General features: G+C 37.3%; 6 protein-coding genes and 1 long non-coding RNA gene across 8 annotated transcripts; 6 read left to right on the forward strand and 1 right to left on the reverse strand.

The window, feature by feature from the left end:
* On the forward strand, nt 4,184–6,700 carry LOC109950599. Of its 2 annotated transcripts, XR_002272850.1 has the most exons (4): nt 4,184–4,266; nt 4,736–4,885; nt 5,834–6,053; nt 6,139–6,700. It is a non-coding gene; the product is annotated as an uncharacterized LOC109950599 (long non-coding RNA). The 2 variants fall into 2 exon arrangements; XR_002272849.1 differs by lacking the exons at nt 5,834–6,053; nt 6,139–6,700 and having other exon boundaries at nt 4,736–5,005.
* On the forward strand, nt 9,519–12,947 carry LOC18768878. Its single transcript, XM_020570008.1, has 5 exons — nt 9,519–9,884; nt 10,290–10,622; nt 10,747–10,793; nt 11,819–11,951; nt 12,218–12,947. Exons 1-5 carry the CDS (start codon nt 9,788–9,790, stop codon nt 12,232–12,234), a joined length of 627 nt encoding a protein of 208 aa, XP_020425597.1. The 5' UTR covers nt 9,519–9,787; the 3' UTR covers nt 12,235–12,947.
* Nucleotides 20,221–20,550, forward strand: LOC18767058 (auxin-induced protein 15A). The gene has a single exon (XM_007200142.1). It carries the CDS (start codon nt 20,221–20,223, stop codon nt 20,548–20,550), a length of 330 nt encoding a protein of 109 aa, XP_007200204.1.
* LOC18767782 (auxin-induced protein 15A) lies at nt 29,432–30,118 on the reverse strand. Its single transcript, XM_007200035.2, has one exon. It carries the CDS (start codon nt 30,069–30,071, stop codon nt 29,772–29,774), a length of 300 nt encoding a protein of 99 aa, XP_007200097.1. The 5' UTR covers nt 30,072–30,118; the 3' UTR covers nt 29,432–29,771.
* Nucleotides 31,067–31,766, forward strand: LOC18767088 (auxin-induced protein 15A). Its single transcript, XM_020570010.1, has one exon. It carries the CDS (start codon nt 31,149–31,151, stop codon nt 31,419–31,421), a length of 273 nt encoding a protein of 90 aa, XP_020425599.1. The 5' UTR covers nt 31,067–31,148; the 3' UTR covers nt 31,422–31,766.
* LOC18767226 (auxin-induced protein 15A) lies at nt 35,211–35,943 on the forward strand. Its single transcript, XM_007199017.2, has one exon. It carries the CDS (start codon nt 35,296–35,298, stop codon nt 35,566–35,568), a length of 273 nt encoding a protein of 90 aa, XP_007199079.1. The 5' UTR covers nt 35,211–35,295; the 3' UTR covers nt 35,569–35,943.
* Nucleotides 37,158–39,787, forward strand: LOC109950598. The gene is made up of 2 exons (XM_020570007.1): nt 37,158–39,168; nt 39,342–39,787. Exon 1 carries the CDS (start codon nt 37,858–37,860, stop codon nt 38,695–38,697), a length of 840 nt encoding a protein of 279 aa, XP_020425596.1. The 5' UTR covers nt 37,158–37,857; the 3' UTR covers nt 38,698–39,168; nt 39,342–39,787.

Genomic DNA, 68,589 nt, shown 5'->3' on the forward strand with positions numbered 1-68,589 from the left:
TTCCATAAGATAAGTGGCATGTTCATAATTTTCTACATAAATTAATATTGAAGGAGAGAACCACCAGTGGGATCAAGGGAAAGCCAACTAGAATATGGCTACCACTTTGCATGGCTTGCATGACCAAACCACAATCTCAATTCAAAGTGCCGTTCGGCACCCTTTTGAAGAGAAAGTTTGGGGACCCTCATATATTTGGGGACCCTCATATATTCTACATGCCTTTGGCAACCTATTGGGTACCCAATGCTCATGAAGAGGGACATGCCAATCCAAGTGCAGGCTACGTGATTCACTTCTATTCAATTGCTAATCGGCAATTCACCATCAATCTAAGGATGAGTCTTCCATTGTGCACCATTTCCAAAAAGATAAGTGGAATAGTCCTTATCTTTCTTATATTTTCGTTATTTTGTTGAGATCTTATCAAGCTCACTTGTGGTTCAGAATATTGCCCATTTTTTGTGGTCCAGAATATTGTCCATTTTTTGGATGGTTTTACATGCACCAGCATATGTACTATGACACATGGCAAGGAATATTCAAACCAATATCTCCTACAGCCCTCTACACACCCACCTTTAAATCGGTGGCTATCAAAGGGGTGCTGACCAATCCGAGTAGTAGTAGAATATTTTTTCATGAATGAGTACTGACCAAGAATTGATCTTGTTACATACCAATAAAAAGCACCTATGTGTGTTAATTTGGGAAGCATGTTGCTCAAGACGTTTCAGTGTTGTTGTAAGAACTTTCTTCGACTGTTTTCGGTGGTACGCATTCAAACAACTTAACGCATTTCCTCAAGTAATCTTTCACAAACTTGTTTATACACTCCCCGCATTGAGTAGTACACATACCACCGACAAACTTGGGTTTAAGGCGTGATTTCGCCTACATCTCGTTTTGCATACATCATTTGCAGCCATCTTTTTGTTTATATGTAGTAACTATGTCCTTCAAAAACTCTTATTTCTTTTCAAACTCATTCACTGTAATTGGTTCCCAAAGATATTCTTGAAATGATAGTACCAATTCTTTATCCTTTAAGTTATTATGTGCATTCCTTGCCACATGCCATGAGCACAACTTATGATTGCATATGGGCAACACATACGCAATTGCTTTATGCTTATCACCTCATCTCCATCCGTCAGTATTGATGTAGGCTTCTTGCCTTTCATGGAGGATTTGAATGTCTCCAATAACTATTTTTATGTTCCAAATATCTCGTCAAGCAATAGGGCACAACCAACACTCTCCTGGTGGTTGTTTGAACCAACAAATAACACTAGAGGCTTGTCATACATATTGATTTTGTATGTCCTGTCGAATATGAGGATGTCTCCAGAGGCAACATAATCCAAAAGTGAAGTAGAGTCTCTCCAAAACAAGTTAGCAAGCCTATTCTCCTCATCTACACTGAACTTACAAAAAAGAAAAAAATCAAGATCCACTGACGCTTTCATTTTCATGTAGGCGAGTCTAGCTTCAGTGTCACCGTCTAACAATATTTTCCTACGTGATGCATCAAACTTCTTCCTTAAGGATCCAAGTCTTCTGCTCACGCATTGATGGAGGCTTAAATCCTACATCAAATGCAGCAATCCCTTCCACCATAGGTAGCCAAAATGGATCATTTACAATATTAAATGGGAGTGCTCTAGAGAAAAAAAATGACCAATCTTTCGACAAACTTCCTTTCTTTCTTCTTGTTTGTATGCGGAATTTAATGTACTTTGACGAGCTTCTGAAGTGACCAATCTATCCATTGGTCCTTTTGATTTATGTTGTCTTCTAGGAGCCTCATCAACTGCAATATTTCTAGTACCGGGGATTCCATATTCTTTATCCAATGAAGTTTCCATACTCTGACCCCTCCTCGTGGACCATCCCCAATCTCTCTAACCATTTCATTTTTCTTTCTTTTTTCAAGTTGAAAATTTTTCAAAGTTGCAGTACACTCTTTTTTCACATACTCAGGAACTTTCTTACATGGTTGCATATCTTGATGAGTTTGACCCAAATGATACTTAAGTCTAGAAATTTCTCCACTGCTTCTTAATTTAATCACAAAATGTGCATCTCAAGTATTTTTTTCCCTCTATTTCTTTTGCATACTTCCACACAGGATCTTTTCGATTCATAGTTATAAAACAACACCATTAATATTTCTAAGATACAAGTATGATGCATGTACATCAAATTTCTACTATATCACATAAACGAATAAGATAACTAATATATTGAAAAATAAAAAAATAAAAAAATTATACGGAACCTCAAATAACAGTTGCGAAGAATTAGAGAGGAAAATAAAGGACCTAAAAGAAGTGCTAAGTTGATTTTTTATTAGCGCTAACAACTACGAGCGAACCCTTGTTGCTTTAGTTTATTTACGTAAATTATGGAGATTATGTTGTAAGCCCTTCAGAATGTTGAAAGTCCAAAGTTCTGGACTTCTGAAAAAAAAAAAAAAAAAACCAGTAATGTTGACATAGAAATCGATATGTAAAGGGGAAAACCGGAAATTATTATTAAGTTCAGTGACCTTAATTGTGTTGACAGAAAAATAAGTTATTAGGATAAGTTTTCTAGGTATTGAGTTGTGACAAGAGCATGCAAAAGTTGGTACTTAGTTGAACTGCCAATATAGTTGTTGATTGTCCTAAAACTCTTTGCTGTTGTACTGTTGGATATACTTTTGAGCAAAAAGAGCATCTTGATGGCTCTTCCAGTCTGTATGATCTAATCAACCCTGGTTGACGCTACAGGTGAGTACAGGGACGGACCCAGGAATTTTGTGTCGTGGGGTCATAGTGTAAAAGGTTGTGGGGGGTGGAGATTGGGGATTTAGGTATGAGGGTTTAGAAAATAGGTGTTTTGGGAAGAAAATTCGGGAGGAAGAAGAAGAGAAACTGATCTGTGTTTTTTTTTATAACACCTGGGCCAAAACGACGTCGTTTTGGCCAGGTCTTTTAAAAAAAAATTTCGCTGGTCCAAAACGACGGCGTTTTGGCCAGCGGATTTTTAAAAAAAATTCGCTGGTCCAAAACGACGCCGTTTTGGCCAGCGAGTTTTAAAAAAAAATTCGCGCGTCTGGTCCAAAACGACGCCGTTTTGGCCAGCGCGTTTTAGTCCAAAACGACGCCGTTTTGGCCAGTCTGTTTTTAAAAAAAAAAATAGAAGCTGAGCCAAAACGACGCCGTTTTGGCCAGCTCCTTTGAAACAGAACACAGCCCCCTGTTCATCTTCTTCTTCCTCTTGTCTGCAGATCCCCTCTCTCATGGGGTCATACCCCATTTCAAAGCTACCTTGTAGCTTGCTTCCATGGACTCCATGGGGTCGTTTGACCCCATTGACCCTACTGTGGGTCCGTCCTTGGGTGAGTAGCCAGAGGCTGTCTATTGGGATGACACAGAAGACGCGAAGGCTCTCGAAGCCTGGGGAGATGCTATTATCTGTCCATGGCTCACCCCTTGGTGTTTACAAGGAAGACAACATGGAAGCCATACATGGTATGAATCCCTTCCAATGAGTACATGTTCTCTCTCTTGTTTATAATATCAACGCTACAACTAGCACATGCTTGCCATTTATCAAGTGGAATTTATTTGGGCCTCTGAATTTCAAATTTATTTTTCTTCCCTTTGTGAGATTGTGGCAAATATACCCTTTTATGTAATGGATGGACTCATGCTATGTACGGGAGTGAATAATATGTCCCTGAAACTGAAAATTATCATTGCTTTTGCTTTCATTCTAATTTATGGATTGATGGGCAGAGTCGGAAGAGGGCTGACTGGCTTGAAATGGCTGAAGTGGTCAATCATGATTCATGGCTTACTTGCAATCGAAAAATGAAGAAATTTTTTTAAAGGATAACATGGGTAGTTATTATCTGATTTCATTTTTAATTTTAATTTTTTTTAAATATAAAAATGTGAATTTACCATATTATCCTCATTTAATTAATAATTTCAATTCTTAATGTTTGAATTAACTAAGGGCATTTTCTGATATTTTGAATGTTTCACAATTCTTTGCCTTTTGCAGTTTGTAGAAAACTGATTTGAAAACGAGGCATAATTTTGAAAGCTACCGAAAATCAATTTCAGATTTTAGTTTTCTATTTCTTTTTCACACTCGCTCTCGCCCTTTAAACTCTTTTTCTCTCGCTCTCACACTCACTCTCGCTTTCTCAACCCTCTCTTTCTCACAACTCTTGATCTGCCTCTTCTCTCTTCCTCTGGACTTTCATCAAAGGTATGAAATTCTCTGACTTGGACTGTTTGGGTGTTTCAAATTTGGTGTTTTTAGGTTGTGGGTATTTGATATTTGGATTGTTATTGTGTTTTTCTGTTACTGTGTTTCTGGGTTTCGTTGTTGTTGTGGTTTTGGGTTTTGTTGTGGCTTTGTGCTTGACTTGTTTTCTATCAAATCGGCCATTAGTTTTATGTTTTCAATCTTCTACAACTTTGAACTGAAATTCTTTTTTACCGTTTGAAAAGGAAATAAAGAATTGAAAATGTGCCTTTAAAATTGGGTGTTCCAACCTTCTTTTTGGAGTATAAAAATTTGGTTGTTTGACATTTCTAATTGAAGTTTAACATACTCTGGTTGCTGTTTCACGCCTGAAGCTAACATTGATACAAATAAAAAAAATTGACAGTTTTGTGTGTCGTGTATAAATTTTATAGTTGATTTATGGAATGGGTTTTGGATGTGATAGCAGAATTTACCAGTTCAAATGGCAAGAAAAAAAAGCTAAGAAAACTGTAAAACAAGTTGCTGTGTCACTAGAGACCAATTCTTTGAAAGGCAAGGCGTTTATGTGAGGCGCTTAGTCACGTTATGCGAGGTGTAAGCCTTGAAGCAGTGAGATGTAAGCCTTTTGAACATTAATTTATTTAGAACAAAATTTTATGAATAATACTGTACCCATATGTGCTCTTTGATGTATACAAACATACTTTGTTGGCAATATACAACTTAAACTTTCGTATCTCGTGGTTTGTACGACCTCATTACTTCTGCTTTATGATATAAATGCATATCCAACATCCATTCGGGCAGTTTTTGTCCATCACTTCATTATGAGTGATGCGGGAATTTCCACAACATGCTTCCACTTCATCACAGAAAACAAATGGCAACATGGGATGCATTCGCTTTCAAATTTCTGATAGTTGCACTCTATTCAAACATCTTTCCAGCCAAGGTACACACAACTGTAATTATTTTGCGATTCACCATATTTCACTAAAATATACAACCATCCTCCGAAATTATAGAATATTTTTTCATGAATGAGTGCTGATGAAACATTGATCTCGTTACATACTAATAAAAAGCACCTATGTGTGTAAATTTGGGAAGCATGTTGCTCAAGACTTCTCAGTGTTATCGTAAGCACTTTCTTTGACTGTTTTCGGTGGTATGCATTCAAACAACTTAACGCCTTTCCTAAAGTAATCTTTCACAAACTTGTTCATACACTCACGCATTGAGTAGTACACATACTACCGAAAAAACTTGGGTCTAAGGCGTGATTTTGCCCACGCATCTCGTTTTGCATACATCATTTGCTACCATCCTTTTGTTTATGTGTAGTAACTCTGTCCTTCAACAACTCTCATTTCTTTTCGAACTCATTGACTGTAATTGGTTCCCAAAGATATACTTGAAATGATTGTACCAATTCTTTATCCTTTAAGTTATATGTGCATTCCTTGCCACGTTCCATGAACACAACTTATGATTGCACATGGGCAACACATACTCAATTGCTTTATGCTTATTGCCTCATCACCATCTGTCAGTATTGATGCAGGCTTCTTGCCTTTCATGGAGGATATGAATGTCTCCAATAACTACTTCTATGTTCCAAAGGTCTCGTCAACCAAACAACTAACACTCTCCCGGTGGTTGTTTGAACCAACAAATAACACTAGAGGCTTGTCATACATATTGGTTTTGTATGTGTTGTCTAATATGAGGACGTCTTCAAAGGCAACATAATCCAAAAGTGAAGTAGAGTATCTCCAAAACAAGTTAGCAAGCATATTCTCCTCATCTACACTGAACTTACAAAAAAAAAAAAAATCAAGATCCACTGACACTTTTACTTTCATGTAGGCGAGTCGAACTTCAGTGTTGCCGTCTAATAATATTTCCCTACGTGATGCATCCAACTTCTTCCTTAAGGATCCAAGTCCTCAGCTCATGTATTGATGGAGGCTTAAATCCTACACCATATGTGGCAATCCCTTCCACCATAGGTAGCCAAAATGGATCATTTACAATATTAAATGGGAGTGCTCTAGAAAAGAAAAAACGACCAATCTTTCAACAAACTTTCTTTCTTTTTCTTGTTTGTATGCTGAATTTAATGTACTTTGCCGAGTTTCTAAAGTGATAAATCTATCCATTGGTCCTTTTGATTTAGGTTGTGCTCTAAGAGCCCCATCAACTGCAACATTTCTAGTACTGGGGATTCCGTATTCTTTATCCAATGAAGTTTCCATACTTTGACCTCTCCTCGTGGACCATCCTCAATTTCTCTAAGCATTTCATTTTTCTTTCATTTTTTCAAGTTGAAAATTTTTCAAAGTTGCGGCACACTCTTGGTTTACATGCTCAGGAACTTTCTTACATGGTTGCATACCATGATGAGTTTGACCCAAATGATGCTTAAGTCTATAAATTCTCCATTGCATCTTTTATCACAAAATGTGCATCTCAAGTATTTTTCCCCCTCTATTTCTTTTGCATACTTCCACGCATGATCTTTTTGATCATAGCTATAAAACAACACCATTAATATTTCTAAGATACAAGTATAATGCATGTACGTCAAATTTCTTCTATATCACATAAACGAATAAGATAACTAATATATTTATAAAAAAATTGAAAAAAATTTATACGAAACCTCAAATTACAATTGCGAAGAATTAGAGATAAAAATAAAATGGCCTACTTGCAGTCAAAAGATGAAGAGAATTTTTGAAATTGATGGAGATTATCTTGTAATGATAGAAATTAGAGTTGTTCTGTACCATATATATGTTTGTACCATCTTTGATCCCCCACTCACATCATGACACATGGAAGGTGAACAAGGCTGTGACCAACTCGGTAAGCCACACCGAACGGTCAAATTGGCATACACTAGTAAGTGCTAACGCCCGACTCACTTGCACCAATCTTCGGCACATGATGCCGAACGACCATTCAGCACATCCGGCTGATTTTGACAGATAAACCACGGAACTCTCGCCAGAGCCTGTCAGGGCACGTGTCGACCGTCGAAGACTCCGCGAGTCCCAGATCGAAACAAAGTACTAAGTGATCACCCAACGCCCTTTATAAATAAAGCCCCTTGGCCCAGCCAAAAGGTAAGACAGTTTACTTGGCTTGTGCTCTCACTGTCAATAGAATTGCTCCTAGTCACTAACTTTGGCATCGGAGGGTCTTCGGCCGGCACTACACCGGTGCTTCAGACCTCACTTACCGTTTCTCTCCTCAGGCCGAAGCCAGCATTGCGCCCCCTAAGAAGGACGCCACAGATTGAAGGCTCCTCGAGTCCGAACCCTAAACCATCCACATCATCTGCAAGTTAGCCTTATCTCTATCTGTTTAGTTTGAGCGTGAACAATATATATACTAGCTCCTTGGCACATGCTCACGCATGTGCTAATTGGTTTATTATTATTATTATTATTTTAGCATTAAGAAAAGATAACATGGGTAGTTATTATTTGATTTTGTTTTTAATTTTAATTTTTTAAATATAAAAATGTGAATTTACCACATTATCCTAATTTAATTAATAATTTTAATTCTTAATATTTGAATTAATCAATGACATTTTCTAGTATTTAAAATATTTCACTATTCTCTACCTTTTACTTTATATATATATAGTTAGTCTATATGTTAATATATTAGTTTAGAAAAGAAAAAAAAAAGTAGAATAAATAAACAGCCGGCTGGATTTAGAAAAGGCAATAGAGATATTAATTCTTCTTGCCTTAAGTTTATCTATATATATAAAGCAAAAGGCAGAGAATGGTGAAACATTCAAAATACCAGAAAATATCCTTGGTTAATGCAAACATTAAGAACTAAACTTATTAATTAAATGAGGATAATATGGTAAATTCACACTTTTTCATATTTAAAAAAATTAAAAGAAAAAGAAAAAACAGATAATGGATTCTATTTTTATGGAACACAACTACCCATTATCTTTTTTAATTCTAAAATAAATTTACTTATTTTTTTAAAAAAACCTCTCGCAAGCGCGGAAGCGCGAGCAGAGAGGCTAGTTACAATAAAGGTAAGAAAAAAAAAAAAAAACCAAAACTTGCGGTTTTTTTTAATCAGAACACTCCAAGTGAAACGACGTCAATTTTTTTAAAACACTCCAACCGAAACGACGTCGTTTCATTACAATAAACCTAAAGGCTGTGTTTGGCAGGCCTCACTGGACTGGACTAACTTAAATAGTACTTAAAACCCATGTTTGGTAAGATAAGGGACTAACTTAAATGAGACTATATTGTCCAACAGTAAACAAAACCCCTCGTTCGCTCCTCTAATTTAGCGAGGTTAAAAAGTAGTTCGCAATATAGTGCCCTCGCTAGATTGAACCCACGAGTCCGAACTAAACTCGTTTCTTCTTCTTCTTAACCTGGAATTGGACTTTCTTGATTTGTGTTTTCAATCAACCATATTCACTTAAGTCAGAGCCTTGGCTTGAATCAAAACCCCCCCTACCACAATCAACCTGTTAGACCACCACCATGAGTTTACCTAATTTCAGCAACCAAACAAACCCAAATCCTGGCTGGACAAGATTGAAGAGGACATGTGTGGAAAATGCATTTGCTGAAACCTTTGCCTAAGGCTTTCTCAATTGAATAAAAAGGAGTCAACGGGGGTGGTGGTGGTGGTGAAGATGAATTGGGGAAAAAGGGGATGTGGAGGTGGGTTCCGATGGGAATGAGAGAGAGAATTAGGGAGGTTTATGATTAAAGAAAAAAACTAGAAAGAAAAAAGGGATGTGGACGTGAGTTGCGATGGGAGAGAGAGAGAGAACGAGGGAGGTTGTTGAATAAAGATAACAAATAGAGAGAAAAAAAAAAAAAAGAATGGGGAGGTTGGGTTTTTGATTAAAGAAAAAGAAAATAGAGAGGAAAAAAAAAAAAAAAAGATAAACAGAATGAGGAGGTTGGGTTGGGTCTGAATCTGATGATTTTTTTATTTTTGGTTTAACATAATTTTAGCCTTTAAAAATAGCAGAATTTTAGTTGTTTTTTTATTTATTTTAATATTATTGTTTTAAATTTAATTATTACAATAATTATTTTTAGTCCGACACAGCACCAAACATAGGTCTTCACTATTTTTACAATCTAGCTTCTTAGTCCGATGCAGCACCAAACGTAGGTCAGTACTTAATCCAGCTTAGGCCAATCCGAGTTAATCCAAGACAGTCCTAAGGTTTAGTCCAATCCATGACAGTCCGCCGTACCAAACGATCCCAAAAAGAAAACACGCCAGTCGTCTTCCTCGCAGAGTCGCAGCCAATTTGCATACTCGCAAAATTTATTCAGGTTCAGAAGTGTCCAGATCTGGCACGCCTCGCTCCGCCTGGCCACGCCTTGCAACACCTCCTTACGCCTTCCCCGCACTAAACGTGCAACTCGTGAAACATCCGACCGCCTCTGGCGATTTCCTGCCGCCTCGCTCCGACGCTCTCGCCCACGCGCGCGAAGGCATGCCTTTAAAAACACTGCCAGTGACCGATTTCAATGTTGCGGAGGCAAAGCAGCCCCAGAATGCGAAACAAGAAGCTCAATTCACAGACCCAGATGGTATAATTTCACTTCACGCATGTATATTTGTGTTTCTACTGACAGCATTTGTATTTAATTTATTCAATTTTGGGGGTTTTTTTTTCTGTTCTTTTCTTTTTATAGGTTGATTGTTAACGTTCAATGGGTAGTTGTAATACGGTTTCCATTTTAATGAGAAACTCTGCTTCTGATTCTCTATCGGAAAAGAATGATGTCTTTATTTTTCTTTTGATGTTGGGCTGTCCATCCTTCATTTAGTCTTAAAAAGTTTTGATTTTCTAATCCCCTCTTTATTGTCATATGTCCAAAATCCAGATTCAATGAGCAATTTTCGGGCATTTAAGTTGCTAAATTACATTTTAGAATTCAAATTTCAATTAATTTGTGACCAAATGCTCGTATTGTTTGTTTGTCTTTTCACAGTTGAGTGGCAAATTTCTGCCATTAGGGCTATTCGTGATGTTGAGACTGAACATCTCCTGACTAATTTGCGTTTGCTTCGCTCCTACTTCAACAAGGAACAGCAGCGAACCCCTCTATTGCAATATTTTAAAGAGAACTTTCAAAACCTGTCGAATGTAAGAAATGGAGAAAATGGACAAATGGAAGTGCAATGGATTGATAAAGATGGCAATGTATCCATGAATGATGGAATGGATTTACATGAGACTCTTCTTCGCCGGTTGTCCATTGCTTATTCTGGTTGTTCAGCAGCAATTCCATCTCTTGGTGGCTTTGAGTTTTCTAGTAAAGCAGGTATTAGCAACTTTAGAAACTCCTATTTTTTGGACATGGGGATCTGGAGTTTGAGGAATGAGTTTGTACCCCTAATTGTTTGTGTGTTTTTTATGTCTCACATGATTGAGTTGGTTGGTGGCAGATAAAACAAGCCTTCTGGGTGCTGATAATCTGCAGATCAGCGACTTTGTATGTTCTCTTCTTATATACACGTCTATATTAGTGGAGTTTTCAAATGTGTCTAACACAAAAATCAAAATGTTTAAATACATTTTTATATGCTTATGTAGCACACATGCAATTAATATATAGTGAAGGTTCAATTCCATGTTGTGCATACAAACAGACACATGACGCACACACACATACACACATACACACAGACACACATGCATATGCACATACACACACATGCATATGCAAATACACACACATGCATACATAAATGCATACATCCATCCATTCATGCACATACAGATATTTACCTTGCTGAAATTTCTATTGTGAGGAGCCATTTGATAGTCTGATGCTAGGGAAGCAAGATACTCTCCAAACTCCTGGGGTTTGTAGCTTCTTGATTGATTTATCATATTTGGGTCTATTTGGGCTGCAATTGGTTTTATTATGACAATTTGTGTTGTTCTGTTGATAGCTTTTGGTTAGATTTCAATTTCTTTTACCATAAATTTGAATAAGTAGAAGGCCTAAACGGCTTACTGAAGTGCATGAGCTCCAGAAGTATAGATGCTATCAGTGTCTATCCTTAGGACCTAAAAGAAGTGCTAAGTTGATTTTCTATTAGTGCTAACAACTACGAGTGAACCCTTGTTGCTTTAGTGAATTTACGTAAATTAAGGAGATTATGCTGTAAGCCCTTTCAGAATGTTGAAGAGTCCAAAGTTCTGGACTTCTGAAAAAAAAAACCAGTAATGTTGACATAGAAATCGATATGTAAATGGGAAAACCAGAAAATATTATTAAGTTCAGTGACCTTAATTGTGTTGACAGAAAAATAAGTTATTAGGACAAGTTTTCTAGGTATTGAGTTATGACAAGCGTGTGCAAAAGTTGGTACTTAGTTGAACTGCCAATATAGTTGTTGATTGTCCTAAAACTCTCTGCTGTTGTACTGTTGGATATACTATTGAGCAAAAAAAGCATCTTGATGTCTCTTCCAGTCCGTATGATCTAATCAACCCTGGTTGACGCTACAGGTGAGTAGCCAGAGACTGTCTATTGGGATGACACCGAAGACGCGAAGGCTCCCGAAGCCTGGGGAGATGCTCTTATCTGTCCATGGCTCACCCCTAGGTGTTTACAAGGAAGACAACATGGAAGCCATACATGGTATGAATCCCTTCCAATGAGTACCTGTTCTCTCTCTTGTTTATAATATCAACACTACAACTAGCACATGCTTGCCATTTATCAAGTGGAATTTATTTGGGTCTTTGAATTTCAAATTTGTCTTTCTTCCCTTTGTGAGATTATGGCAAACATACCCTTTTATGTAATGGATGGACTCATGCTATGTACGGGAGTGAATAATATGTCCTTAAACTGAAAATTTTCTTTTCTTTTGCTTTCATTCTAATTTATGGATTGATGGGCAGAGTCGGAAGAGGGATGACTGGCTTGAAATGGCTCAAGTGGTCAATAAGGATTCACGACCGTGCATTACTTGCCAATCCAAGGTTCTTTACTCTACTTCTAGCATTGTGCTAATAATCACTGTAGTGCCTGAAAGTGCTCTTGTATCATTGTACTGACACCTTTGAGATTGGATTTATGTGAAATATATTCTATCATTTTCCCTGTATATAATTCATATGTAATTTTCGTCATTTGTTTTAGTAATTTCCCAAGAGAATCGAACATGAACGTTGATTTAAGCCAGAGAATTGTGATAGACTACTCGGTTTTACTCTCAATTCATTTCTATCCACCAACATTGCTTTGATTTTTGCTTCTTAGTCATTCAAATGCAGTCAGCCCCTTTCAGATTTTCCATAAATGCCAAATAACTTTTAACTTTTGGTTTGATGTAATTCTCTGTGTTGTAGAAATGTGTGTTTGTGTCATGTTTAGGCCCATGTCATGAGTAAGATTTTGGTCTATATCCCATGCGTTCTTGGTCTTCCTCTTGTCCTTTTAGTGGCTTCCCTTTGAATTGAAACAGATAAGAAGTTTATTACTTTGCCTGGTAATAATTTCTTCTGCCATTTTCATCTTCTTGCAGTTCTACTGCTATTATAATCTTCTTCTCCGTTTACAGTAAAAATAACGGCCTGTACTCTTCTCACAATTGTGTGTGATTTCTTCTAATGTAGATGAAGCAAATTTTTACATAAGCGAATGTATGGTAATTATGCACTCTTTTTCCTTCCGTTTTGGTTTTGGTTTTTGTTTTTTGGGTGTGATTTCTTTTGTTCTGTTCTGTTTTGCTAATGGAACCCTTTCTGAGCATGTTAAATAAATTCAAGTAACTTGAGTTCAAAGTTGTTAAATGGATAATTTTTTATGTCTGAAATTCTCCTGCGTCATAAAAAAACAGACTGAAGTTTTGAGGACAAATAAAATTGGTCTTGTAGGCCTAGAAAGAAACTGATGGAATCCTGTCATAAGCCAGTGGGGAATTCTTCTCTGCCGGCTGAATATACTCCATCATAAAAACAATCGACATCATATTTTAATTTTGAAGTGTGCCTTGATATTACATCCATCCAAATATAACAAAGATTAAGTAGAATTTACCAAACACAAGGAAACAAAGAAACAAAGATTAGGACCCTTGTTTATTAAAATTCCTCCTTGATATCCACTTCACAATAATTTAGTCGGCAGTAGCTTGAGACAAGAAATTCCATAAACAACTAGGAATTATTTGTCATCCATATCCTTGAGAATTTGGGAGTAAATAATTAAAGTTTTTTCATTTATTAATGAATGCGAAAATTTAATTTAAGCTTAGCTAAAAGTGTGCTTTTTTCTTGATATCCACTTCAAAATAATTTCAGTTCCAGAAACAACTTATCTCATCCATGTCTACGAGAATTTGGTATCAATTAAAATAAAGTTACTCATTCCGTAATTAAAATAAAAATTAGAAAATAATAAGGCATAGCCAAACATTAAACTTAGCCAAGAGTGTGTTTTTCTAGGGTGGTGTTATTTGGACCACATTTACTGACTAATACAATACAGGTGGATCCCACATACACTATATAGAGAGGTGGTCAACGAGGTAGTCAGTAAATATGGTCCAAATAACATCATTGGTTTTTCTAATTCCATCTTCAGTGCTGGATAAATATTCAAATAAAGCTTGGCTCCGCAGACAAGAGGTTGAACTTGCCCCTACTCATGTCAATATTAAACCCAAAAAATAAAAGAAAAAAAGAATTCAAGTCATTGATTTTGTAACTAATCGTGAGATCAAAGTGCTCCTATAAATATTTGCAGTGCAATATTAAACCAGTACACTCAAGCACTTAACCTACTCAACCATTTAAGCACAACCAACATGCTCAATCACCAACCTTATAGCTGTGTAGTAGAGTTAGCCATGGATTGGGTTGGGGCAATACTTGGGTTGCTTGCTCTTGTTTATGTACTGCAAGCATGGCTGTCCAAAAGCAAGAACAAGAAGAAGAGATTGCCTCCTGGTCCAAGAGGGTTTCCACTTTTCGGAAACCTGCACATGTTAGGGGAGTTCCCTCACTGGTATCTGCATCGACTAGCCCAAAAGCACGGACATCATGTATCTGCGCTTAGGCCTTGCTCCTGTTGTTGTTGCCTCATCCCCTCAGGCTGCTGAGCCGTTTCTCAAAACTCATGACCTTGTTTTTGCAAGTAGGCCACCTCTTCAAGCTGCTGAACATATTTCCTATGGGCAAATGAATTTGTCCTTCGGTGCATATGGCTCTGATTGGCGAACCATGTGAAAGAAGTGCACCCTAGAGTTGCTTAGCAGCCACAAAATCAATTCTTTCAAGCCCATGAGGAAAGAAGAGCTTGCCCTCTTGACTAAGTTTATTCAAGAGGCTGCTCGTGATCGTTTTACTGTTGATCTCAGTGGCAAGGTTGCGTCTCTCGCTGCTGACATGAGCTGCCTGATGGTGTTTGGGAAGAAGTACATGGATAAAGAATTTGACGAGAGGGGTTTCAAGGCTGTGATCCAATAGGGCATGCATTTAGCAGCCACCCCAACCTTGGCTTCGTCTTCCTATCTGCGACCGCCATTGAAGAAGCTTTTCTTTGAAGAGCGGGATACACCAACCTCGGCAACGTCGTTTTACAACTCAGGAGGTGGACTCGGGTCGTGATCTATATGAGATACCAGCTTCTAAGTTTGATCATCAATACCTTTTACAACAAGAAGGAAATCTTTCTCTGTGAGCTCATTAGTAATGCCTCTGATGTGCGTATTTTCACCTTTTTATTCTTATCCTGATTTATCATTTCAGCATTTTCTAGTATTTATTGTATGAATCTTTGTGTTTTCTTTTTGTGTTTGGCTTGTGAACGTTTTAAATTCAACGATTTAGTTGGTATGCTTAGGTTTGAAATCTAAACATGTTAACTTTTTATGCTGTGGTTTATGATTGTTTCAATATTGAAGGAAACTAATTTATTTGTTCTTTAGTCATCGTTACTTTTTTAGTTAAAAGTTTGAGAATATTAGGGGTTTTTGACTTAGTTGTTCTCTTATGGCTTAGAAACACTAGATAAGGTTTGCTGGAAACATTTTATGGAGTTTAGAGAAGAATCTAGATAAGGTTTTTTAATCGTTTCCTTTCGTTTTAATTTTTGAAGGATAGTAGCCTCTGGTCATGCTTAGGGCTAGAGAATTACAGTTAATTTGAATTAATTATACAATGGTTCCATTTTGTGTCTATGATCCACCAATTGTGGGAAACAATTTATACTGGTGCAAGTCCTTTAGGCAATGATTTAGATGATGTTCTTGTGTTTACTGGAAATATGACAGTTGTAAGACGAACATCATTATTCTTTCTTAACATGTGCTTTCGATAGAGAGGAAACAGAAAATTTGAATATAGCATGGGTCCCTTTTTTGCTTATTTATATTTTTGTTTAGTCGTGTTTTTTTAGGTTAAAATTTTAGTTCCCTGATGTTGAGCAATTCAAGAGCTACTTGGCCAATAATGCTTCTGTGGCAAATCAGAATTATATAAATATGACTGCTAGTGATACACAAACTTGCAAAGTGCAACATAAGACCAACTATATCATCTTTTGGTTTGAGTGGAGTTTTTGTTTAGGTTGGCCTGCTGTCATGCTTGCGTTAGTTATGAACAAACGATTCTATTATTTCTATTGTTTTAAATTGTCTTATGGGCTGGGGCATAATTTTCATTGACTTGGCATGTTATCCTTGGATGTAAGCAAGATGTTAGGTTAAAAAATTCCTTGTTTACTTTTATTAGTGATTCCAAAGTGAGAGGTAGATAAGTCTCAGCAGAAGAACAAGTTTAAAATCTTTACTCATTTTCTTGAAGTCTTTTCTGAATGCTCAAATTTTGCAGTTTTGATGAGCGTCTTGCTGCACAGAGAAAAGAGAAAGAAATGCCAACAACCGAACTTTGGTTTAAAAAGCCATTGAGCAAGGAGGAAAAGATAGTGAACAAGAAGGAAAGGCTAGCTGCAATTGGTAATTCACCTGGTTTAAAATTTAGCATCCATGATACGGCTCTATACCTGACTATAGTTATGGAATTTCACAACCAACTATTTGATTTGGAGTCTCAACTCAGTTTGCAATCAATAGCATGATAGGCATTAGAGTTTAAGTCAAGTCCTGCGTTTAAAGACATTTTTTTGCAGATAGAAATAATTGTATATACCTTTACCGTGTCCAGCTTCTTGTTTAGTTTAGTAATAAGAACTTGACAGCTTTCTCATGGCTGATCATTTATACTGGGAACAGTTCATTGCATGTCGAGTTTGAGACAGAGTCAGGAAAGTCTCTAGGATTAACTAGTAGTTTAAAAGACTTCTTAAGTCCATATGTATGTATGAGTTAGTATGTAATGCGGCCCTCTTAACTTCTTAAGTCCATATGTATGTATGAGTTAGTATGTAATGTGGCCCTCTTACTTTATTTGGTTTACTATTGAATACGTAAATTAACGAACACTGGATCCTCTATTCATATCTCAAATATTTTCTGATTTGGTTAGACTTTATTTGGTTTATCATACCTATTATGCAAATGAAATGATGTTGTTATTAACTTTCAATAAGTGGTATGAACAGTTGTTATACTGTTCATATCCTGAAACTGAGTTGATTTCTATGACATAGTATTAACAGTGTACTTCTATGACATAGTATTAACAGAATTTCAGTAACAAAGCATGCTCTATAATTTGCTATATATATAGCTGTGCACTTGAAGTTTATGATATGTAGAATGTGATTTTTACTAGGAAGATAGTTCTATGATATAGTATTAATAGTATACTTCTATGACATAGTATTAACAGTGTACATTTTTTTTCTTCTTGTAGAGGCATTTCCTTTTGCTTTTGTGATTATTTCTGGTGAAACTGTGGACAATTGGAGGTGGTTTCCGCAAAGGATATTGGATGTCTTGCTGGGCTTTTTTGGGTTTTTTTTTGGTTGAGTTTTTTGTATGAAATGATATTAACAATGTACTTCTATGAGATGATATTAACAATGTACTTCTATGACATGGTTTTAACAATGTACTTCTATGAGATATTATTAACAATGTACTTCTATGACATGGTATTAACAATGTACTTCGGGCTTTCTGGGCTTGTTTTGGGTTTTTTTTTGAGTTTTTTGTGTTGGGCTTGTTTTAAGTTAATCACTGGCAGTCATTTCTATTATAGTAAATGAGTTATGGGTGTGTTTTTAAAGTGCATTTCATGTGGAGTTTTTTTATAATATCAGCACCTATTTTGGGTATATTACTAAAGCTCCCAACTTATAATTACTAATGTCGCGGGTGGGTATTAATTTAAACATATATATATATATATATATATTTTTTTTTATGACAGTAAGTATTTGATCGATACATGTTAGGTTTACTGTGTACTATTACTAGCTCCAATTATGCATGTTTTATATATCTTGAATTGTTCTGTATGCTTTTTATTCAATTTTTTTAAAAAAAAATATATTACTTGTGTGGAAAATGTTTATCCTAACCTATTACATTTCCCTAAAGGCTGGTGAAGTAAAATTTGCCGTGTCGATTTAATTGTGCACCATTTTGTCCATATACTTCACATAAAATGAGTCATTCATGTTACAATTCCTAAGACTCACCACATTGACCCTAGCAATATTAGTAAATCGGCCTTCTTTTCTTTGACCAATATATATATATATATATACAGTCCCGATCTCTTGGACCACAGGAGTCCAAGAGATTATAGTCACCCACCGTTGGATATTAATCTAATGGTTCAAAAAAGTTTCTTAAAAGGAGTGCAAGAGTGAGTGAACCGTTGAATTTACATCCAACGGTGAGTGACCACGAATCTCTTGGACCCCTGTAGTCCAAGAGATCAGGACTGTATATATATATATATATATATATATATATCACCTTCTTTGTTTTTTGTCAAAGAAATCTATGGAAGAAAAAAAAAAATCATTAAAAAGTGAATTACATAAAATGCAATCCGATTTTGTAGTAGCACACACAGTAGAGATATACCAGTCGCATGAGAGGAAGAAGATATATTTTCTGATTTAAAAGGGAAGGGTGAAAAAGCGATTGTAGGACGAGGGGTCAAGCTAAGCAGCATGCTAGGCGAGGTATCTTCATCTTTGGGGTCGGCCCAATTGCTTTCATCCCCAAGTCGCATCCCAATTTGGGACAAGTCTCAATATGATTGCCATGCACCGCGCTCGGATCAGGTGAGAACGCCTATGTGAGAACCTTATATGAGAATCAATCGTAGCCGTTGAAATGCATCTGAACGGTTTAGGAGAAAAAGAAAACTTACGGTGCAAAGAGGTAGGCTGTAGTTTCCCCTTTGCCCATGTTTATGTACAGGGATATTAACTTTGCTCATATGTGCAATTACAGACCTTTGTGGACTTTGTTAATTTATTGTGAGATCTCAATAGATGGACTTTATCAACTGTGGTCATGTCATGGTGTGTATCTCATTAAATCCTACAACAATGTACTCATTCTTGTCTCTTTTACCTTCAAAATTGCAAGTTTAGCCTTGCAACCAGTTCCAGTACAACCTCGCTGTCTTCTCTTACGACTAACAGTGCTTGTCAACGAATACCATTGTTTACAACATACATATTCTTTTCTTTTTACCTCTCCTGTCAATGTGCATATTCTCGTTGTCGAACAACGAATGCCGAATCCGCATTTCGCGGCATACATATTATCGAAATTGAACACATCCTCACAGCAATCAAATTCAAGTCCCAATTTTGGTTTCAACTCCAAACTTACTTCCGGTGTCACCTGTCCTTCACACTCCATTTCAGAATTCTTGCAATTTAACCATGAATATCATATCACCACCATCATACTAACATTGGCACATGCTTTCAAAGAGCTTTAAAATATACATTAACTAACATATGATATGAAAATGAGTCTATGGTGAAACATTAAAGACCTACATACAAACTAACGTAACTCATGCTGATGCCCAATACAAAAATTGACAAATACAGTATATCACTTACCTCATAAGTGATTTCCAACTTCAAAATTTCAACAAATATGACAATGTCGCCCTTTTAGATCTGGACGTCAACTCCAAAAACTTTTATCTGCCTCAACCATTGTTTCGACCTTGCTTAAGGATTTCAAAACCAAGATAACAGAACCACAACAGTCGCGGTCACCAGTTTCCAACTCAATGCCAGTTTTGACGTTGCTCAAGGATTGACGAATGTTCCGACCATAAATACCAAACCACAAAGATGAAAATATAAAATCCAAGATTGCTTTGTTTCGCCTAAATGAGAAAGCCAGAAAAATGAGGGCACTCTTTAGTGTTCTTCCTCAAAGCATATAAGGAATAACATGGGCTCTCTCTCTTCAGTGTTAGTGTTCTTCCTCAATCAAAAACTGATAAAAAAATTGGCCTCCTAATTGAACAAAGCGAACAGTTGGTTTGGTGGGGACGTCTGTTTTGGAAAGGATGTAGTACAAAATTGAGAAAAGGATGTGTGGGAAAGTTCACACCAACTTCTTGGAACTTCCTATCTGTTGAATCAGATGTCTTGCCTAACAGTTGCTCACCACTTAAAATGAAAAGAGATGATGGAAAAGTTTATCTGTTGAATCACATAGTTTGCCTAAATGCTTGATGATATTTGGAAGACAAAGCCATGTGATCCCTCATAAACCCTTGTTCCCTTCTATGCCCCATCCAGATTGCATTTGTCCTCACCATATATTTCCTTCCACAGAGACTATCCTTCATGACCTTTCATCTATATATACCATATGACCACGAAACTAAGTCTACTCCAAATTATCAAATACATAGCTTTCCTTGTTTTGCAACTTCTTTGAGATCTTGAAGATTTTACAAACTTGATTAATTACTAGTGTTTCTGCTCGAGATTCTCAACAATGGGTTTCTGTCTGCCCGCTGTAATTCCTGCGAAGAAGCTTCTTCGGCGGTCTTTTTCAAATACAAACAGAGGAGCTTCAATTAATCTAGCGGATATCCCAAAAGGTTATTTTGCAGTTTATGTTGGGGAGAGTGAAAAGCAGCGATTCGTCGTTCCTATATCATTCCTCAACCAGTCTGTGTTTCAAGAGTTGCTAAGCGAGGCTGAAGAAGAATTCGGATATGATCATCCAATGGGTGATCTGACAATTCCCTGCATACAAGATGCCTTCCTTGATCTCATTTCTCACTTGAATTCATTGTGGGGGCGATGGAGAGCAATTACATGAACAATAATGTGATTGATACAATTTTGTAAAGCGGATACTTTCTACATTTTGTTCATTTTTTTGGCTCTGGGAGGGAGAAATATTGTCCCCTTATGTAAATGAAGAATACAGCAACTTTTAATTAGAGAATCATAGCTTCTTCATACAAATATGAAATTTTTTGCTGTTAATTTGTTGAAGTCTTATGCAGTATCAATATTTAATACTAATATGCTATGATAATTTGGTGGAGTCGATATTTGTAACTAAAACATTTTGGACAAATGTCACCTTAATTTTTTAACGGCTCTATTGAAGCATGTTACACCATGTAGATACCTCCATGGTACAAAATATTTTACCGAATTTTGGACTTGTGTTTAGGATATGATCAAATCAAAAATGCATCCAGATGACATATTGAAGACAACATTTGGGACACATCAAGGGCATCATGAATTTTTTGTGATTCCATTAGACCTCCAATACTCATCTCTTGATCTCGGACTGGATTTTACAGGAAGATTTTTGGTTTTTGTGATCAATAAACAACTTAAGACCGAAGTAATTTGAGCGTGGCTTACTTTTCCTGATGCTTAAAAAAGTGATTGTGGGATGAGGGGTCAAGCCAAGAGAGCACGCAAGGGCGAGGTACCTGCATCTTTGGGGTCAGGCAAGTTAGAAACTGTAATTGCCTTCACTCCCCAGGTCACATCATTTTAATTCTCAATTTGATCTTGCCACCCACCCATTGATGGTGAGGTGCCCTTGTAACCCAAGGGCAGGGCGCCCATCTATCCTCAAGGCTTAGGGCGTGCTAAACGTGGACCTCACCACCCATGTAGGTGGTGACAAGATGAAGACCACCTCATCCACTCGGGATGGACTCCATCATACCCAATCATTTAATGCTCTACTTAGTTACAAGCCCACGCTACAAGACTCGGCAATTACAATGCTTGGTGTAAGTACTTACAAGGATTTATATCTTTCAACTTTTTTTCCATGTGGGACTCTAGCATTTGAACTTTAAGAGTCAGAGCTATCTCTCTATATTATTCTTCGCACCTGTTGAACTTGTACGTGCTTCTTCTGTTGAAGCCACCTACATGCCCTTGATCAAGGTAGATCGTGCTTTGTGGTCAGATACAAATGCAAGATAAGTAGAAGACTCTTTATAAATTATATAATAGGTTGCGAGCTATGAGCCTCGTAGTTTAGTTACAAAATCTGTTAAGAACTGTTAGCACAGGAAAGCTATATAAAGCTAACTCCTTTCTATTGCAATAGTTCAGAGTGAATAATTATTATCTTTTATTTTTTTATTTTTTTTATTTTTATTTTTTGAGAAAGAGAATTCATTGATAAAATCAAAGACATACAAAGAGCGACATGATACAGTGGGCCTCGTTAAAATCTTCCTAGGACAACCTTATGGGACAAATTCCAGGAGAGGAAAGGGTACCACACATGTCATGGACTAACATGAGAGTCTAATTCAGGTCACTTTGGACCATTATAATAAAAGAACAAATCAAAAATGAAAACTAACATAAAGACCTCCGATGAGAACCACAACTAGAGACCAACACAGTAGACCCACATGAGAGGACCGCAGAAACCCCAAATAGTAAACCCACATGAGAGGAACGTAGAACATCTTAAGTATCAAAAGAAGCCTTCTAGGAGCAAAATCATAGTCCTTTGACACCCGCACAAACTGCAAGGCATACCATAGCAAGAATCAGGAGAGAATACGGAGGAGGAACAGAGAAACAACAGTAAAAAAAACCCTTGAGAAGTACTCCACTTCAACTCATAACTTGACAAACCAAGCATAGTTCTTCGGTCGGCCGCATAGTAGAGAAGAGCACCACATCCCAACAACTACCACCAGGGCCGCTGATGCTGCCCCTGTTAAAACAGAGACAAAACATCAGCCACCAGGTATCACAACTCTCCCGAGGAGAGACACAATCCAACGTCACTACTATCACCGCAGCCGAGACAAAGACAACACCAATCATCTCGAACACTACAAAAACAACCGAACAAAATAAACAGACAAATATACTTAGATCCAAACAGATCTAGACTATTTGGGGAGGGGAAGGGGAGGAGAAGTGGGGATAAGAGGAAGGGAGAAGATGAGAGAAAAATAAGGGGAGATGAGGAGAGAGGAATGGGAAGATGGGCAAAGGGGAGGAGGGGCAGTGGCCACCTCCACCCCTTAGCTTTCTTGCGGTTGGTTGTCAGTAAGGAGAAAGTGGACCATGGTGCAGCTAGGATTTAAAAAAAAAAATCACGAATCCTTTTTCATTATTATCCTTATTAATTAAAAGGCTTAAATGCTAAAATAGCCCTTGTGTTTTATCACATTGGCTAATTTAATCCCTGTGTTTTTAATTTGGCCAATTTGATCCCTGTGTTTAATGTGGTTCATTCCGTTAAATTAATTGCCTTTAAATAAACATAAATGATCTTTTATTTCTTTTTTCTTTTTTGTTGAAAACCTATAAACTTATTTGAAATTAATTTTAAAAATTGAATTAATTTAAAAATATATTGAAACATCATTAAAACCAAAACATAACATTAGGAAGAAAAAAAAAAAAGATGGGCATAATCAGGGAGGGGGAGAGGCTGCTCAGAAATTGGGGGAGGGGGAGTGGGGCGACGACCAGAGTGGGCTAGATCTATCTAGGTGGCGCGGCTGAGGATGGGACAAATGGCCAGGGAATGGTGGCGTTGGGAAAGATCTCGTTGGGACATGGTCGGGCGGTAGGGGTTGTTTGAGAGAGAGAGAGAGAGAGAGCTCAGGGGTGGGGAGGATTCGTGTTCAGAACGTGGGTGTGGCTAGGGGAGTTAGGCTTGGGGCCTTTGGGTCTGGCTACGGAAAGTAGCTAGGAGAAAGAGAGAAGCTGAGAGAAGGGTGGTGGGGGTGATGGCTAGACTGGATGGTGTTATCATCCCTTGATTTTAATTTCTTTTAGTTTTAGATATTTTTATTTTTATTTTTAATTTTTTTGTAACAAGGGTTCTAATCTAAGAGCCCAGAACAACATTTTAGATCTTATTTAATTATCTATTTTAAAATTAATATATTTATTTTTTTATTAATATTTAAACAATTTAAACATTTTTTTTAACATAAATTTAACGAATTGGATCACATTGGCTAACGGTCCTAAACACAGGGATCAAATTAGCCTAATTGAAAACACAGGGATTAAATTGGCCAACGTGATAAAACACAAGGACTATTTTAACATTTAAGCCTAATTAAAATTGCTGTTTAAGTATTTGATGTGTACAAGTCCAAGTTATGATTTGTAGCAGTCCCGATCTCTTGGACCATAGGAGTCCAAGATATTGTGGTCACCCACCGTTGGATATTAATCTAATGGTTCAAAAAAAAAAAATTTAAGGAGTGCAAGAGTGAGTGAACCGTTGAATTTACATCCAACGGTGAGTGACCACAAATCTCTTGGACCCCTGTAGTCCAAGAGATCAGGACAGTGATTTGTAGTTCATCCAAATAAAAAGTTCTAATTTATAGATCCCAAAATATTTCAAAATGTGCGAGAAAATAGTTACACGTCAATAACGCCGCGCCACTTAAAATGAAAAGAGATGATGAAAAGAGAGTTTATTTGCTCCAATGTGAGACAGTAAAAAAAAAAAAAGAAAGAGACCATTTTCGCTCCCAAAGAAAAATTTACACAATGTGGAAATCATACCTGAAAATATTGTCCTATTCGAATTATGAAATTGCTCTCCATTATCACTCTCACACCTTCGAGTTAGAAGATGAGGGATCTATTTCAATTGTAAAAAACTATGAGTATTTCATGAAAATTTGCTATAAGCTCCATTAAAATCTCTCAAGAAAAATACATCTTTCACTCCCCAAGGGAAAAAAAAGAAAAAAAGAAAAGAATTTCTTGTATACACAATGTTGAAACTGTTGGCTTTACAAAAATGTGACAACCAATTTGTGAAATTGTTGTCCATTATCCACTCTCACAATGAATTCAAGCGAGAAAGGAGATCCATGAAGTCATCTTGTCTGCAGGGAATTGTTAGACCACCCATTGGATGATCAAATCCGAATTCGTCTTCAGCCTCACTTAGTAACTCTTGGAATAAAGGTTGGTTGACGTATGACATAGGAATGACGACCCGCTGCCATTCGCCGTCTCCAACATATACTGCTAAATAACCTTTAGGGACATCTGATAAATTAGGCGAAGCTCTTCGCTTCGTATTTGAAAAGGACCGCTGAAGAAGCTGCTTACTAGGACGACGGAAACCCATTGTTCTATTTTCCAGAGAAATGTAGGGTAGAAGATTTTGAAAACAAGAGGAAGAGATCTCAAAGCACCTGAAAAAACAAAGAACTGAAGCAGTTTACTTTAGAATGTGAAGACAGTTAAATGGATGGAAATGAACTCAGTCAAATGGGATATATATAGTTGAAGAGTTATGTATGATATCCTCTGTGGAAAGAAATATACAGTGGAGACCATCTTGACAATGATGGGGTATAGAAGAGACAATGCCTCATGAGGGATCACATGGTGCTGTCTTCCACCTTTACATCAAGGTTTTAGGTGAGAGATTGCTAGCCATAATGTAGTTCAACAGATATTTAGTCCCTATCACAACCAAGGCCGACTAGACGATGAATCGAAAGACAGAGCCATGTGAACTTTCAAATGCTTGTGTCGCTCGCCGGTCCTTATTCAATTGCCTGCAGGCCACTCACTCCAACTTGTACAGGTTTGTACCTCAAATTGCTTGGCAGACCCTTCTATAATTTAGTTCATACATATTTTATCCGAACAAACAAAGTCTTCACGTTTTATGGAAATTTGGTCGAAATGTCACCATGAAAAAAATAAGTTGTCTCAAGCATGTCCCTGATTTTGTAGGGCCAAGCTTTTTTTCAAAATCAGATTTATTGTATATTTTTGTTTTATTATTTTTGTCTGGCGTGGGCAGCTAATCAAGAGGGGTAGGACATTGTGTCTCTTTTGTTTGGTCAATGACTCCTGAGTTTCAAGTCCATGTAATTTGCAAGAGCAAATGTCTAGGTAACAGACGGCTTTCAGCTTACTGCTTTATCTATATATATACACACACATATGATTGGATTCAGGTGCAAAAGCAACGCAATTTTTTTTAATTCCCAAGCATATCTTATCAAACCTTTCATTGTTTCTCAATTTCTTTGGTTTGTCTGGTCTTCTTATTGAGAAAATTTCGAAACCAGGGGTTTCCGATCTGGCTGCTTGGTATTGCACATGCTAAGAAAAATCAATTTGTTTCAAAGTCCTTGGATGTCCCAAAGGCTTTGCAGTCTATGTTGGGGAGAATCAAAAGAAGCGTTTTATGATTCCGCTATCATATACTTGAACCAATCTTCTTTCCAGGAGTTGTTAAGTCCAGGGGAAGATGAATTTGCGTATGAACATCCAGTGGGTTGTATCACAATCCCTTGCAGTGAAGACACCTTCCTCTATCTCATGATCATCTCTCGCCTTGGTGTATGAGCAGATACTATTACTAATCATACATACATATACACAATATTTAACACCAGTTGATGCGGCTGTATACTGCAGTACTTATCAGCACGGAGAAGTTTTTACCACAATTTGCAGCCAAAGCATCCTTCAGGTGATGCCAATTCACAGGCTAGAACATCACATCTCATGTGAACCAAGAATCAAACTGGCCAGCGCAGAGGGCATAAATCCTTTTGTCCTGTACATTTTAACTTGCTTATTAATTTCTGGCTTCCAAGTAATGTAAGAAATCACCATAGGCAGCAGATTTGCACACCAGTGGCTAGTGAAATGCCTAACTAGCATCTCTTGTAGTAACGACCTTTTGAATTCACCGTATGAATATAGTACTAATTTGTGCTCAACTCTACGTAAAATCCATCGATTTGAGCATGTTATTCGTACACTCCTATTAAGGGTAAAATATTTTTTATCTTTTCCATTGTCAAAAAGAATGAATCAAATTAGACGATCCATATATGGGAACAGAGTAATATTACATATATCATATTTACTCACCTAATCCCCCTACCCTACATATATATGATGAAGACAATTTTAATAATGATGGGGGGTTATAAAAGGGACACTGACTCATGAGAGAGATCACAAGGTGCTTTCTTCCACTTGAACAACCAGATTTGAGGTGAAATATTATTGGGCATTCACTGACAAAATACCTTGAGGTATTTACACCAAAGAATTGATATATATGTCGATACATACAGCTGCACAGATCTGTAGTCTCAATCACTACCAAGGTCAACTAGATATGAGTTGAAAGACATAACCATGTGAACTTTTGAACGCTTGTACTTTCCCAAGTCCCACTCAAATACCACTCATCAAAATCCTATAGATTTTGTTGAAAACCCTTTTACAATTTTGTTCACCTGTATTCTACCCTAAGAAACAAGGCAAATCTGTTGAAATTTCAACATCATGACAAATTTGTAGGCCTAGCTCTTAAATAAATGGGTTTAATGTTTTAGTTTTGATAACGTCTGCTGGTCTGGCCAGTCAATCAAGAAATGTAGGACATTGTTTCTTGATTTTGGTAAGTGCCTCGTGAAGTTTTCTTGATGAATTGGAGACATGAGCATGTGAAGTTTTCTTGATGACTTGAGGACAAGTCCATGTGAAGTTTTCTCTCAGTTACTTCCACCGGTGCTTCATCACCAATCATTTAGGTAACTGGCTTACAGCACTTTATCTCTATATATATACTTGATGATATTCAGGAGGAAACCACCACAAGTCTTTTAATTCCAAGTTCCCAAAGCAAGCTTAATTTCTCTCTTCCTCATTGTTAATTTCCATTCTTTTTTAGAAGTTCTAAAACCATGGGTTTCCTGTTGCCTGGTATTGTACACGCTAAGAAAAATCAAGTACCTTCAAAGGGCTTGGATGTTCCTAAAGGCTACTTTGCAGTGTATGTTGGGGAGAGCCAGAAGAAGCGGTTTGTGATTCCGGTTTCAATCTTGAACCAACCTTCATTCCAAAATTTGTTAAGTCAAGCTGAAGATGAGTTTGGGTATGATCATCCAATGGGTGGAATCACAATCCCCTGCAGTGAAGAAACCTTCCTTCATCTCATCTCGTGCTTTGGTGTATGAGCACGACATGCTAAAGTTCACCATACATGCACAATTTTGACACCAGTGTCTACAAAGACAAATTTTTGGATCTGAATTTGCAGCCAAGACATCCTTCATGAGGAGATGCTAACTGCGGATGAATTGAAGACAACTTCAATAATTCACAGTTTATAACTTCAAACCGCTTGTGAGAGCTGAGGAGAAAATGGCCAGCCTAGCAGATAAAATTAACCGATACCCTTGTTCAAGACTGTTATTGCTTTACTTGGAATTTGAAAGCTGGCAAGATCAGTTATTCAACCCCATGTACTTAGTTGTCCTACAAGAAAAATTGAGATTAACTATTTTCCTTTTGATTGAACAATTTACAGTTCTGTACGTGATGATCATTTTTCATATAATTGATATCTACTGGCTACCATGTAATGTTTAATTAATCAGCATAGGGGAGCAGATTTACACAAAATGACTAATGGAATATTTGACAGAAGTTGTTTCTAGCAGCAACGAGCTTTGAATTCGCCATGAATAGCTCTATAGTCCATGCTTAATTTCCAATGAACATACTATTGTTGTCCCACTCTCATAAAAGTCAAATATCTGATTTTGGCTTCCACTAAATCAAATTCATTCGACCATCCATAAATTGAACTATCCACCTTGTAATCATTTGTCTTTGAACCTAAGATCTAGGAAGCACTTTGCCACCCTTTCCCACTGCCACTGGGCAAGGTCAAAGAAAAGTATGGAAAGGCAATAAAATCCTCCCTATAACAAAAAAAGAAAAGAAAAAAGAGAGGCTATATGTTTGGTAATTCGGTAAAACAGGGCAGGCCTCTTGTGAAGAGACTGATCAGGTCTACAAAACTGCCATTGATGTGTACTTGTCAAGGTATAATAATAAGAGATGTTTGGATCAAGATATGTGCTCGTCATGCTGATGCAGCTTAATTAAATTACAGACTTTTCCTATCCACAACTAGGTACATTCTGATTGCCAGAGTGCTTCAACTGTAGTAAAATTAGTTTTTGCTTTCAGCAAAGACAGAACCATCTGATCTTCAAATGCTTATGTCTCCCAAACCGTGATTATGAATCGAACGAGCTGCTGATGGCTAGAGACCACAAATTCATGCATGGAAATGCAGATGCCACATCACTATCTAGCTACAATGTTCAAGAGATACCAAGAAGCCTTAGGAGAACATGCACATACAGCACAACATTCTCGTCACAAGTGTTTGTCTAGAAGGTTGATGTACTATGCATATGCAATGACCCTTGGAACGTTAGGTAATACCAGCTAATGCAGGTTTTTTCGGATGAGAATACCTTATATATGCAACTGTTCACATCCTTTTTTTTACCTGCAGATCTTCAAAACTTGCTTAGACATGTAATGTAATCTAGTTTTAACTCCAGAGAGGTTTTCTATTCAATTGGTTAAGATAAAACATCTATCCAAACAGAACCTTTGTAATTAAAGACATGCATAAAACTTGATAACTATGCAAAATTTTGCAGATTAACAAAATTATAATTATTGAATAGTTCAAATTAGAAAGTATCAAGCAAGTCATCCACTGCAAGAGGTCAACCAACTTATTAAGAAGAAAGAAGCATGCTCTAATTGATGTTACGGCAAAGCATGGATTAGTATTATATGTGGAGAATTCAGTAGTCACATATGTTTAACTCCGATACCTGTAGTGATTGCTTGCATCACTTTGCTACCATAAGATAAAAATGAAATTAATTATGAATCAGAATAGTAAATATCATCTTATAACGTGTTTGAGTTTTTGTTGAACAACTAAGTACATGGTTTGACACTAAACAATATTGCTATTTTCTCCTCAGCACACAAGCGATTTGGAAGTTCTAGCCCATCAATTAGCCAAGGTGTCTTCAATCAAGGGATGTGAGATGTCATTAGTAACGCATGATAAACCCAAGCCCTTTCTTCATCCAGAGATAACGATCTCTTCAATCTTCATTCTCCTGCTTTACTTGCAAAGTTAGATCCAAAAATTGCTCCTTAAGGTCAAAATTGTGTTTATATGTCAGCCTCAACTCATAGACCAAACTGAGAGGTGAGATCAAGAAAGGTGTCTTCGTTGCAGGGGATCGTGATACCACCCATTGGATGATCATATCCAAATTCTTCTTCAGCTTGACTTAACAAATCTTGGAAAGAAGGGTGGTTCAAGTATGACACTGGAATGACAAACCTCTTCTTCTGGCTCTCCCCAACATAGACTGCAAAATAGCCTTTAGGGACATCTAAGGCCTTTGAATGTACTTGGTTTGAAGTTGGTAAAGACTGAAGAAGATTTTTCTTAACATGTAGAATACCACGCAACCGGAAACCCATGGTTTTGAAATTTCTCAATGACAAGAGAACGAAAATGAAGATTTCAAATAAATTGCAAAACAGAGAAATCTTTGAATATGTGTGATCAATGAAAGACTCGTTTTGCTTTGTTCCTCAATCTGATCATATGTGTATATATAGATGAGTTAGTACACTGAAAACAATCTGTTACCTAAAATGATTGGTGATGAGACATCAGGACGGACGTAATTAGTGAGAGACATTAGCTCATGGAGTATCGCATGGACTAATGTCTTAGTGAAAAACTCACAAGACAATGCCCAAAATGAAGAAACATCATGTCCTACCTCTCTTAATAGCTGCAAAGAGCAACCAAAGTAATTAAAGACTAATTAAATATATGTATATCCTATGTAAAGTGTAAGCCTTTAGCAGATCAAAGACATGCTTGAGACCAAGTAGACCCTGTACTAACTTGTGGATCAACTCTCTCATAACAATTAATTTTCCTAACCACAGGCTACTTTGCAACACACGCCATAAGTAAAGTGATCTGAGAGATAGTGCCAATTTCTGAATTGACTGAAGAAAATGGTACGTACGTACCTACTTTATAAACTAGGGATTGCTTGCTGCAATTTGATCTTTCATAGAACAAAACCACATGGTGGGTGTTTATCTGCTCCGAATTCAATTATCATAACCTTTAAAGTTCATGTCTCCAAATCACTGCAGGATAGATTGTGACTATCACATAGCTGGCAGCTTGCATTTTGTGATTTTTGCACCGGGTACGTACCCCAGTATTTCAGATTTTAATTAGGTGGGACATGATGTTCCTCCGTTATAGAAATTAACTCATGAGTCTCTCTTGATTAGTTGGAAGACATATCCATGTGATACTCCAAGAGCTAATGTCTCTCACTTGGGGTCCATCTTCATCACTAATCATTTTATGTAACAGCTGGTCTTCACCATACCATTTCATCTATATATACACATATATAATCAGCTTCATAGCACAGCAATACCAGCCATCTCATTACCAAGCATATCAAAGCTTTCTCTGTTTGAAAACTTCCTTCTTGGTATTTATTTCAAGAAAATTTCAAAACCATGGGTTTCTGGTTGCCTAGTATTGTACATGCTAAGAAAAACCAAACACCTTCAAAGTCCTTAGATGTCCCTAAAGGTTATTTTGCAGTCTATGTTGGGGAGAGCAAGAAGAAGCGGTTTGTGATCCCAGTATCATACTTGAACCAGTCCTCTTTTCAAGATTTGTTAAGTCTAGCAGAAGAAGAATTTGGGTATGATCATCCAATGGAAGGTATTACAATCCCATGCAGTGAAGATGCCTTCCTTGATCGCACCTCCGGCTTCAGTGTATGAACAGAAGCGAGCCTCCATATATATACACAATTTTGACACCGGAGGTTGCAGGTGTACAAAGGAGCACTTGTCTACCCAGCTAACTTGAAAGGTCTATCTTCCAGTGACATGATGATATCCTTTGATGGGAGCGGCCTTTAGCAATCACCAATTAGAACTTCAAATGCTAGTGAGCTGAGGAGAAAACTGCCAGCCTAGTGGACATAAATTCCCTGACATGTATTTTTAGAAGAATATAATGACCTATATTACTTTGAATTTGATAGATGGCAAGACATTTATTTTCACCCCCATGTACTCTGTTGTCCTGCAAGGAAACTTGAGATTAGAATATTTTCCTCTTAACAGAATTGCTTACATTTCTCTCATTCATTATTCTTGATTTTATCATTAGCTTACTAAGTAATCTAAGTAATTCCATAGGCAGCAGATTTGCACACAAGTAAATAATAGAATATTTGACAGACCAAGTCTCTAATAGTAGTACTGGAGCAGAATCTCTCTTTTTATTTATCTATTAAAACAATAAAATCCTGAACTTAATGCCATTTCCGGGAGTTTCAGTAAACTAAATTAGGCCAGGCTTCATATGCAGAGACTAATCAGGTCTGCAGAATTTATTTTGATTTGGTCTTGCCAAGATACATACATATATATATATATATAAACCTCGACCATAGGATCGAGGAAATTTTATTAGAAGAAAGAAAGAAAGAAAGAAATGGATAAGAGATACATATGGTCACAAACTTCTCTCTGTATTAAGAGGTTAGTATGCTAAAGCAGCTTAATAATTGGAGACTTTTCCGTCCACAACTAGGCAAATCCAGAATACCATAGCGGTTCAATTGTAGTAAGCTTGATTTCGTTTTTAGCTAACGATGTCCACGACAGCCAAATTCCTGACAATGATTCGAGCTGCTGATGACCACAGATTCCTGCATGGAGAAACAGAAGCTATATAAGTTATAACCATCTAGCTATAGCCTATAGTATTTAATGCAGAACATGCACACACATATAGCACAGCATCCTCTCTAAATATATGCATCAAACCGTTTAATTAAGCTAATGTAATGTATAGGTGTACCCCAGTCAGAAGGTCTCAAATATATATATTTTTAGGAAATGGAGATAGTCTTGTCGAAAGCAAAACCTCTATTGCAAGAGGTGAGCCAACTTAAAAAAACAATATGCTCTATACATATACATATACAGGAGACGGTAAAGGTGCCTTCACTGCAGGGGATTTGTTAATGTATGCATTTTGAGTTTTTCTTTTGGCTTTCCTTGACAATTTTGTAATAGGATTTTTATTGTTTTTATCAAGCTCAAGTTTAGATTAAGAATAGCTTCTCTAAGTGTTCTTAACTAACAACTATCCTATGGAGGTTCAAGTAAATTGACAAAGGTAATTTGTGCATTGCATCACATTGCATTAAATTGATTTCATAAAATGATGACTAGTCATCTGTTTCTCGTATGACTAATTATCCTTGCTCTGTAGGATTTCCAGCTGGATAACCAACTATTTTGTCCTATTCTCCTTTCTCTCTCTGTTGCCATGTGTTAATTCTGACCTAGTGAATTTTTGGGTGTAAAGGCCAAAGGATTCCTCATTTGGTAGCCGTCACTTTTGTAGGCAAGTTTTGGAAAGTTTCTCTGTAAACTTTCTCTTCTTCCTCAAGTGTAACATTCATATTTTTCATCTTTAAGTTTTCCAAAATGTTTCTTTTTGAAAACTGCATTTGAAATATGAAAACCTCATCTTGCTAGGTCAAACACTCTGTCATATATATCTAGGTCAGATTCAAGATTGATTTCTTCAAGAGTATGGTTTCTTGAAGAAATTGGTCATTCTCCTTTGAATCTAAATTTTGGTTTCTGTCTGAGTTAGAGCTTGCAAGCTGGTGCCATGAGATGATTGAGCTGGAGAAGGAGCTGCCATTGCCATGAAGAATTGAGTTTCAAGCTTTGCTAAGTTGGAGAAGAAGATTGCACAAATGAGGTATAGCTCATCTTCCTAAATAGATCTAGGTTTTTCTTGAGTTTGCTTGTGTTCCTTTGTAAGAATCTTTTTCTACTTAGTGGATTGCCTGGTCAGTTGATGACCCTCAGTTTTTCCCAATGGCGGGTTTCTGGGTGAACAATTTATGATTGCATCTCTGTAATTTTTCTGGGTTTGTGTTCTTGGTGGTTGACTAGTCATCATATGAATTCCAGGTTTGTGTCCTTGTAGTTGACTAGTCATCATTATCTGCTGTTTGGTGTTTACTTGATTATGATGATTTCACACAATTTCACTATAGATGTTGATAGCACAGGGGATGCCTAGATTGACAGGTCTTTTTAAGTGCCTAGGTTGTCACTAGTAATCTTCTAGGGTTGCAGGTACATTGTGCCATGCTCTGTCTGTATTCTTGATTGTGGCTGTTCACTACTAGCAGTTGACTGGTCATAAGTGTTTTTTGGTCAAGGTCCAAAGTGTGTGAAGATTGTTACGTTTTGATTAAGTGTCATAAAATTTACCCCTCGTCACCTAAATACCAATTTTAGGATTGTGATGCCACCATTGGATAATTGTATTCAAATTCTTCTTCAGTTAAACTTAAAAAATCTTGGAATGAAGGGTGGTTCAATTCTGAAACGGGAATCACAAACCGTTTTATTTGGCTCTTGCCGACTTAATTAGACTGCAACATAGCCTTTCTGGAGGCCTTTTGAAGGTACTTGGTTTGCAGTTGATACAGTCTGGAAAGAACTATTCTTCACGGTCTTGATATTTCTCAACAAAACCATATGCAAAGCAAAACAAGTCTTCTCATTTCCCAAGCTGATAAAAGCTCTCTGTTTTGCTTTTTTGTTTTGTTTTTAAAATTCTTCTTCTTTTTGTTGAGAAATATCAAAGCAATCCCTGTTTTATATCAATGTAAAAATATATCAAATGAAGTTATGCTTAAAAAAAATCTGATCTATATGTATATATATAGATGAAGAATAGCACAAAATGATTGGTGATGAGAAACATGGATGGACCCAATTGAGAAACTTTAGATCATGGAACAGCATATAGATTTTTTTTCCAGTTAACCAAGAAAAGCTCATGAGTCATTGTCCATATCAATGAGAAAACATCATGTCCTACCTCTCTTTTAAAAGCTAGAGAGCACAACAGAAGTGACTAAAACTTACATAAAATAAATCCTACTTAGAAGATAAGTCTATTAGATCGCAGACATGGTTGAGACCAAGTGCACCCGAATACTAATTAAATTGCAGATCAACTATCTCATAGCTATAATTATCAGTACTATTTATCGATTGATTGAAGAAAATGGTACGTAATTTGTACCAAGGATCGCTCATCGCAATTGGATCTTTCATAGAACAACATCACAATGGGGGTGGTTAACTTGCTCCCAGTTTAGCTATCATAAACTTTAAATTCATGGCTCCAAATCCCAGCAGATACAGATTGTGAAGCATCAACAATTATCACACAAGCTGACAGCTTCTATGTGGTTGTGATATCTTCCAGTGTCATAAGTAAAACTTAAGAACTGGTCTATTCAAATGAGGTGGGGCAAGATGTTTGTTGAGTATTGCATCATGATTATTTCTTCACAAGTTGGAAGACAAGTCCATGTGATATTCCATGAGTTAATGTCTCTCACCGGGGTCCATCGTGGTGATTCTTCACCAATCATTTTATGTAACAGATGGTCTTCCACATACCATTTCATCTATATAAACACCCATATGCTCAAGAGCAAAGCAACGGAAGTGTTTCTATTCCTAAGAATATCTTATCAGAGCTTTCTCACTTCATTTGAAATCTTCCTTTTTGGTCTTGTTATTTAGAAATTTCAAAACAATGGGCTTCCGGTTGCCTGGCATTGTACATGCTAAGAAAAACAAAGTACCTTCAAAGTCCTTGGATGTTCCTAAAGGCTACTTTGCAGTCTATGTTGGGGAGGGTGAAAAGAAGCGGTTTGTGATTCCAGTATCATACTTGAACCAACCGTCATTTCAAGATTTGTTAACTAGAGCTGAAGATGAATTCGGATATGATCATCCAATGGGTGCTATCACAATCCCCTGCAGTGAAAACACTTTCCTTGATCTCACCTCTAGCTTTGGTGTATGAGCCCAGGCTCAAATTCTCCATAGAAACAATGCTGACTCCTTTGGCTGCAGCTGTACAAGGGCCAATTAATTCTCTCACAGATAAATTTTGGGTCGAAATTCGCTGCCAACACATCCTTCAGGAGACGCTAAAACTGGCTGAATTCAAGGAAGGTCTTGGATTGAGAATCAACTGAATGATATGATGATATCCTTCAGTAATTCCCGGGTTTAGAACTTCAAACTGCTTGTGAGCTGAGGAAAAAAAAAGCCAGCCAGCAGCACTGACTTTCAAGATTCTTTAATGTCAACCCCATGTATCTAATTGTCCTGCAAGGAAAATTGAGATCAAAATACTTGACACATTAATATGAAGTGCTTACAGTTCTTTCTTTCATTCATATTTTTCATTTTACTACTTTCTTCTGGCAACCAAGTAATGTAAATAATCACCGTAGGCAGCACATTAAGTCTCCAAGCTTCAAATTCTCAATAAAAAGCACTAATCAATGGTTAGAACATGTTATCGTTCCGCTCTCATAAAAGTCAAATATTAAAATTTTGACATCCACTAAATCAAGTTAATCAGACCAACTATCAATGGGATGACCTTGTGATCGTTTGTCTTTGGCAAAGTAATTTGTGAATATCTGTCCCTCTGCCTTACATTATTATGTGTTGGAGAAATCGCAGCCTTTTTATTTAATACAAACGATAAAAATTGAACCTACGATATCCAGCTACCAGTTTCCCACCTTATCCCAATGCCACTTGGAGCTAAGGGACAAGTAGCAGAGTTTAGTGAAACAAAATAGAGGAAAAACTAGCAATAAATGTGTGATTCCTCAGTAGCTTTGTTGTCTGAAGTTTGGTAATTCGGTAAATTAGGCATGGCTTGCTTCTTATCAAAAGACTAATCAGGTATAAAGTTGGATATATGGGCACTAATTTCTCCCTGTATTAAGAGGTGTTATCATGCTGATGGAGCTGAGTTAAATTAGAGACTTTTCCTATTCACAACTAGGCAAACTTGGATCTGATTTCCAGATTGGTTTATTGACGTAAATTTAGCTTTTGTTTTTAGCTAAGCAGGTCCATCACTACCAAATTGTACATGATGATTTGGAAGACTAGACGCAGGTGACCCTTCAAGTGAGTATATGTCTAGACCTCCCAAACCATGATGACAATCCGAGCTACTTATAGATAGAGGCTAAATCATTACTGTTTAGCAAGCTACCATATTCTACAGATATCAAAAATGCCAAATGCAAGACGTGAGCATCCAGTACAGAATCCTCTGTGCGAGTGTTTGTCTAGCAAGTTGATGTACTTAATTGGATAGAAAGTAAATTCTATGAGTGTTTAATTTCTCTTGTGTGGGACATGATGTTTGTTTAGAATGGACATTGACTCGTGAGTTTTACTTGATTAGTTGGAAGACAAGTCCATGTGAAATTCCATGAGCTAATGTCTCTCACTTGGGTCCATTCCAGTGATTCTTCACCAATCATTTTATATAACAGATAGTCTTCATTACCCTACCACTTCATCTATATATACATATGATCAGATTCAGGAACAAAGCAACACAACTCTTCTGTTCCCAAACATATCTTATCGAAGCCTTTTCAGTTTCTCAATTCATTTGAAATCTTCCTTCTTTGTGTTCTCATATAGAAATCTTGAAACTATGGGTTTCCGGTTGCCTGGTACCATACATGCTAAGAAAACCCAAGTACCGTCAAAGTCCTTAGATGTCCCTAAAGGCTATTTTGCAGTCTATGTTGGGGAGAGTCAGAAGAAGCGGTTTGTGATTCCACTATCATACTTGAACCAGTCCTCTTTGTTAACTGTGATATTAAACAGTTAGTAAATCAGGTGTGCAAGGCACGTGGGTTGTTAGTAGAATTAGTTAGACAGTTAGATTAGTTATACGGGTAAGCTTTGCATAAACTGATATAAAGTGTAACAGTGCTGGTGAATGTGGTTAAGCAATACAGAAATCAGAATTTACAATTTTCTTTCTGTTTCTATTTCCTTCCCCTTCTTCTTCTTTAGATATCGTCTTCACTTCTCTCTGAATATGTTTGTTCACATGGTATCAGAGCCCTCAGTGGCTTTCGCATAATCAATCGATCCGATCCGCGCTTTCTCTGCCTTTCAATTCCAACTCCGTTCCCATGATTCTCTGATTCTCATCTCAGTTCCAATTCTATGATTCTCTGATTCTCTTCCCAATTTTCTCCTCCCTCAAATTCGTTTCTGGGGCTTCCTCTGATTCTCTTTCTTTCTTCCTCCCTGATTCATCATGGCTTCTTCTTCCTCCGTCAAGATTGACGGCCTGCTTAGTATGGTTACCATTCGTCTCAGCGACAACAATTTCCTGAAATGGAGTTTTCAATTGGAGTCTGTGTTGCAAGGGTATGAGCTTTTTGGGTATTTTGATGGCTCCATAGTTCAGCCTCCGAAATATGCAATCTTGGACGAAGAGGGGGTAACTTCTCAAGTCACAGCAGGTTACAAGGAATGGCTAAAGACTGACAAGGCTCTCCTCAGCCTGCTCATTGCCACTCTGACGGATGAAGCTTTGGAATATGTCATCGGAACGAAGACGGCTCGAGAGGCCTGGCTTAATTTGGTGGACCGTTATGCCTCTGTTTCACGTGCCCGCATCAATCACTTGAAGACCGAGCTTCAAACCGCTCAAAAAGGGGGGGACTCTATTGAGAGATTTCTTCTTCGGTTAAAACATATTCGGGATCAGCTTGCTCAAGCAGGTGTGAAGGTCTCAGATGACGACTTCATGATTGCTGCCCTCAATGGGCTGCCTCCTGAATATGACATGATCAAGACTGTCTTGATTGCCAGAGATTCCTCCATTTCTCTGAAGGACTTCAGGGCTCAATTGCTTGCCGCTGAACAAACTGCAGAGGCAAGAATTTTGACCCACTCTGCTATGCTTACTTCTCACCATCCAGCTACTGGATATCATTCGGTGGTTGCTTCTCCCAGTGGGTATGCTCCTCCTTTTCTACGAATACAGGTTTACTGCCGATTCCTTCTAGTTCAACAGTTGCTTGTTATGCATCTAATGCTCATAATCAGTTTCATAGCTCACGTGGTGTATCTGGGCCGAGTGGTTCTCTGATGTCCAATAGTTCTAATGGTTTTGGTAGAGGAAAGTTTTCTACTGGAGGATTTGGCAAACCAGCATCTGCATCCTCTCAGTCGGGCCCCAAATTTGGGTCTAACTCGTTTCATAGGAGCAATATTGTCCCTGAATGTCAGATTTGTTGCAAGCGGGGTCATACTGCTGCAAATTGTTATTTTAGGCATGATACCTCTACAGCTCAGGGCTCTGCCCAAGTGATTGAATGCCAGATCTATGGAAAAAGGGGGCATGGAGCTCTTGATTGCTACCAGCGTTCCAATTACTCCTATCAGGGACAACCTCCTTCTCCTAAGATCTCCGCTATGACTGCACAGAGCACTTATACCCCTAATCAAGTCTGGATTGCAGATAGTGGTGCATCTCATCACATGGTTGCTGACGTCTCCTCATTGCATCATGTTACTCCCTGTGAATCTGCAGAACATGTTACAGTGGGAAATGGTGAAGGTTTGAAAATTCAGAATATTGGCACTACATCCATATCTTGCAGCTCTTCTTCTTTACATATGCCATCTGTTTTTCATGTGCCTAAACTGTCTGCAAACCTCTTATCTGTTCATCAGTTGTGCAAAGACAATCAGTGTCTTATATGCTTTGATGCTTCTAGTTTTTTTATACAGGACAAACGAACCAGGAAAATTCTGCTTCGAGGACTGAGCCATAATGGTATCTACCCCATCCCATGTACACTGCCGTTACAGTCCAAGGCAGTGGCATTTCTTGGACAGAGAGTCAGTTCCTCCTTGTGGCATCGAAGACTTGGTCATCCCTCCAATGACATCGTCAAATTGATGCTTCAGAATTCACAGTTAGAGTCTCTAAATGATGATTCAAGAGTGATTTGCTCTTCTTGCCTTCATGGGAAAATGCACAAGCTGCCATTTACAGATACTCATATTAAATCTAGGATTCCTTTTTCTAGAATCCATAGTGATGTATGGGGACCTTCCCATTTCAAGTCTCTAGATGGCTATAGGTACTTTGTATCTTTTCTGGATGAGTGTACTGGTTACTTGTGGCTTTTTCCACTATTCAATAAATCAGAGGTGTTTTCTAAGGTTCTTCATTTCACTGCATATGTTCAGAATCAGTTTAAGGCAACTATTCAATGTCTGCAGAGTGATGGGGGTGGTGAATATAGGAGCCACTTGTTTTCTAAGTTTCTGTCATCCAAAGGTATTCTTCATCAAGTGTCCTGCCCATACACACCTCAACAAAATGGAATGGCCGAGAGAAAGAATAGGCATATTATCGAAACTGCTATTACTATGTTGACTGAAGCTTCTTTACCAGGAAAGTTTTGGTTTCATGCGACTGCTCATGCTGCCTATTTAATAAATCGAATGCCAAGTTCTACCTTGGATAATCAAGCTCCGTATTTTCGGTTGTTTGGAAAGGATCCTAGTATTCACTCATTAAGGGTTTTTGGTACGGCTATGTATCCTTATCTTCGTCATTATAATGTACACAAGCTACAACCTCGCACAACTAAGTGTGTATTTCTAGGATATGCTACTGGATATAAAGGGGTTATTGGATATAATTATGCAACTGCAAAATGTGTGATTTCTAGGGATGTCATCCATGATGAGTCTGTGTATCCTTTTGTGCCTTCCATCACTCCACAGCAGTCCTCTACTTCATCTTCTGGTATGAACACATCTCCAATTATAATTTCTCTTCCATCTCAGTTAGAGTCTGATTCTGCAGGTCCTGATATATCTGAGGGTGGGGTCTCCGTAAGCTCCAGCTCTATACCTGCCCATTCTATTCCTAGAATTGGACCTATATCAGCTGCATCTCCCTCTGAACAGTTTGAAAATGATCAGCATGCATTTAGTGACCAGCAACTATAGGCTATCCTACCTTATGACGCCTCTTCCCCTCTTCCACTTCCTCCTAACCCAGAACCAGTAAACACTCATGCAATGCAGACTAGATCCAAGTCAGGTATTGTTAAGCCGAAACAGTTTCAAGATTATCAAGGCTATTTCACATGTTTAACTGCTAGTGTTGAGCTCGATGAACCGTGTAGTTATAAGGTGGCCTCGTACTTAGCTGAATGGCGGCAAGCTATGCAGGAGGAAATTGAGGCGCTTCAATCCCAAGGTACTTGGAGTTTAGAGCCTAATCCAGGCAACAAAAATATAGTTGGAAGTAAATGGCTGTATAAAATAAAGAAGAACTCAGATGGATCTGTTGCAAGGTACAAAGCTAGGCTAGTTACTCAGGGATTTAGTCAACAACCTGGTTTAGACTTTGGGGAAACATTTAGCCCTGTCGTCAGACATACCACAGTTCGGTTGGTATTAAGTCTTGCTGCTATGAATCAGTGGTCACTAAGGCAACTCGATGTGAAAAATGCCTTCCTTCATGGAGATTTAGAGGAGGAGGTGTTTATGCGTCAACCACAAGGGTATGAAGATCCTGCTCATCCAGAGTATGTGTGTAAGCTCAAGAAATCATTATATGGTCTAAAGCAAGCTCCAAGGGCTTGGAATGCTAAATTCACAGGATATCTGCCAGCACTGGGGTTTAAAATATCCCACTCTGATCCGAGTCTGTTTGTGAAACACGAAGGTTCAGATGTGATCGTGTTGCTGCTATATGTCGATGATATTATATTAACTGGCTCTAATGCAGATTTGGTACAAAATGTGGTTGATAACCTGAGTTCAGTTTTTGAAATGAAAGATATGGGTCGCCTTGCTTATTTCTTAGGATTGCAAATTGCATATCCTGCCTCAGGAGGTTTGTTTGTGAGTCAAACGAAATATGCTAAGGACCTGTTGCATAAAGCTGGAATGCAGTCGTGCAGAGCATGTTCAACTCCATGTAAACCACATAATCAAATTTTGACAGATTGTGGTGAACCGTTATCTGATCCCACCTTGTTTAGAAGTGTTGTTGGGGCTTTACAGTATTTGACATTCATAAGACCTGACTTGGCCTATGCAGTAAACACAGTCTGTCAATATATGAATAATCCTACTGATGTTCATTGGTTGCTAGTCAAAAGAATCTTAAGATATGTTCAAGGCACTCTGAGCTTTGGCATCAATTTTACGAGCAGTACTAGAGTAAGTGATCCTTGGCAGTTGTCAGCATATAGTGATGCTGACTGGGCTGGGGACATCAACACAAGGAGATCTACCACAGGTTTTGTAGTGTTTTTAGGACCTAATCCCATCTCTTGGCAGTCCAAAAAGCAGGGATCAGTCTCCAGGAGCTCCACAGAGGCAGAGTATAGAGCCTTGGCAAACACTGCTGCAGATATTGCTTGGATCAGACAGGTGTTGCAGGATGTGAAATTCTTTCTACCTAATCCTCCTGTAATGTATTGTGACAATCTATCTGCCTTAGCACTTAGCTCCAATCCTGTCTACCATTCCAGGATCAAACATCTGGACATTGACTATCATTTTGTGCGAGAGAAAGTTCAGAAGAAAGACTTACTGGTACAGTATGTCCCTACAGAAGAACAAGTGGCAGATGTATTCACAAAAGGATTACATAGTCCTATATTCTCAAGACATTGTAGTCATCTTCAATTAGGAGATGTAACAGGGTAGGGAAAATGTTAACTGTGATATTAAACAGTTAGTAAATCAGGTGTGCAAGGCACGTGGGTTGTTAGTAGAATTAGTTAGACAGTTAGATTAGTTATACGGGTAAGCTTTGCATAAACTGATATAAAGTGTAACAGTGCTGGTGAATGTGGTTAAGCAATACAGAAATCAGAATTTACAATTTTCTCTCTGTTTCTATTTCCTTCCCCTTCTTCTTCTTTAGATATCGTCTTCACTCCTCTCTGAATATGTTTGTTCACACTCTTTCCAAGATTTGTTAAGTCAAGCAGAAGAAGAATTTGGATACGATCATCCAATGGGTGGTATTACAATCCCCTGCAGTGAAGAAGCCTTCCTTGATCTCACCTCTCGCTTTGGTGTGTGAGCAGAGGCTAACTCTCATTTATGGACAATATTCTTGACACCTGTGTGGCTGCAGCTGTATTGCCATTACTTGTATAGATCGAAAAAACCTTTGGATCCTAGTTTTCAACCAAAGCATCTTCCAGGAATTGCTATTAACTCGGGCCGAACTGAAGGAGGGGCTTGGACTGATCGTCCACGCATTGCATCCAACGATGACAAAGACCTTTCGCAATTCATTGGCTAGAACATCAAAACTGCTTGCGAGCTGAGGATCAAAATGGCCAGCCTAGCGGATAAATCTTCACTGCCAATATTTGTCCACAATGATAGTGATTTATTTTGAATTTGAAAGATGACATGACTAGCCATTGTCAACCTCATGTACTTGGTTGCTCTGCAAGGCAAATTGAAAGGATTATTTTCGTTTAACTGAAATTCTTACAGTTCTATTGTTCATCTTTCAATTTGTTATGATCTTCTAGCAACCAAGTAATGTAAGTAATCACCAGGCTCAGCTGACTTACACACAAGTGACTTAGGAGATGAAGTCACTTAGTAATGAAAGATAAATTTATCTTTTTATGTCAGAAATATCACAAAAGCCAATTACAATGCTCATTGCTCATTGAATTAACGTACAAAGCTCGATTAAAAGACGTATAAAACTACGAATAAATATTTTTCTAGTAAGAATGTGGATGGACTATTTATGCATAGGTGTGCAAGATGCAAAAATTTGCTTTCCAATAATTGCTGAAGTGATGTTGACTTGGTCCATAACAATGTTGAGACAACCTGGATTCTCAGAGCAATCAAATACAATGGCTTGCTCATTTCCAGAGGTTCCTTGGAAGCCACGGTATGTACATATGACATTTTAAAACAAAATAATAATAATTAGAAATTAAATCAAACTAGCTCTATTTCATCGTGTGAATCTTTGTTAATATTAATTATAAATTGTGAAAATTCACCCATTTTTTACAGTCATGTTTGCCATTACAGTAGTGTTGGTCGATGATAATAGGATTTTTAGCTGCTATCAATTTAATTTGCTCAAATGATATCTTTTTAGCATACCCAGAACCGCCCTGAAAAATACAAAATGAGAGGTAATTTTAACAAAAATAAATTATTTGCTTTTAATTTGTATTTATTGAGGTTATAAGCCTTAGATGGCTATTGGAAAACATAAATTTTGGACTCAAGATTCATGAGAGGTAACTCTAATTGGTTAAGATATCAAGTGTCAACATCAATGTTATTATTTCACCAAATAAAATTAAGGGAGCTTTAGTTTTAACAGTCCTGATCTCTTGGACTACAAGGGTTCAAGAAATTTGTGGTCACTCACCGTTGGATGTAAATTCAACGGTTCACTCACTCTTGCACTCATTTTAAAAAACTTTTTTCAACCATTGGATTAATATCCAACAGTGGGTGACCACAATCTCTTGGACTCCTATGGTCCAAGAGATCGGGACTGTTAGTTTTCAGTCATGATCTCTTGGACTACAAGGGTTCAAGAAATTTGTGCAGACTCGAACCTTGACCCTTAAAGGAGGAAGGATGACTCACAAACCACTACACCAAACTTGATTTTGCAATATTTATTCAGTTATACAATATTTATATAACAATCAACCATTTTTTTATTTAAAAAAAAAATCATTTCAACACTTATTCACACAAAAAATGCAACAAAAATACAATGTAGATATCAATTATGTTTAAAAAAAACGAAAACAACTACAAAGACACAAATTGTTGATTGTTATATAATCTTAGAACAAGATGCAACAAACCGAATTGGAACAAGAAACCGCAACAAACGGAAACTGCAAGTGCAGTTTATGAAAAAAAAAAAAGCTCAAATGTGAAAAGAAATCAAAAAGGAAAATCCATAATCGAAGTACTAAAACTAAGTTCAAAACATGTATAAATAGATGAGCAGTTGTAATATTCCTATAGACTTGCAAAAATTATTCTCAAATTGAATTATGAAACAAGAAACTGCAGTGCAGTTTCTGATAAAAAACTGCAACAAATGGAAACTGCAGTGCAGTTTATGACAAAACATCTGCTCAACTTTGCAAAGAAAACAAAAGGCAAAGTCATGATCAAAGTACTAAAACTAAGTTTAAAACATATTTAAGTCGATGAGCAGTTGTAGAATTCCCATAAACTTGGAAAAATTATTCTAAAATCGAATTATGGAATAGGAAACTGCAATGCAGTTTCTTATCAAAAACTGCAACTAACGGAAACTGCAGTTCAGTTTATATATAAAAAAAAAAACTCAAATGTGAAAAGAAACCAAAAGGCAAAGCCATGATCAAAGTACTAAAACTAAGTTCAAAACACATACAAGTAGTAAGTAATTGTAACATTCACATAGACTTGGAAAAATTATTTATAATCGAAATATGGAACAGGAAACTGTAATGCAGTTTCTTATCAAAAATTGCAACAAACGAAAATTGCAATGCATTTTATGACAAAACATATGCTCAAATTTGCAAAGAAACCAAAAGTTAAAGCCATGATCAATAAAACTAAGTTCAAAACACATTTAAGTCGATGAGCAGTTGAACATTCCCATAGACTCACAAAATCGAAACATGGAACAGGAAACTGCACTGCAGTTTCTGATAAAAAAACTACAACAGAAACTGCAGTGCAGTTTATGAAAAAAAAAAATGCTCAAATGTGAAAAGAAACCAAAAGGCAAAGCCATGATCAAAGTACTAAAACTAAGTTTAAAACATATTTAAGTCGATGAGCAATTGTAGCATTCCCATAGACTTGTAAAAATTATTCTAAAATCAAAATATGGAACAAGAAACTACAGTGTTCTTATAAAAAAATTGCACTACAGTTGGTGAGGTTGAAGGCCAAGGAAAGAGCAAAACTAACCACTGAGGGTCCTCATTCTTTTCCACCCCATGTGCATTATTGTATACTTCAGGAAGAAAAATAAAACAAAAAAACAAGAGAAATAGTTCATCAAAAAATGCTCGGAGAGTAGTATTGCATGGAAATCACAATCCCCAACCATCATATGTCTCCAACTCTTCTTAAAATGAATAGGCAAACCTTATGCATATTTTTCAGCAGTAGAGAAACAACATATGTAAACAATTAAATTTCACAAGAACCAGTGAAGGCCAAATAACTAGAGAATAAGCAAATGGTAATCCCAAAAATTGAATAAAGAAGATTGCGGAGGATATATTACCCAAGCCACAAAGAAATAATCTGAGCAATTGCAATCTTCAAATAAGCAGAACCAAATGGATAAACTTGCCATTTTAGATATCCAACTAAAATGCTAGTATGCCCAACCATAAAAGAAACTAATGTCGAAATAGTAATCGTACAGATACTTGTATCAATACTAGTAGTAGCATGCTATAACAAAATGATCAAAGCGTGCACTAAAAATGATAGAAAATACCATATTTATGTTGTCACTGACTCATTGTTGCAATTGAAAATACAAGCTTAACAAACACTTACCAACAAGGGATAAGACAATCAACACGCATGCGCCCAATTCAACAGCTCTACGACTTCCCATCTTAGTGGCAGCTAGTGTGTGCACATTTTCAGTTAAACTTGTGGAGCCTATTCCAGTACCCTATACACTAGCCAAGACACTAGAAAGACCTTCTAGACCAATCCCTCGACTAAGAACACCAGGGGTTGGAGGTCTAGAAGCCACCAATAACAAAGATGAATGATAGGAGCCAACCTACATGTCATGCACAAAGCAAAGTCAGCAACCAAAGGAATCAAACAGCATTGCATGACAAATCAAATAAGCAGCTTGATGGAGCAAAGAATAATGCCTAATGTTGTAACTAATAATTTAGTATTAGTTCAATATTTCCGTTACACAATGTAGAGGGCATTCTCAAGGAGGAATTTTCATACAGTGATGTAATTGGGATCTTTAAAGAGTATTCTATGTAATTAGACTAATACTTTTCTAAGAGGAAAATTCAGAACATGGAACAATAGTTTTTCAACTAAAAAAATAGCTAATTCCTACCAACTACATTGTTACAATTTGCAATCTCTTCAATCTCAAAAGTTCTATGACCCGTTTGGCCTACGTCCGGAGACGTGTCATGAGTATGGCCTATTTGGCCTATGTTCGGAGACGTGTCAATGTGTGTGTGGCCTGTTTGGCCTACGTCCGGAGACGTGTCGATGTGTGTGTAGCCCGTTTGGCCTACATCCTGAGACATGTCGACGAGATGAGAGTGACTCGTTTGGCCTACATCCTAAGACGTGTCGATGTGAGTGACCCGTTTGGCCTACGTCCGGAGATGTGTCGATGTGTTACCGGAGACGTGTCGATGTAAGTGACCCGTTTGGCCTACGTCTGGAGACGTGTCGATGTGTGTGGCCCGTTTGGCCTACGTCTAAAGGCGTGTCGATGAATGTGGCCCGTTTGGCTTATGTCTGATGACGTGTCGATTGCATTTGTAAACATTCCATTGGAAAGAAAAGCTTGAACTTGCATTGATGTATGTGTGATTACATTGCATTATTGAACAAAAGAGATGAGTTACAAGGGTAACATTAAAAGTAACTTGTCTTCAATGGAGGTGAGGAAGGCCTAGCTTCCTGTTTGGAGTCGAGCTAATAGGCGAGCAGCTTCGTGGATAGTACCTCCGGCGGTGATGGGCATTCCGTTGTCTTGGAACTTCTTTCCCTTAAAAGATGATGTTGGGATCGTCTTCCATGACTGGGTAGCAGGTGACAGCTTGGGAGACCTGCGCTTGTTGCTTGCATGATCTTTCTTTTTTGCTCCTCTGTGGTCAGCTCGGGCTCTTAAAGTCGACTAGGATCGTGTTGATCCGTATGACTTTTTTCGTGGAGGTTCGTTGGCAGCTGCGTCACAATCTTTGATTTGCTAGATAGCCCCATTTGCGATGAATTCTGTGCAATGGCCGTCTCCGACTAGTTCTTCGAGGTGCTTTTTTCAGGCGAAGCAGTCATTTGTGTAATGACCGTGCCTTTCATGGAATTCGCAGTATCTGCTAGTATCCTTCTTGGCTGGGTTTCCCTTCAAAGGCGATGGTTTCTTCAACCAAGGCATGTTCTTTACTTAGGCTAAGATCTGGTGTATGGGGATAGTGAACTTGGTATAGCTGTCGGCTACTGGAGCACCTCTTTGAGGCTGTAATCCGTGCTTACCTCCATCCTTATCTTTTATCATGTCGTTTCTTTGGCTTACCTGCTCAACCAGTTGATCGGCTTGCTTGGCAACTTTCTTTGCGGCGGTCCAATCATCGTCCCAAAGTGCATAGCGCTCTGCTGTCGCAAGGACTTCTACTAGTGTTTGGCAGGGAGAGATAGTCAGCTCGTGATACAGCTCACACTCAATTAGCAAGCCCCTCTTGAAGGCTGATGACATGATTGGTTGTCACATCCAATGATGTTCGCCCTTTCTGCTTTGAACCTCTTGATGTAATCTCGGAGGGATTCATCGTACTTCTTTTGTAGGTTGAACAGGTGGTCAGGGTTCTTCTTGATCGTCTTGTAAGAAGTTGTTCACCCGTTTTCATGTTTACTCCTGAGGTGGAAGGGCGAAGTTCCCCACTGGCTTGGAGACCATTTGTTGGTCGACAAGTCAGCTTTCTTTGGTGTGTGAGCGTGCCACTGCTAGCAATGTAAATCCTAGCAGACTTCTTTTTAGAGTGGATAACTTGCGCCCCAAGTTACTGACTTCTAAAATAAATGATTGTGAATTTGGGTGAGGAATATCTCCCAAGTAAGTTCTTTTCTTGCCTCAGACTGGTGAGGACTTTCATAATTTATCTCAGTATCAAATGGCTGTTTTGGCCAGAAATAATCGATAGAAGTTGGGCTGTTTTAGGCAGAACTGCCTTTTACAAAACAATAAATATGCATATCAACGCTAGGAAAGTTAAAAGATGGCCGGAACTCCGCTTCTGCTTGGATGGAAGGCTCTGGTTTGGGCTGGACTGGACTCGCCTGGGCCGGTCCGTACTGCTTCGTGATTTCAGATGCTAGGCTGAGCTATAAATCGATACCAAAGTTTGATTTTGGCAGAGCTTTATGTTTACTTCAAGCTTCGTGAGGCTTTTGAGTGGGCAGAACTACAGCTTCTTCAGTTTGAAGGGGCAGAAGTGGCTGTTCTCGAGGGCTTGGTGGGCTAGGGTTTGCACTACGAGCGTTGTTCTGCTTGAGCAGGACTCTTCATAAGTTCGCTGAGGTCTCCACGTTTGTGAAAACTCAAACTCTGCTTGCCTTGGCTTTTGCTGAACCAAATTTGTAACGAGAGAGATCTCATTTTAGAAGACTTATTTTCTAAGTCTGAACTTTGGAATTCTGATCTAAAGCTGGTTTCTCTTGGAATCCAAGTGAGCTTTTGGTTGTTTTCTTGTTGTTGTTTTTTTTTGATTGATTGATGAATTGAGTGTCCTTTCCTTCCTTGCCTACTTCTGCTTTTATAAGAGACCCTCTTGGGGAGGTGGTTTCTTTTTAATTTTAATAATGGGCGGTAAAAAGATCTCCTATAATGTAAAGAAAAAGGGATTTCAATCATGGCAGATAGGCTCTCAGTAGTCACCTCCTAAAGCAGTCTCTTCCCTGGTTTCCTGGGTGGCAGCTTTCTATTTCAACCAACGCCACCGTCTGTGTGGGCTTTTTATGGCGGTTGGTTTTTCTTTTGTATTTTCTGAACAGCTCCCTGTTTCCCATTCTAATTTAGAAAGTGTGATCCATGAATTCCTCGGAAGATGGTGTATTGCTCTGGAGCAAAATCTCCGAACACAGATGGATTTTGATCTTCTGTAGGCAGTGCTTCAGAGATGTCCCTCTCATATTTTATTTTAGTTAGAATTGCTGACTTTTCAAAGCTGAGGTAGTCACGTGGGTATGTTTTTAATCCCTTGGGTTTAAACCCAACAAAAATTACGGGCTGATCCTTGAAGCCCAAATGACAGTTTGGTCTTTCTTGGGCTGGGGGCTTTGTTTTCGACATCCTGGCGTGAAGCCCAATCTGTCTGGATCCTAATTTTGTTATCCTCAAGCTTTTTGGGCTGGGCAGGTAATTTTACCATGGGCTTGTCTTTTGAACTTTGGCGTGCCAAATTTAGGCCCAAACAGAAGTGTATTCTTTGGTGAAGACGTAAGCTAACTCCTTGAAGCTGCTGATCGACCCAGATGGCAGGGCGTGGAACCAGTCTTGGGCTGCTCCTAGCAAGGTCATTGCAAACACCTTGCACATCAGTGCATCGTTAGCCTTGTAGAAGATCATGATACTTTTGAAGTGCTTTAGATGGCTTTCGGGATCGGAATCCCCTTTGAAATGCGTGAATGAAGGCGTTGAGAATCTCTTTGGGGGAGCAGTCTGCTCGATCTCGGCAGTGAAAGGCGAAGAGTTTGTTTGGTCCACCTCCCTGCGTAGAGCATCTTTGAAATTTTCAACAATCTTTAAGTTACGAAGTCGGTCGTTTATGAGCTTCTCAACATCCTCCGCATGCATGGCTTGCCGATCACATTGGCGACCCCTCGTGATCCAAGGGGGGATGGTTGAGTTTCTCGTCGACTTGAAGAAGTTGACCTCCTCGGTTGCCCTACCTGTGAGGCAGATTGGTGGATTGAGCTTGTGAAGATTCCTCCACAAGTTGGTTCTCGAGCGGGTTAGTGAACTTCGGTCGTTGCGTTCGTCACGCAATCGTTCACAGACTCGTGCCCTCTTTGCAGATTGGTGGATCGGCTCAGAGTACGGCTTGCAGATGTATGCGTCTCGTCAGCTCGATCTCGTTCTCTCCCCTGCCAGTTTATCTCTAACTGACTAGTCTGGGATCCCTCAAAATGCTCGCCGGTATGCTCGCATATCCTTCTCTCCTTGTCATGGGCTCCAAGGTTTTGACCTAAGTTGATTTGCCTGAGGAGCTGGCCAATTAAATTGTTTTGGTCGTCAACCCTTTTGTGTAAACTGATCAACTCGTGAGTTAAGGCTCACTTGACTGCACGGGTCGGGAATAGAGGTGTGGATCGGGCCCAATGGCAGATGGGCTAGGGTTCCATTAGATGTGTATACATACGTCAAGTGTGGTTGCAAAGGAGGGAGTGAATGGATTTTCTCCAAGACTAGGGAATGGCCCGAGATGGCATTGAGGTGGTCACGAATGGCGGCATTGTCATGGGTGGCGGCACCGGCACCTAGGCCTTGCGGTTGCACGACGGAGGAGGCCACGAGGCTGCGTGGCTGCACTGCAGTTTCAGCAGCCACATGGCACAGCTGCTGCTGCGTTCCGGTCGCTATAGCAGTTGTTTCGAGAGGTTGTGTAGCTGCCGGAGATGGCTGGACAGCATGGGCAGCCACGAGGGGCTGCTGGAATGCTCTGGCAGCCATGGGAGGCTGTTGGAAATCTCTGGGAAGCTGTTGGAACACGCTGGCAGCCATGGGAGGCTGCTGGAACTCACTAGGAAGCTTCTGGAATGCTCTGGTAGCCATGGGAGGCTGCTGAAACTGGCCAGGGAGTTGCTGGAATGCACTGGCAGCCATGGGATGTTGCTGGATCTCGCTGGGAAGTTGCTGGAACGTGCTGGCAGCGATGGGAGATTGCTGCAAATCGCTGGCAATAGCTGTACCTCGTGGTGGCAGCGAGGCTTCGGCCGTTCCGGAGTGCACCGTCGCAGTGGTTTTGCCCCTAAGGCGTTTGCGTCCAACCATGGTTGTTCGGAAGGCTTTGGTGGATTGAAAAAATAGGTTTGGATCACGCTTTGAGTATATCTCGTGCTCTCAATGAAAGCACCAATTTGTGGGAGCAAATTTCCCCACGAGAATATTCGGTTCGAAAGATTCCCCTTTCTTTTTCGCCGCCTCTTTCTCCCTGCAAAATAGAACAAATAAGAGGACCACACCTGGGGGGTGTTGGCCAAAGGCCCTCCTATGCCTAAATTAGTTCAAGTATTTGTAAGAAAAACACTAACTAACTAGGGTACGGAGATGTGTTTAAGGTATAAACCGGGCGGGCGGAGCCTTATGTAAAAGAGAGAGAGAAAGGAGGTGGCTAGGGTTTGAGACGAATTTTCTGCAGAGTTTTTAGTAGAGATTTCAGATGTACCTCAACCCTTGTGTGTGGTCATGCTTTTATAGAGCCTCGTAGGGTTAGGGTTTGGAGAAAAATAATCCTTGTTGGGAAATGAATTATTTTTCTGATTTTAGGAGATTTAAATCAATTAGGGATTTAATGCGAATTAAATCCCTAGTCAAGGCAAGAATCCCCAAATCAAATAATCCACAAATAGAAAGAAATATTTGACCTAGGGTTTGCTTAAAATTAGGTTCCCACACAAAGCTCGATCAAAAGACGTATAAAACTATGAATAAATACTTTTCTAGTAAGAATGTGGATGGACTATTTATGCATAGATGTGTTGTTTTGTAGACAAGGGACGCTAGGAATGGTTGCAAGATGCAAAAATTTGCTTTCCAATAATTGCTGAAGTGATGTTGACTTGGTCCATAACAATGTTGAGGCAACTTGGTTTCTCAGAGCAATCAAATACAAGGGCTTGCTCATTTCCAGAAGTTCCTTGGAAGCCACGGTATGTCACATATGACATTTTAAAACAAAATACTAATAATTAGAAATTAAATCAAACTAGCTCTATTTCATTGTGTAAATCTTTGTTGATATTAATTATAAATTGTGAAAATTCACCCATTTTTTATAGTCATGTTTGCCACTACAGTAATGTTGGTCGATGATAATAGGATTTTTAGCTGCTATCAATTTAATTTGCTCAAATGATATCTTTCTAGCATATCCAGAACTACTCTGAAAAATACAAAATGAGAGGTAGTTTAACAAAAATGAATTATTTGCTTTTAATTTGTATTTATTGAGGTCACAATGGGCTTCATAAACCACCACCTTAGCTAAAATTTAGGGAGAAATTGAAAAAACCCACCTCCAACCATGCTCCCTACTCTTAAAATAGGAAGACCTATAGGAGCTCCTAAATCTGATGAGAGAGAAAGAACTCCTAGTGATTCCTTGTAATTAAATGCTTCTTTATTTAATATTATTTTAAGCATTTATTTAAAGCCAACTATTTTTTATTGTTGCTTTTGTGTCTACACTTTATTCAAAAATTGAATTAAAAAATAATAAAATATTTATGACTCTTTAAACTAGGGAGTATGGTTGGAGTTGAAATTTTATAGAGAGCTCCTAAAATAGTTTTCTAGTATTTTTAACTAAATTTTAACTTAAAATAGAGAGCATGATTGTGGATGCTTTAAGGCTTAGATGGCTACTACATTTTAGACTCAAGATTCATGAGAGGTAACTCTATTTGGTTAAGATAGCGAGTGTCATCATCAATGTTACTATATATGCAATTATACATATGTATATCAGATGAGCCAGTATTGATAGCAAGAACAAAGAAATCCCACAAAAGTTAATTATATATGCAATTATACATATGTATATCAAAGAGTTCATGGTAATAATACTAATTTACAAGTGAAAGAGAATGAAAAAAAAATATAATATCCAAATTATTGCCTGTTGCAACTATAGAGTCATGGATATTGACATGGCTTGTCAATTCCATCTGCGTTAGGGCATCTTCAGGAGTAATTCGAAGATTGGAGAGACTAACGTTGTTGCATTTGTTTACACTGATATGAGTTTTTGGGCTGTCAAGATGTTTAAGACCGCTTGTACACTACTACAAAAAAGCAAAAAGACGACGGTAAATCACCGTCGTGTATTCGGTTTTTCAATGGTCGTGGAATCCACCGTCATCTTTTCCCTCATAAACCACGACGCTAAATCACCGTCGTTGTTACAATATACAACGTCATCAACAAATACAAAACGACGTCTTTGAACTGCAAAAGATCTAAAAAAGCAGTCGAGGATGAGAATAGACGACCAACTCTCTAAAAAAACCGTCGTTAAAAAGGAAAAATATGACACATATTAACAGAACAAGGCCGCAAGATAGACATACAACGACGAACATTAAAATAAAACGCCGTTAAATATCATTTTCACGACAATAAAAAATATGACGTCTTTAAATACATTAGAAGACGACGTTATTTATACCTACTACGTCGCCTATATAAAAAGAGCCGTCGTAAAATAAATTTTCCACTTCGATTTTTCTATAAAAGATGACGTGGAAATAGTTGTCAGTGTCATTATTTACGACGTATGTATTTATATAGTAGACGTTGAACAACGAAACAACGTCGGTTACAAATATATGAGAGTCGTATTACAAAATTTATACGTCCTATTTTCAGAAACAAACAACGACGATAAATATTAGACGTTGTTAAATACAACAACGTCGAAAACAAATAAAAACAGACGTGTTTAGTCTGCTAAAGTTCTAAAAAATAGTCGAGGATGAGAATAGACGACCAACTCAAACAAATCACCGTCGTTAAAAAGGAAAAATATGACACATATTAAAAGAACAAGGCCGCAAGATAGACATACAACGACGACAACTAAAACACTACGCCGTTAAATATAATTTTCACGACAAGAAAAAATATGACATCTTTAAATACATGAGAAGACGACGTTATTGAAATCTACTACGTCTCTTATTTACAAACAACCGTCGTGAAATAAATTTTCCACTTCGATTTTTCTAAAAAAGATGACGTGGAAATAGTTGTCAGTGTCATTATTTACGACGTATGTATTTATATAGTTGACGTTGAATGCGAAACAACGTCGGTGGCATTTATATTGTCGACGTTGTATTTATATGTATTCATTACTCACGACGCACTTATTAATATAGACGACGTTGAACTTCTAAACAACGTCGGTTCCAAATAAATGACAGCCGTATTACAGAACATATAGACGGCGTTGATTATGATGAGAGCCGTATTACAAATAACGTCGTTTAATTGATATTAGACGGCGGTTATAATGAATTACCGTCGGAATTCATTTCGTTCCTCTTCGTTTATAAAAGAACTTGCGACGTGGAAAATGTATGATGACGTCATATTTTTTAACGTTCAGATTATATATCTCGTTTTTTAGACGTCGGTATTATGGGATTGGAGTCGTGTTATTTTGAATTACATGGCGGTTCTTAATCCTTCCCCGACGTGATATCCTGAATAATTGCTTCACAATAGCGTCGTGGTTCTTCATTGTTACGTTGCTTTAAGATGTCGGTAAATATGCTGAATAACTGGTTCACAATAACGTCTTGTTTTAGTTGAACGTAGAAAGTGAAGAAATCACATTACAATATATTACAAAATTAATGTCATACACTGCCAATTACATAAGCATCACTCAATCCATATATCTTCACACCCATCTCGAATATTTTGACCGCCTAACTCACCCACCAGTTCATCAAATGTGTCAACATTTGGCATCCCTCTAGTAAATGGCTCACACTCAATTATCACATCACCTAAGACTTCATCACCAATAACATCATTATATTCTCTATTAGGCATTGATAACACTACCGACCAACCACGATGCATCGGGTCGTCAACAAAAAATATTTGTTTGACTTGAGAAGCCAAAACAAATTGGTCATTCCTATGTCCAATTTTACTCAAATCTACAAGGGTAAATCCAAGTTCGTCGACTACAAGACCAGAACTATCTATCCAATCACACCTAAAGACTGGGATTGTAAACTTTTGGTAGTCAAGGTCCCAAATTAAGCACAAATTTAAACCAAAACTTGCAATAATAATCCTCCTCAAAATTATATGAACGAGTACTATTGCTCATGATGACATGAGGTGAGAGGAAGGGATGGTTTAGGGTTTAGGGTGAGCACCACAAAAGGGGCAAATTCTGACCTCTCTAGGTGATTTTTCAAAGAGGGAGGTGCAACTGTACTTCCTTTCTCCTTAATAGGTCTGCCACTGCATGCAACACAAGTCGCAAAAGCAGCTACACATGGCAAAACAATTGTCGATACAAAGAAACCAATATGGAATTAGGTATAAACATGATAACATATTAGCCCTTTATTTTACTTGAGAAAAATGTAATTTAAGGGGGTTGAGAATGTTCAATTACCATCCTGTGCAAAATCCAGCACCCTTACGATGATGAGACTCTGCAGGCTCGGGACAGGGAGGTGGTTGTTGGGGGCATTCAGGACCATCATGTTTCATGGGGTAAGCAACTGGTTCATATTTGATCATGAACAAAGTAAACAAACTATATATATATATATGCTAAAGATTGATAGGTAGGACATGAAGACAGTATAAGCAATTTGGTAATTTACCTGGAGCCTGGTGATGATGGTGGTGGTCCATGAAACCAAGCAAGAAACCAACATATACATGAAACCAAGCATGAAAACAATAAATCCATTCCCAATTCAACATAACATAGGGTGATTAAAAGATCCGACAAAATTAAATCCATTCCCAATTCAACATAACAGATAATGTAATCCATGAACCCATTAAACAGAAAATCCATGAATCCATACCTATAAGCACATTATTAACAGATCGCAAAGCATATACCTAAAACCCTTTAACAAAACAACCTAATATCATTTAATGAATTTACAAGGGGAAGATAGGGTTTGTACTTACAGGTTGGACGAGCTCACAGATTCGACTGAGCCTGGAGAGTGCAACTTTTAATTAGAGCAGAAGTGAGAGAGCGAATGTTATGTTGCGCGAAATCTGAAAATTTTAGGGTTCAGGGTTAGAAGTATAAGAATAAGAGCCAAATATAAAAAAATTTAGGGTGCGTGAAAATTTTTAGAGCACGCGCTCTTTAAAACGTCGAAAGAAAAACCATGGCGAAAGTTCTACAAGAACCGACGTAAATGTAATATTCCACGACGGAAACACTGAACGTAACGCCGTTTATTTTGACGCTTCATTTTTCGGATTAATTTTAAATTTATTTTGAATATTTTGATATAAAGACGACTGAAAAACCACGTCGGGGTTAAGAAATTGAAAACGTTGTAAATTATAATAGACGACTTACATATTAAAATGACGTCGTTTAAAGTGGAAACCATGTCGGATATTTTACTACACGACGTAACATATGTATTCCACGACTCAACCACCGTCGTTAACAATTAATACCCTAAACCCTTAAAACTAAATTATATAATTTTAAAAATTAAGTTTATAAAAGGGTTTATGGTTTTACGGCCTAATATATACCCTAGACTACCCAAAAATTATACTTTAAAAATAAACCCCAATAAATAACAACCCTAATCTCTAAACCCTAGACTCTAAACCCTAAACCATAAAACGAGAAGTGATTTTATGACTCATCAAAACAATTTTATTTTGGATGGTCATTTTAAATTTTTGTTATTCAAAATGAATTTTTTCAAGGTTTAGGGGGAAGAAAATATATCAATGACTTCATAGGAGTTGACTTTGCATTTTTCTGATTTATTTTAAATTTATTTTGAATATTTTGATATAAAAATAATAAAATATTCTTATCACAACAACAAACCACGTCAGTGTTAATAAATTGTATACGTTGTAAATTGTAATAGACGACTAAGTTGTTAAAATGACGTCGTTTAAATGAGAAACCATGACGGATATTTAACTATCCGACGTAAAATATATATTCCACGACTTAACCGCTGTCGTTATAAAGTACTACCCTGAACCCTTAAGAAATTGAAGACGTTGTAAACCATAAACGACTCAATTGTTCAAAGAACGTCGTCTAAATATCCTTTTACGTCGGATTTGTTTAAAACGAAACAACAAAAAACGACGGTTTTTGACTTTATTAGGTCGTTGGAAAAGTATTACACGTCGGTTAGGCAATTTGTATGTTTGTTTTTTTTTTTTTAATTTAAGAAAACCTCAACAAATTTTTACATTATATATTATAGACAAAATTTGTACATTATACATAAATATCAAGTGTTCAATAATTCCCCTATTCCAGGTTAAGGCAAACAAACTCTACCCATTCATTCCGGACTTCATCAATTGCTTCTTGGGGGTATGGCGCTTCCTGTTTTCCCTTGGCATACTGCATAAACAATGACTATTAGGGTTTATAAATAAAAAGAAATTCAATCACAGACGACGATATTTTTCATAACCGACGTACTATATCTATTCAACGACGGTAATTTTACATGACCGTCGTTGATAATACAAAAAACGACGTAAAATGTATGAAGGTAATTTCTTGTTACCATCTTCTCAAACCCCAAGGAATGATCCATGATGATGTCCCTCATGAAGCGCATCACATAATACCCGCATTCGACACTGCTGGGTTGCTTTGGTGTGCCTGACAGAGTTTTTCAAATTACTGCCTTACGGCCTGGTCTAGCTATGTGAGAATTATAAATTTTTATAGCACTGTTCACGATGTTTTTGGCCTCTTCATCGACCACACGATTTCCTGGCAGAGGATCCAGAAAATAGACGGTTTCTCTCTTTGCTCTTACAATCAGCAAGATCCAATGACGGCTGCACAAAATTAATATAAAAACGACGGTTATTTACAAAAACGACGTATTATAATATTTCACACGACGAAATAAAGTAGCAATCGACGACATTATACATTTATCACGACGATAAATAACTACCGACGTGGTTAGTAGTTTCAAACGACTCAATAAAATAAAACACCGACGTGGTTAGTTTATACGCTGTCATTTATTGAAAATCATAAAAACAAAATCCTGTTAAGGAGACTAACCCTGGATTGTAAGGCATCAGGAAAATCTGTTCACTGTCAGTCCTCTGAAGTCGAGCTGCTAGTAGGCGTGATCTGTCAGCTATTGTGCCAGAGCTGGCACTAACTGTAGCAGGGTCGATAAAGCCAACCATGCTGCACATATTTGCTCGTTTCAAAACATCGTGTAAGTACCTAAATATATAAAATAATATAAACAAGTTAGCACAAAAAAACACACGACGGTTATGTATAACAAAATGACGTATTATAAAATTTTACACGACGTACTGAAATAGACAACGACGTTATAATATATTTATCACGACGGTACATACTAACGACGTGGTTAGTTAGTTAAGACGACGCAATAAATAAACCAACGACGTATTATTTTAGAATGACAAACCTCATATATACAAAAAAACACACGACGATTATGTATAACAAAACGACGTATTATAAAATTTCACACGACGTACTGAAATAGACAACGACGTTATAATATATTTATCACGACGGTACATACAAACGACGTGGTTAGTTAGTTAAGACGACGCAATAAATAAACCAACGACGTATTATTTTAGAATGACAAACCTCATATATACAGCAATGACAGTGGCTCCTATTTCTTCCATGCCTGCAAATTGTGTAATATCTTCAGGCAGGAGGAAGGTATCGCGCTCTAGACCAAACACCTCCTTATCAATTGTAAAGTGCAGGGTCTTATCCTGAGGCACGAGTGTCGTTTTCACATAACGACAAAGGGATTTTAAAGAAGATGACGCCTCCATATTTGAATAATCAACAACTTTAATAACCTGTTTAAAGAAATAAAAAAAATGACGTGGTAATTCAATAAAAACGACGGTTTAAGGAATACAACGTCGTCTGAAAAGAATTTAAACGACGGTGAAGAAACCGTCGTGGTGAATAATTTATTACGTCTTAAAAAAAATTCCGCCGTCTAAGTTGTAAACAAACGACAGTTTAAAGAAAAATATCCACGTCTGGAATTTTGAAAAACAAATAAAAAAGGCAAAGTTATGTGAACATACCTGGTCGTCATCTTCTTTCTCCTTTTCATCTTGTTTTTCTTCTTTCTTCTCTTCATCTATTATGTCGGGAATGACTAACTCCGTCGTCTAAAAACCACAAAGTTTTAAAAATAATGACGTTTAATGGCGTGTAAAATAAGTAAACTAAATACGACGTGGTATTGAAATACAAACGACGGTTTATTTTTAAAATCGTCGTGGTATGTATTTCAAACGACGGTTTTATTAATAATAACGACGTCTAATGGTTTTAAAAAAAACAGAGAATTCAAAGTTCAGATATGTTACCTTTTCTTCTTAATGTTTCCCATTTTTGGCAGTATCATCCTCAAAATGTAGGGATCTCACATCACCTCCAGAGCAGCTTGCTTTGTCAGACATTGGATTTTTGGGACTTTGGCTAATTCTGGGTTTAAGCATGCTTGGATCAAAATTGGGAATTAATTGGGAAAGCTGACTCAGGAAATGCTCCCTCTCAGCCTCTACCAATTGTTTCGTTCTAGTCTCCATCCTTAAAGCCTCTTCCCTTGCCTTAGCTTCCATCTTTTTAGTCTCTTCTTGAAGGAGAACTCTTAAACTGTCCTTCAAACAGTCGTCAAAGCTCACTCTCTGTGGTTTGGGTAAATTGAAATATTGCCTTGGTGAGATTCCAGCACCTACTCCTCTCACTCTGCCTGGATGCTCGGGGCCCAAAGCCATGGTCAGCACATCATTGCTGCCAGATACAGTGACTTTGCCTTCCGAGACTTGTTTTTGCAATTCATCCTAAAACAAAGATATATAAAAAAGTAAGAACAAAAACACACGACGGTTATTTATATACAAACGACGTATTATATAATTTCACACGACGCAATAACATATAAATCGACGTTATTATAATTTATCACGACGGTAGTTATACCGACGTGGTTATTTTTTTAAAACGACGAAATGAATAAACCACCGACGTCTTATGCTTTATTTACAGATAACAGAGGGATGATTCAATATTCACACCTTTAACGACCTTGTTTAAAACATTTCGACGTAGTAATTCAATACAAACGACGCGAAAATGAACCACCGACATCTTATGCTATAATTACAGAAAACAGAGTAGTGATTCCTGATTTAGACCTTTAACGACGTTTTTAAAAAAATTTCGACGTGGTAATATCATTCACACGACGCAAAATATAACATAAGACGTAATAAGAATTATTCACAGTTTAATAAAAATTTAAAACAGAGTGAGTAGGCTTACAATTAATTTTGCTTTCTCTGCCACCTTTGGATCCGGGATGTTACCATGTTTGTCCTGTCTAGCTCTCTTCCATAAGGTAGATCTATCAATTTCTACCCCAGGCATGGTTTCCTCCAATTGATCCTCCAAACTAGCATATCCTTTTCGAGACAATCGATGATTGTACTCAAGTTTCTCCCTAATCTGTGCATGTTTAGAATGCACAGACTCAAAATCTTTGGATAACCTTGAAGCTACAAAGGCATCCCATTGTGCTTTCTCTATGAATTTATATGTTTCAGGGGGTTGGCTTAATCTCTCCCTGTCATTGGTGTATGGAAGGATATAATGCCTCGTTAGTGTAGACTTGAAATCCTTCCATTTCTTGGCAGCAGAAGCTAACACAGAGTTCTTGCCCCCTTGACCTACCACAAAAGCAATGTCAACTGCTTCCCAAATCTGCTCCTTTATATCCTTGGGGATTTGAGCCCATTTCATGTCCACAAGTGGAACTCTGGAGCGTGCCAACACACCAATGTAGGACTGCATCTCACTATGTGCTTGGCCAATTCCTTTCCCCCTTTTATTGTGCTCAACAATTGGCCTCAGTTTCTGAAGTTTTCTCTTCACAACACCAGGCATTGTGCTCATACCTCGACCAGACTTTGAATCATCAGAGATTGTTGTCGTGCTGGTTGGTTCTGTCTCAGCAGATGATGAAGCAAACTTCATCTTCTTCGAAGGCTTCACTTGAGGAGGTACCATTCCAAGCTCCTTACCTCCATTTTTCTTGGAGCCAGAATCCTTACTTTGGTCTTGGTGAGAAACCATTTTTACAGACAAAACTGCAAGTGAAAATATTTCAGGAAAAGATTAAGAACACAAACGACGGTTATTAATAAAATACGACGTATGATATGATTTTAAACGACGCAATGAAATAATCTCAGACGTAATAAATGTTTAAAACCAAGGTAATTAAACAACGACGAAATAATTAACTATAAACGACGTGATAATTAACTATAAACGACGAAATATTTATATAACGTCGTGGTATTGATGTTCACACGACGTCAGTAGTAATATACCGTCGTCTTTATAAGGATCCGAAACCCTTCTTTCTTTCTCTGTGAATGTTTGATTGCAGATTTGATTTTTTTGAACCATAGTTTTTGTTTTCTAATTTGATAAAATACAAGGCCAAGAAAGAAAGTTTTGGAATCTTATATAGACGACGGTATTTTAATATGACGTCGTGGTATTAACATTCACATGACGTAAAACAATAAGATACTGTCGTCTATATTAGATACCAACCCTACTTTCTTTTTCTTTATATTTTATCAAATTAGGGAAAAACAAAAACCATTGTTCAGAGAAATCAAACATGCAATTAAACAAGCAAATAAAAAAAAGACTATAATTTTAAAAACAACTTTGTCAATTTTCAGACGACGCTAGAACGACTGACGAACCGTCGTGGTCTACATATTTAACCACGTAAATAAGAAGCTACCGTCATCTTATTTAGTTGAGGTAGTTGTCTTCAAAGTTGGAAACTTTCCCTCTTTGTCTGTATATTTTATCGAACTTGGAAAGAAGTAAAATGATTTTGGCCAGAAAAAAGGTAAAAAGATTTTTCAAACAAAAAACGTATGAGCATGCAAAACAGCAACCAAAATAGTGAAAATGAAAGCTTACCTTTTGCGTGCAATGAAAGCAAGAGGAAGATTATGTTTAAGTTCAGAGACGACGAAGAAGACGAGAGGAAGACGATGAGATACTCTGACAGTGCTCTGACAAGGAAAAAAGTCTAAAAGTTTTCTCTGGAAGATTGAAATTTTTAATCGGGTTTGGAAACAGCGCATGTGTATGTCAGGTAGACGAAAAGTTGCTTACATATAAAACCATTTCAAAAAAATAATACGGCGGTTACATATAACTACGACGTATGAATTACAAAATACGACGGTACATTTAACTTCGGACGTGGTAAATAAATACGACAGTAGTGTTGTAGGTACCGTCGTAGTAAACTCAAAAATTAAAGTACATAAGTAATAACTCGCGTCATGGTAGATTATTTAACACGTCGTTTTTATTAATGTACCGACGTGGATTTCTGTAATATACGTCGATCATACCGACGTTGATTTTACAATTTAAACGGCGGTTTTTTTGTAAGGACCGCCGTTGGTTTTAAAAATTTATTCTATAAATTTGTCGCTTTCATTCATTTTCGGTTTACATTTAGGGTTCCAAGTTCTTCCTCTCTCAGTCTCTCACGTCTCAAAGACAATAATTTGGATGTCTTTCTCAAAGATAAATTGAGCTTACTCGCATCAAATATATGTCCACAAGAAGAAGCTTGTCAACTAGCCTTCTCACTTCCTTGATCAAGCCTGATAGGACACTTAGTGCTTCTGAATACTCCTTGCTTTCCATCAAAAGAGATGCAAGCCTGGCCTCCACTCGCTGTCGAAGGAAAGTTCGCTTCTCAGGGAAATCTGCTTGATTTTCTTGGCTAAGAAGATCCGTCAGGTTTGTGATAGCCTCTTCCTTTATCCGTAGAGCTTCAGAAGAAGAAGATGGGTTTCAAGAATGCGATAAAGAATAGAAATGGCTTCAGATGGCCTCTAAAGCATGAGCAATCGAATCAGTATTTGCTGGGAGATATGATGAAGACATTGTCAATGCTTTGAACTATACAAGTCCTGCAGAAAGATAAATGACCAAACTGTTAAAGAAACTGAAACAACGGCGGTTTTCTGTTCTACCGTCGTCTTTTCTCGTCTTCTATATTAAGGTAAGATGGCGGTAGATTTATAATTACCGACGTAGATTATTTTGTTAAACGTCGTTAAGTGTACTACAACCGACGTGGATTTTATTTTTAAATTATAAATAGAGTTTTTTTTCCCGAATTCTTTCAGTTTTAGTTTTCAATTACAAAGCATGATAAATAGATTTTTCTTTCCCGAGGAAATTTAAAATGAGGGAAATTAATGTTCTAGAAATTGTAAACTAACACGACGCAATATTACTAACCCGAGGAAATTATAAATAGATTTTGCTTTCCCGAATAAATTTTAAATTAATTCAGTTTGAAACAACGACGGTTTTTTGTTATGCCGTCGTTTTTAACTAACACGACGCAATATTTGTTTTGCGACGTGGAATCTTTTCATTTAACGTCGTTATGTTTAATATAACCGACGTGGATTTGAATTTTTAAATTATGAATAGAATTTTTTTTCCCGTGACCTTTCAGTTTATTTTTCAATTACAGTGCGTTATAAATAGAGTTTTTTTTTCCGGAGGAAATTTAAAATGAAGGAAATTAATGTTCTAGAATATGTAAAGTTTCTTTTTTGGAGGACAGATTTAAATAAAATAAGAATATAAAAACAACGACTGTTTTTTTATTACTGTCGTCGTTTTTCGTCGTCTTAAGTAAGACTAAGACGACGTAATATATTTGTTTAGCGACGTTGATTTGTTTTTTAAACGTCGTTAGGTATAATATAACCGTCGTTGAAAATTGTCTCTCTGATTGCAAATTTGTAACGACGTTAGGTATAATATTTGTATATACACAAACGCACACACATCATCAACTTCCAAAAAATTGTCTCTCTGATTGCAAATCTGTGTCATCTGTTAAGATTATGATGTGGAACAGAGTTCCATCTGGTAAGATTTCGTAACCCTTGGGATCTTAGACAAATCTGATTATGTCGGCGGTTTTCTATATAAACCGTCGTGGTTATTTCAATTCTTGTCATTAAGTAGATCTACCGACGTAGGATAAGAAAATCAAAGAAAAAAATTGTTAACAAAAATTCTTATTAAGACGACGGTTTAAATTAAAGGTACGACGTATAAAATGAATAAATACGACGTTAAATTTTATAGTACGATTTAAAGATAACGTCGTAGAACTATACGATAATGACGTCGATATATTTATATTTTCCGTCGTTGTACATTAATTTAATACGGCGATATTTTGTATTTTAAAGCCGTGGATTTGTTTGTAATTATATGGCGTCTTATACGAAAACCTCGTCGTGTTATTTTATGAGTAAAAACGGCGGTTTTTATTGAAATCGTCGTCTTTACTTTCTACGTCGGTCGATTCATAACTTCTGCCGTTCTTTGTTGGCATTGATTTTACACAGCGGAAATCTGTTTCAAATAGACGTCGGTTGTTTAATTAGGTACGTCGTTGTTTTTGAACAGCCATTTGAATCTCCATTTTTTAGTTATCTAAGGTTGTATTACACGACGGTGTTTTTATAACCGTCGTCTTTTTAAAAACCACGACGGTTTTCACTTAGACCGTCGTTGTTTTCTGATCGTCTTTTTCACTTTTTGTAGTAGTGGTAATTGAAGATTTTACATTTGGAGAAGTCTAGAGCCTGCAAAAATTATCAATAAAACAGAGATTACTTATAATTGAACAATGTTGTTTGGCCATATCGAGTACTTAAATTTGATGAAGCAATGCAAAATATCAAAAAATTAACAAGTAAAGTTGCTCATTGTAACAATAAGCATCTAAAAAAGAACTATAATATTGAATGGCAGTAGTAGTTATATACAGTGACGGATCTAGGAATTTTCTAGAAAAGAGATATGGATTGATACATATCTAATAGAAAATGTAATTCAAACCGGAATAAAAAAGGTCCATGCATGGATTATACGATGAAACAAATAGACCATGTCTCTTCTATTGATTCACGAATTCACATTTATGTTTAGTGTTTTTTGATTCATGAATTTGCTTCATTTATTTATCAGCCATTCCCATTAACTATTTATTTTTCTTTAAGGAACAATTTCTTCTATGTGTATTATATTGCTAGCCAAGAAAATGTATGCGTACTTTGAATTATAGGAGTAATCCGAAGTGATTGTCATTTACTTTTATCAAAGGGCATTTCTAAGTTTAAACCACGCGCGCGTACCCCCCGAAGAACAGTACAATATGTTTGAAGTGTGCGTATATATGTAAAATAGCCCTTTCTTTTTGGAAAGGAGGATGCCACTTGCAAGTTCGAACATCCGTTTCCAAATTCCAACCTCAAGTAGTTAGGGATTGTGTTAATGTTATAATTTTTAGTGTCTTTTCTTGATTTAGTTTGTATTATGGTTTAAGATAAAATTAAAATAATAAGTGACACCTACTTGGCAAATCAGCCTCTTTTTTTTTTGGTTGTGAAGACATTTTTGCATAATTAATATATAATCTTTTTAATCTTTTTGTATTTTATATTTTTAGTTACTAATATTGTAATAGTTAATATTTCCAGTTAGCAAAAATTGAATTGAGGAAAAATTGGATTGATACATATGTTGTCCTCATAATGCTTCTTTTTTATAATTCAAAAGTACTTTTTGTTATTTGTTACTCTTTTATAAAAAATTAATGGGGACGGAGCGGGAACCGCCATATGTGTCACAAGCTGGATTGACCAAATTGATCAAATAAAGATGCTTATATGGATTTCTAATATATATATATATATATTGGTTTTTATGTATGGCTGGATCAAGTAGATCACTTTGGTCAGTTTAGTTTGGTGAATTGAAGAGTAAACAAAAAGTGCATGTCTATCAAGGAGGTAGGGAATAAATGATTTTTCCACAGGTTGATCATCATTTTCATGTGGAAGAGCTCCAGGGATGACTTACATGAGCTACCTAGTAAGCTCTGGTCATAATTTTTATGAGTTTTCTGCATTTCCTTCCATCTATATATGCACACATGCTCAGGTTCCAAAAACCATTGCTTGCAACTTTAATTTCCTATGTAATTTTATTTGGCAACCCTTTTTGGGTCAACCGCCCAAGTAGTTCATGAGTCGAATTGTCCATTTTCTAAATCCTTTTGAAATCTCCTGGTCGGGATTGTTAATGAGTTAGCGAACTAAGGGTACATTTTGATTTTGATTTGACCAGCATTTCTATTCTAAGGCTGAGTTTCATTGCTGCAACGGTAGTATATGGTCCAAAAGACCTCTTTTTGATAGAGCAAATCCTCTCCATCACTATTAAAACTGAAATCTTACTTGTATTGCAATACAAGTGAGGGAGGGAATTCACGCCAGATGAAACAAGGCTTTTTGAACCATATACTGCTGCTGTTGGAATGAAACGTGGTCTCAGAATAGGATTTGACTGGCCCTGATGGTGGAACTAGCAATTTTTGGAAGAAAGCAGCAATGTAGTGCAAGCGAGCTGTGACTTCTCCAAACCCAGCCCAGCAGCTTATATAAGATATAGTGATTAAGGTATGATTAATCATATAATTAAGACTGTTGAATTTCAAATGCCTTTTCCTTTATGTATTTTAAGTTGGATATCAAATTTGAACCCCAGAACTGATCAGTAGTTGTTCCTTGTAAAAGTTCTGCAGTTTATTTCACGTAGATTTTGATTCAAACATATAAAAACGAACTCAATTCTTTCCTTCTCCTTAGTTAACCTGCTTAAATGCTCTCTTCGATAAGAATTTATGCTACAGAGAGTACACATGACTATGTGTAATCATGGACGAATGTGCTAGCTCTCCTATTTTTCCTGCCACTTGATTCACCTAATATTTTGTGACTTATTTTAATTTCTTTTTTTTTTTATTAACATTTTAGATATTTTATTTAAATATTTTTAATTGACTTAAAAAGTTATGACTTTTTTTATATATAATATTTTGTATTATAAGTTGTTTGCAATCTATTGATGCTCCAAAAATCATAATTTTCTCCAGTAAAAATTGGAAATGGGATATAAGTTTGGCTAGCGGTAGACATGATGGAGGACTATATCGAACCCTTACACCAAGGTGACCGAACTTTGCTTTGATACCATTGTTGGTTAAATTTATGGCAGAACAATGGAGTGATTTTATTTATTCAACAATAGATGAGTACAAGGCCTTATAGAGGACTAGACTTATTGTCCTTTCTAAAATGTTTACTAGGCTTATTGGCCTCCTTCCTATTTTCTGACTTATTGGCCTCTTCTTCCTTACTACTAGTTTACAATATAATAGTATTACAAGATTTTTATTAGGATTTTTCTAGAATGCCTACAACAATTATGCCTTAAAGCTTGACTTTGTCAAAGTTGGTGGACATTTATTGAGGTTTCTACTTTTTTCTAGACTTCAAGACAAGTGTGCATTAAATTTAACAATTTCACTCATATACACGTAAACGCGTAGTGAGATCAAGGAAGGAGTCTGCACTGCAGAGGATAGTGATTCCACCCATGGAATGATCATATCAAATATGATATCGGAATCACAGATCGCTTCTTCTGGCTTCCCCCAACATACACCGCAAAATAGCCTTTTGGGATATCTAAGGTCTTCGAGGCAGGTACGTGGTTTAGACTTCTCTTTGGGTTAACAATTCCTGGCAACCAGAACCCCATGGTGCTAGATTTTTAACCGGAACTAGAACAAGAAAACGAATTCAATGGAGTTGGGAAACAAAAGGCTTGGAGGGTTTGCAAGCAGAGACTTGAGTTGATCATGATAAAGCTGTTCTCTCATGTATATATAGATGAAAGGGTGTGGCGAAATTAAATCATCTGCTACATGAAATGAGTTGGGAAGAGGCACAAATGAAGGACACTAGGTTGTGAGCAATCAAGAAATCATCTTTATATAGAAACATAATTCCCTAGAGACAAGAAGGGACCACCAGAAGATAAACATTTTCAATCTGGTAAGCAGTCATCAAAGATTATTATTAGATAAGAAGTATACTTGAGACATACACACTTCTCTTTGTGCTCACAAACTCGATTGAACAAATTGGAAGACTGATTAATAATTTGTGGATTAGGTAACCAATTCATGGCTTCTTCTTTGTTATTAAATTCAACCTCAATCAAGAGAAAGACCAGCACTG

The sequence above is a fragment of the Prunus persica genome, chromosome G8 (assembly GCF_000346465.2).
Source record: "Prunus persica cultivar Lovell chromosome G8, Prunus_persica_NCBIv2, whole genome shotgun sequence".
NCBI classification, from domain to species: domain Eukaryota; kingdom Viridiplantae; phylum Streptophyta; class Magnoliopsida; order Rosales; family Rosaceae; genus Prunus; species Prunus persica.

What these genes read in the sequence shown, in the direction of transcription:
- LOC18768878 (XM_020570008.1), top strand. Translation starts at nt 9,788, where the DNA reads ATGCCTTTAAAAACACTGCCAGTGACCGATTTCAATGTTGCGGAGGCA. An exon ending in TGAGTTTTCTAGTAAAGCAG is followed by an intron (nt 10,623 to 10,746) that starts GTATTAGCAACT and finishes GGTTGGTGGCAG; the next exon opens with ATAAAACAAGCCTTCTGGGT. An exon ending in ATCTGCAGATCAGCGACTTT is followed by an intron (nt 10,794 to 11,818) that starts GTATGTTCTCTT and finishes TTGACGCTACAG; the next exon opens with GTGAGTAGCCAGAGACTGTC.
- LOC18767058 (XM_007200142.1), top strand. Translation starts at nt 20,221, where the DNA reads ATGGGTTTCTGTCTGCCCGCTGTAATTCCTGCGAAGAAGCTTCTTCGG.
- LOC18767782 (XM_007200035.2), bottom strand. Translation starts at nt 30,071, where the DNA reads ATGGGTTTCCGGTTGCGTGGTATTCTACATGTTAAGAAAAATCTTCTT.
- LOC18767088 (XM_020570010.1), top strand. Translation starts at nt 31,149, where the DNA reads ATGGGTTTCTGGTTGCCTAGTATTGTACATGCTAAGAAAAACCAAACA.
- LOC18767226 (XM_007199017.2), top strand. Translation starts at nt 35,296, where the DNA reads ATGGGCTTCCGGTTGCCTGGCATTGTACATGCTAAGAAAAACAAAGTA.
- LOC109950598 (XM_020570007.1), top strand. Translation starts at nt 37,858, where the DNA reads ATGGCTTCTTCTTCCTCCGTCAAGATTGACGGCCTGCTTAGTATGGTT.